Consider the following 72089-nt stretch of genomic DNA (forward strand, 5'->3'; position numbering starts at 1 on the left):
CGAACTTAAGAAGCTTGTTATTCAAGATAGAGCAACGTTTTAACGTACTGAAAAACTGTATCTTTGTGAATTCAGTTAGTTCCCAGTAGCAGGCTCTTGTAATATGTGTACTTTTAAAGATTTATCAAATTTGGTGAGCTGAATCTGAGTAACATGGTGAGTTCGGTTAGTTCCTGATGGGCCGCAGTAGTAATAAGTGGACTGTTCGGGATACAGAAAATTTTTCACGAATGGAATCAAACTTCCTAGGCGAATTCAGTGAGTTCCCAATGGGACATGCTTGTATGAGTTTGCTTTTCAATATAGAGCAACATTTTAAGGAACGGAATCTAAGTATCATGGTGAATTCAGTAGGTTCTCAATAGGATTCGCATGTAATAAGCTTGTTATTCAAGATAGAGCAACGTTTTAATGAACTGAAACAATGTTTCTTTGTGAATTCAGTTAGTTCCCAGTAGCCTGCTCTTGTAATATGTGTACTTTTAAAGATTTATCAAATTTGGTGAGCTGAATCTGAGTAACATGGTGAATTCTGTTAGTTCCCAATAGTCCGCAGTAGTAATAAGTGGACTGTTCGGGATATAGAAAAATTTTCACGAATGGAATCAAAATTTCTAGGCGAATTCAGTGAGTTCCCAATGGGACATGCTTGTATGAGTTTGCTTTTCAATATAGAGCAACATTTTAAGGAACGGAATCTAAGTATCATGGTGAATTCAGGAGGTTCCCAATAGGATTCGCATGTAATAAGCTTGTTATTCAAGATAGAGCAACGTTTTAACGAAATGAAACACTGTTTCTTTGTAAATTCAGTTAGTTCCCAGTAGCCTGCCCTTGTAATATGTATACTTTTAAAGATTTATCAAAATTTGGTGAGCCGAATCTGAGTAACATGGTGAATTCGGTTAGTTCCCAAAGGGCCACAGTAGTAATAAGTGGACTGTACGGAATATAGAAAAAATTTCACGAATGGAATCAAAATTTCTAGGCGAATTCAGTGAGTTCCCAATGGGACATGCTTGTATGAGTTTGCTTTTCAATATAGAGCAACATTTAAGGAACAGAATCTAAGTATCATGGTGAATTCAGTAGGTTCCCAATAGGATTCGCATGTAATAAGCTTGTTATTCAAGATAGAGCAACGTTTTAACGAACTGAAACACCGTTTCTTTGTGAATTCAGTTAGTTCCCAGTAGCAGGCTCTTGTAATATGTGTACTTTTAAAGATTTATCAAAATTTGGTGAGCCGAATCTGAGTAACATGGTGAATTCGGTTAGTTCCCAAAGGGCCACAGTAGTAATAAGTGGACTGTACGAAATATAGAAAAAATTTCACGAATGGAATCAAAATTTCTAGGCGAATTCAGTGAGTTCCCAATGGGACATGCTTGTATGAGTTTGCTTTTCAATATAGAGCAACATTTAAGGAACAGAATCTAAGTATCATGGTGAATTCAGTAGGTTCCCAATAGGATTCGCATGTAATAAGCTTGTTATTCAAGATAGAGCAACGTTTTAACGAACTGAAACACCGTTTCTTTGTGAATTCAGTTAGTTCCCAGTAGCAGGCTCTTGTAATATGTGTACTTTTAAAGATTTATCAAAATTTGGTGAGCCGAATCTGAGTAACATTGTGAATTCGGATAGTTCCCGATGGGCCACAGTAGTAATAAGTGGACTGTTCGGGATACAGAAAATTTTTCACGAATGGAATCAAATTTTCTAGGCGAATTCAGTGAGTTCCCAATGGGACATGCTTGTATGAGTTTGCTTTTCAATATAGAGCAACATTTTAAGGAACGGAATCTAAGTATCATGGTGAATTCAGGAGGTTCCCAATAGGATTCGCATGTAATAAGCTTGTTATTCAAGATAGAGCAACGTTTTAACGAACTGAAACAATGTTTCTTTGTGAATTCAGTTAGTTCCCAGTAGTCAGCTCTTGTAATATGTGTACTTTTAAAGATTTATCAAAATTTGGTGAGCCGAATCTGAGCAACATGGTGAATTCGGTTAGTTCCCAATAGGAACGGTAGAAATAAGTGGACTGTTTGGGATATAGAAAAATTTTCACGAATGGAATCAAAATTTCTAGGCGAATTCAGTGAGTTCCCATTGGGACATGCTTGTATGAGTTTGCTTTTGAATATAGAGCAACATTTTAAGGAACTGAATCTAAGTATCATGGTGAATTCAGGAGGTTCCCAATAGGATTCGAACTTAAGAAGCTTGTTATTCAAGATAGAGCAACGTTTTAACGTACTGAAAACCTGTTTCTTTGTGAATTCAGTTAGTTCCCAGTAGCAGGCTCTTGTAATATGTGTACTTTTAAAGATTTATCAAATTTGGTGAGCTGAATCTGAGTAACATGGTGAATTCGGTTAGTTCCCAATAGTCCGCAGTAGTAATAAGTGGACTGTTCGGGATATCGAAAAATTTTCACGAATGGAATCAAAATTTCTAGGCGAATTCAGTGAGTTCCCAATGGGACATGCTTGTATGAGTTTGCTTTTCAATATAGAGCAACATTTTAAGGAACGGAATCTAAGTATCATGGTGAATTCAGGAGGTTCCCAATAGGATTCGCATGTAATAAGCTTGTTATTCAAGATAGAGCAACGTTTTAACGAAATGAAACACTGTTTCTTTGTAAATTCAGTTAGTTCCCAGTAGCCTGCCCTTGTAATATGTATACTTTTAAAGATTTATCAAAATTTGGTGAGCCGAATCTGAGTAACATGGTGAATTCGGTTAGTTCCCAATAGTCCGCAGTAGTAATAAGTGGACTGTTCGGGATATAGAAAAATTTTCACGACTGGAATCAAAATTTCTAGGCGAATTCAGTGAGTTCCCAATGGGACATGCTTGTATGAGTTTTTCTTTTCAAAATAGAGCAATATTTTAAGGAACGGAATCTAAGTATCATGGTGAATTCAGTAGGTTCCCAATAGGATTCGCATGTAATAAGCTTGTTATTCAAGATAGAGCAACGTTTTAACGAACTGAAACAATGTTTCTTTGTGAATTCAGTTAGTTCCCAGTAGCCTGCTCTTGTAATATGTGTACTTTTAAAGATTTATCAAAGTTTGTTGAGCCGAATCTGAATAACATGGCGAATTCGGTTATTTTCCAATAGGCCGCAGTAGTAATAAGTGGACTGTTCGGGATATCGAAAAATTTTCACGAATGGAATCTAAATTTCTACGCGAATTCAGTGATTTCCCAATGGGACATGCTTGTATGAGTTTGCTTTTCAATATAGAGCAACATTTTAAGGAACGGAATCTAAGTATCATGGTGAATTCAGTAGAATCCCAATAGGATTCGCATGTAATAAGCTTGTTATTCAAGATAGAGCAACGTTTTAACAAACTGAAACACTGTTTCTTTGAGAATTCAGTTAGTACCCAGTAGCCTGCTCTTGTAATATGTGTACTTTTAAAGATTTATCAAAATTTGGTGAGCCGAATCTGAGCAACATGGTGAATTCGGTTAGTTCCCAATAGGAACGGTAGAAATAAGTGGACTGTTTGGGATATAGAAAAATTTTCACGAATGGAATCAAAATTTCTAGGCGAATTCAGTGAGTTCCCATTGGGACATGCTTGTATGAGTTTGCTTTTGAATATAGAGCAACATTTTAAGGAACTGAATCTAAGTATCATGGTGAATTCAGGAGGTTCCCAATAGGATTCGAACTTAAGAAGCTTGTTATTCAAGGTAGAGCAACGTTTTAACGTACTGAAAACCTGTTTCTTTGTGAATTCAGTTAGTTCCCAGTAGCAGGCTCTTGTAATATGTGTACTTTTAAAGGTTTATCAAATTTGGTGAGCTGAATCTGAGTAACATGGTGAATTCGGTTAGTTCCCAATAGTCCGCAGTAGTAATAAGTGGACTGTTCGGGATATCGACAAATTTTCACGAATGGAATCAAAATTTCTAGGCGAATTCAGTGAGTTCCCAATGGGACATGCTTGTATGAGTTTGCTTTTCAATATAGAGCAACATTTTAAGGAACGGAATCTAAGTATCATGGTGAATTCAGGAGGTTCCCAATAGGATTCGCATGTAATAAGCTTGTTATTCAAGATAGAGCAACGTTTTAACGAAATGAAACACTGTTTCTTTGTAAATTCAGTTAGTTCCCAGTAGCCTGCCCTTGTAATATGTATACTTTTAAAGATTTATCAAAATTTGGTGAGCCGAATCTGAGTAACATGGTGAATTCGGTTAGTTCCCAATAGTCCGCAGTAGTAATAAGTGGACTGTTCGGGATATAGAAAAATTTTCACGACTGGAATCAAAATTTCTAGGCGAATTCAGTGAGTTCCCAATGGGACATGCTTGTATGAGTTTTTCTTTTCAAAATAGAGCAATATTTTAAGGAACGGAATCTAAGTATCATGGTGAATTCAGTAGGTTCCCAATAGGATTCGCATGTAATAAGCTTGTTATTCAAGATAGAGCAACGTTTTAACGAACTGAAACAATGTTTCTTTGTGAATTCAGTTAGTTCCCAGTAGCCTGCTCTTGTAATATGTGTACTTTTAAAGATTTATCAAAGTTTGTTGAGCCGAATCTGAATAACATGGCGAATTCGGTTATTTTCCAATAGGCCGCAGTAGTAATAAGTGGACTGTTCGGGATATCGAAAAATTTTCACGAATGGAATCTAAATTTCTACGCGAATTCAGTGATTTCCCAATGGGACATGCTTGTATGAGTTTGCTTTTCAATATAGAGCAACATTTTAAGGAACGGAATCTAAGTATCATGGTGAATTCAGTAGAATCCCAATAGGATTCGCATGTAATAAGCTTGTTATTCAAGATAGAGCAACGTTTTAACAAACTGAAACACTGTTTCTTTGAGAATTCAGTTAGTACCCAGTAGCAGGCTCTTGTATTATGTATACTTTTAAAGATTTATCAAAATTTGGTGAGCCGAATCTGAGTAACATTTTGAAGTCGGTTAGTTCCCAATGGGCCGCAGTAGTAATAAGTGGACTGTACGGGATATAGATAAATTTTCACTAATGGAATCAAAATTTCTAGGCCAATTCAGTGAGTTCCCAATGGGACAGGCTTGTATGAGTTTGCTTTTCAAAATAGAGCAAATTTTAAGGAACGGAATCTAAGTATCATGGTGAATTCAGTAGGTTCCAAATAGGATTCGCATGTAATAAGCTTGTTATTCAAGATAGAGCAACGTTTTAACGAACTGAAACACCGTTTCTTTGTGAATTCAGTTAGTACCCAGTAACAGCCTCTTGTAATATGTGTACTTTTAAAGATTTATCAAAATTTGGTGAGCCGAATCTGAGTAACATTGTGAATTCGGTTAGTTCCCAATAGGCCGCAGTAGTAATAAGTGGACTGTACGGGATATAGAAAAAAATTTCACAAATGGAATCAAAATTTCTAGGCGAATTCCGTGAGGTCCCAATGGGACATGCTTGTGTGAGTGTGCTTTTCAATATAGAGCAACATTTTAAGGAACGGAATCTAATTATCATGGTGAATTTAGTAGGTTCCCAATAGGATTCGCATGTAACAAGCTTGTTATTCAAGATGGAGCAACGTTTTAACGAACTGAAACACTGTTTCTTTGTGAATTCAGTTAGTTCCCAGTAGCAGGCTCTTGTAATATGTGTACTTTTAAAGATTTATCAAAATTTGGTGAGCCGAATCTTCGTAACATGGTGAATTCGGTTAGTTCCCAATGGGTCCCAGTAGTAATAAGCAGACTGTTCGGGATACAGAAAATTTTTCACGAATGGAATCAAAATTTCTAGGCGAATTCAGTGATTTCCCAATGGGACATGCTTGTATGAGTTGGCTTTTCAATATAGTGCAACATTTTAAGGAACGGAATCTAAGTATCATGGTGACTTCTTTAGGTTCCCAATAGGATTCGCATGTAATAAGCTAATTATTCAAGATAGAGCAAGGTTTTAACGAATCGAAACACTGTTTCTGTGTGAATTCAGTTAGTTCCCAGTAGCAGGCTCTTGTAATATGTGTACTTTTAAAGATTTATCAAATTTGGTGAGCCGAATCTGAGTAAAATGGTGAATTCGGTTAGTTCCCAATGGACCGAAGTAGTAATAAGTGGACTGTACAGGATATAGAATAATTTTCACGAATCGAATCAAAATTTCTAGGCGAATTCAGTGAGTTCCCTATGGGACATGCTTGTATGACTTTGCTTTTCAATATAGAGCAACATTTTAAGGAACGGAATCTAAGTATCATGGTGAATTCGTAGGTTCCCAATAGGATTCGCATGAAACAAGCTTGTTATTCAAGATAGAGCAACGTTTTAACGAACTGAAACACTGTTTCTTTGTGAATTCAGTTAGTTCCCAGTAGCAGGCTCTTGTACTATGTGTACTTTTAAAGATTTATCAAAATATGGTGAGCGGAATCTGAGTAACATGGTGAATTCGGTTAGTTCCCAATAGGAACAGTAGTAATAAGTGGACTGTTTGGGATATAGAAAAATTTTCACGAATGGAATCAAAATTTCTTGGCGAATTCAGAGAGTTCCCATTGCGACATGCTTGTATGAGTTTGCTTTTCAATATAGAGCAACATTTTAAGGAACTGAATCTAAGTATCATGGTGAATTCAGGAGGTTCCCAATAGGATTCGAAGTTAAGAAGCTTGTTATTCAAGATAGAGCAACGTTTTAACGTACTGAAAAACTGTTTCTTTGTGAATTCAGTTAGTTCCCTGTAGCAGGCTCTTATAATATGTGTACTTTTAAAGATTTATCAAAATTTCGTGGTCCGAATCTGAGTAACATGGTGAATTCGGTTAGTTCCCAATGGGCCGAAGTAGTAATAAGTCGACTGTTCGGGATATAGAAAAATTTTCACGAATGGAATCAAAATGTCTAGGCGAATTCAGTGAGTTCCCAATGGGACAAGCTTGTATGAGTTTGCTTTTCAATATAGAGCAACATTTTAAGGAACGGAATCTAAGTATCATGGTGAAATTAGTAGGTTCCCAATAGGATTCGCATGTAACAAGCTTGTTATTCAAGATAGAGCAAAGTTTTAATGAACTGAAACACTGTTTCTTTGTGAATTCAGTTAGTTCCCAGTAGCAGGCTCTTGTAATATGTATACTTTTAAAGATTTATCAAAATTTGGTGAGCCGAATCTGAGTAACATGGTGAATTCGGTTAGTTCCCAATAGGCCGCAGTAGTAATAAGTGGACTGTTCGGGATACAGAAAAATTTTCACGATTGGAATCAAAATTTCTACGCGAATTCAGTGATTTCCCAATGGGACATGCTTGTATGAGTTTGCTTTTCAATATAGAGCAACATTTTAAGGAACGGAATCCAAATATCATGGTGAATTCAGTAGGATACCAATAGGATTCGCATGTAATAAGCTTGTTATTCAAGATAGAGCAAAGTTTTAATGAACTGAAACACTGTTTCTTTGTGAATTCAGTTAGTTCCCAGTAGCAGGCTCTTGTAATATGTATACTTTTAAAGATTTATCAAAATTTGTTGAGCCGAATCTGAGTAACATGGAGAATTCGGTTAGTTCCCAGTAGGCCGCAGTAGTAAAAAGTGGACTGTTCGGGATATCGAAAAATTTTCACGATTGGAATCAAAATTTCTACGCGAATTCAGTGATTTCCCAATGGGACATGCTTGTATGAGTTTGCTTTTCAATATAGAGCAACATTTTAAGGAACGTAATCTAAGTATCATGGTGAATTCAGGAGGTTCCCAATAGGATTCGAACTTAAGAAGCTTGTTATTCAAGATAGAGCAACGTTTTAACGTATTGAAAAACTGCTTCTTTGTGAATTCAATTAGTTCCCAGTAGCAGGCTCTTCTAATATGTGTGCTTTTAACGATATATCAAAATTTCGTGAGCCGAATCTGAGAAACATTTTGAATTCGGTTAGTTCCCAATGGGCCGAAGTAGTAATAAGTGGACTTTTCGGGATATAGAAAAATTTTCACGAATGGAATCCAATTTTCTAGGCGAATTCAGTGAGTTCCCAATGGGACATGCTTGTATGAGTTTGCTTTTCAATATAGAGCAACATTTTAAGGAACGGAATCTAAGTATCATGGTGAATTCAGGAGGTTCCCAGTAGGATTCGCATGAAATAAGCTTGTTATTCAAGAGAGAGCAACGTTTTAACGAACTGAAACAATGTTTCTTTGTGAATTCAGTTAGTTCCCAGTAGCCTGCTCTTGTACTATGTGTACTTTTAAAGATTTATCAAAATTTGGTGAGCCGAATCTGAGTAACATGGTGAATTCGGTTAGTTCCAAGTAGTCCGCAGTAGTAATAAGTGGACTGCTCGGGATATAGAAAAATTTTCACGAATGGAATCAAAATTTCTAGGCGAATTCAGTGAGTTCCCAATGGGACATGCTTGTATGAGTTTGCTTTTCAATATAGAGCAACATTTTGTGGAACAGAATCTAAGTATCATGGTGAATTCAGTAGGTTCCCAATAGGATTCGCATGTAATAAGCTTGTTATTCAAGATAGAGCAACGTTTTAACGAAATGAAAAACTGTTTCTTTGTGAGTTCAGTTAGTTCCCAGTAGCCGGCTCTTGTAATATGTGTACTTTTAAAGATTTATCAAAATTTGGTGAGCCGAATCTGAGTAACATGGTGAATTCGGTTAGTTCCCAATGGGCCGCAGTAGTAATAAGTGGACTGTTCGGGATATTGAAAAATTATCACGAACTGAATGAAAATTTCTAGGCGAATTCAGTGAGTTCCCAATGGTACATGCTTGTATGAGTTTGCTTTTCAATATAGAGCAACATTTTAAGGAACGGAATCTAAGTATCATGGTGAATTCAGTAGGTTCCCAATAGGATTCACATGTAATAAGCTTGTTATTCAAGATAGAGCAACGTTTTAACGAACTGAAACAATGTTTCTTTGTGAATTCAGATAGTTCCCAGTAGTCTGCTCTTGTAATATGTGTACTTTTAAAGATTTATCAAAATTTGGTGAGCCGAATCTGAGCAACATGGTGAATTCGGTTAGTTCCCAATAGGAACGGTAGAAATAAGTGGACTGTTTGGGATATAGAAAATTTTTCACGAATGGAATCAAAATTTCTAGGCGAATTCAGTGAGTTCCCATTGGGACATGCTTGTATGAGTTTGCTTTTGAATATAGAGCAACATTTTAAGAAACTGAATCTAAGTATCATGGTGAATTCAGGAGGTTCTCAATAGGATTCTAACTTACGAAGTTTGTTATTCAAGATAGAGCAACGTTTTAACGTACTGAAAACCTGTTTCTTTGTGAATTCAGTTAGTTCCCAGTAGCAGGCTCTTGTAATATGTGTACTTTTAAAGATTTATCAAATTTGGTGAGCTGAATCTGAGTAACATGGTGAATTCGGTTAGTTCCCAATAGTCCGCAGTAGTAATAAGTGGACTGTTCGGGATATAGAAAAATTTTCACGAATGGAATCAAAATTTCTAGGCGAATTCAGTAAGTTCCCAATGGGACATGCTTGTATAAGTTTGCTTTTCAATATAGAGCAACATTTTAAGTAACGGAATCTACGTATCATGGTGAATTCAGGAGGTTCCCAATAGGATTCGCATGTAATAAGCTTGTTATTCAAGATAGAGCAACGTTTTAACGAACTGAAACAATGTTTCTTTGTGAATTCAGGTAGTTCCCAGTAGCCTGCTCTTGTACTATGTGTACTTTTAAAGATTTATCAAAATTTGGTGAGCCGAATCTGAGTAACATGGTGAATTCGGTTAGTTCCAAGTAGTCCGCAGTAGTAATAAGTGGACTGCTCGGGATATAGAAAAATTTTCACGAATGGAATCAAAATTTCTAGGCGAATTCAGTGAGTTCCCAATGGGACATGCTTGTATGAGTTTGCTTTTCAATATAGAGCAACATTTTGTGGAACAGAATCTAAGTATCATGGTGAATTCAGTAGGTTCCCAATAGGATTCGCATGTAATAAGCTTGTTATTCAAGATAGAGCAACGTTTTAACGAAATGAAAAACTGTTTCTTTGTGAGTTCAGTTAGTTCCCAGTAGCCGGCTCTTGTAATATGTGTACTTTTAAAGATTTATCAAAATTTGGTGAGCCGAATCTGAGTAACATGGTGAATTCGGTTAGTTCCCAATGGGCCGCAGTAGTAATAAGTGGACTGTTCGGGATATTGAAAAATTATCACGAACTGAATGAAAATTTCTAGGCGAATTCAGTGAGTTCCCAATGGTACATGCTTGTATGAGTTTGCTTTTCAATATAGAGCAACATTTTAAGGAACGGAATCTAAGTATCATGGTGAATTCAGTAGGTTCCCAATAGGATTCACATGTAATAAGCTTGTTATTCAAGATAGAGCAACGTTTTAACGAACTGAAACAATGTTTCTTTGTGAATTCAGATAGTTCCCAGTAGTCTGCTCTTGTAATATGTGTACTTTTAAAGATTTATCAAAATTTGGTGAGCCGAATCTGAGCAACATGGTGAATTCGGTTAGTTCCCAATAGGAACGGTAGAAATAAGTGGACTGTTTGGGATATAGAAAATTTTTCACGAATGGAATCAAAATTTCTAGGCGAATTCAGTGAGTTCCCATTGGGACATGCTTGTATGAGTTTGCTTTTGAATATAGAGCAACATTTTAAGAAACTGAATCTAAGTATCATGGTGAATTCAGGAGGTTCTCAATAGGATTCTAACTTACGAAGTTTGTTATTCAAGATAGAGCAACGTTTTAACGTACTGAAAACCTGTTTCTTTGTGAATTCAGTTAGTTCCCAGTAGCAGGCTCTTGTAATATGTGTACTTTTAAAGATTTATCAAATTTGGTGAGCTGAATCTGAGTAACATGGTGAATTCGGTTAGTTCCCAATAGTCCGCAGTAGTAATAAGTGGACTGTTCGGGATATAGAAAAATTTTCACGAATGGAATCAAAATTTCTAGGCGAATTCAGTAAGTTCCCAATGGGACATGCTTGTATAAGTTTGCTTTTCAATATAGAGCAACATTTTAAGTAACGGAATCTACGTATCATGGTGAATTCAGGAGGTTCCCAATAGGATTCGCATGTAATAAGCTTGTTATTCAAGATAGAGCAACGTTTTAACGAACTGAAACAATGTTTCTTTGTGAATTCAGGTAGTTCCCAGTAGCCTGCTCTTGTAATATGTGTACTTTTAAAGATTCATCAAAATTTGTTGAGCCGAATCTGAGTAACATGGCGAATTCGATTAGTTCCCAATAGGCCGCAGTAGTAATAAGTGGACTGTTCGGGATATCGACAAATTTTCACGAATGGAATCAAAATTTCTACGCGAATTCAGTGATTTCCCAATGGGACATGCTTGTATGAGTTTGCTTTTCAATATAGAGCAACATTTTAAGGAACGGAATCTAAGTATGATGGTGAATTCAGTAGGATACCAATAGGATTCGCATGAAATAAGCTAGTTATTCAAGATAGAGCAACGTTCTAACAAAGTGAAACACTGTTTCTTTGAGAATTCAGTTAGTTCCCCGTAGCCTGTCCTTGTAATATGTGTATTTTAAAGATTTATCAAAATTTGGTGAGCTGAATCTGAGTAACATGGTGAATTCGGTTAGTTCCCAAAGGGCCGCAGTAGTAATAAGTGGACTGTACGGAATATAGAAAAAATTTCACGAATGGAATCAAAATTTCTAGGCGAATTCAGTGAGTTCCCAATGGGACAGGATTGTATGAGTTTGCTTTTCAATATAGAGCAACATTTAAGGAACGGAATCTAAGTATCATGGTGAATTCATTAGGTTCCCAATAGGATTCGCATGTAATAAGCTTGTTATTCAAGATAGAGCAACGTTTTAACGAACTGAAACACCGTTTCTTTGTGAATTCAGTTAGTTCCCAGTAGCAGGCTCTTGTAATATGTGTACTTTTAAAGATTTATCAAAATTTGGTGAGCCGAATCTGAGTGACATGGTGAATTCGGTTAGTTCCCGAAGGGCCGCAGTAGTAATAAGTGGACTGTTCGGGACAGAAAATTTTTCACGAATGGAATCAAATTTTCTAGGCGAATTCAGTGATTTCCCAATGGGACATGCTTGTATGAGTTTGCTTTTCAATATAGAGCAACATTTTAAGGAACGTAATCTAAGTATCATGGTGAATTCAGGAGGTTCCCAATAGTATTCGAACTTAAGAAGCTTGTTATTCAAGATAGAGCAACGTTTTAACGTACTGAAAAACTGTTTCTTTGTGAATTCAGTTAGTTCCCATTAGCAGGCTCTTGTAATATGTGTACTTTTAAAGATTTATCAAATTTGGTGAGCTGAATCTGAGTAACATGGTCAATTCGGTTAGTTCCCAATAGTCCGCAGTAGTAATAAGTGGACTGTTCGGGATATAGAAAATTTTTCACGAATGGAATCAAAATTTCTAGGCGAATTCAGTGAGTTCCCAATGGGACATGCTTGTATGAGTTTGCTTTTCAATATAGAGCAACATTTTAAGGAACGGAATCTAAGTATCATGGTGAATTCAGGAGGTTCCCAATAGGATTCGCATGTAATAAGCTTGTTATTCAAGATAGAGCTACGTTTTAACGAACTGAAACAATGTTTCTTTGTGAATTCAGTTAGTTCCCAGTAGCCTGCTCTTGTACTATGTGTACTTTTAAAGATTTATCAAAATTTGGTGAGCCGAATCTGAGTAACATGGTGAATTCGGTTAGTTCCAAGTAGGCCGCAGTAGTAATAAGTGGACTGCTCGGGATATAGAAAAATTTTAACGAATGGAATCAAAATTTCTAGGCGAATTCAGTGAGTTCCCAATGGGACATGCTTGTATGAGTTTGCTTTTCAATATAGAGCAACATTTTGTGGAACAGAATCTAAGTATCATGGTGAATTCAGTAGGTTCCCAATAGGATTCGCATGTAATAAGCTTGTTATTCAAGATAGAGCAACGTTTTAACGAAATGAAAAACTGTTTCTTTGTGAGTTCAGTTAGTTCCCAGTAGCCGGCTCTTGTAATATGTGTACTTTTAAAGATTTATCAAAATTTGGTGAGCCGAATCTGAGTAACATGGTGAATTCGGTTAGTTCCCAATGGGCCGCAGTAGTAATAAGTGGACTGTTCGGGATATTGAAAAATTTTCACGAATGGAATGAAAATTTCTAGGCGAATTCAGTGAGTTCCCAATGGTACATGCTTGTATGAGTTTGCTTTTCAATATAGAGCAAAATTTAATGAACGGAATCTACGTATCATGGTGAATTCAGTAGGTTCCCAATAGGATTCACATGTAATAAGCTTGTTATTCAAGATAGAGCAACGTTTTAACGAACTGAAACAATGTTTCTTTGTGAATTCAGTTAGTTCCCAGTAGTCTGCTCTTGTAATATGTGTACTTTTAAAGATTTATCAAAATTTGGTGAGCCGAATCTGAGCATCATGGTGAATTCGGTTAGTTCCCAATAGGAACGGTAGAAATAAGTGGACTGTTTGGGATATAGAAAATTTTTCACGAATGGAATCAAAATTTCTAGGCGAATTCAGTGAGTTCCCATTGGGACATGCTTGTATGAGTTTGCTTTTGAATATAGAGCAACATTTTAAGGAACTGAATCTAAGTATCATGGTGAATTCAGGAGGTTCTCAATAGGATTCGAACTTAAGAAGTTTGTTATTCAAGATAGAGCAACGTTTTAACGTACTGAAAACCTGTTTCTTTGTGAATTCAGTTAGTTCCCATTAGCAGGCTCTTGTAATATGTGTACTTTTAAAGATTTATCAAATTTGGTGAGCTGAATCTGAGTAACATGGTCAATTCGGTTAGTTCCCAATAGTCCGCAGTAGTAATAAGTGGACTGTTCGGGATATAGAAAATTTTTCACGAATGGAATCAAAATTTCTAGGCGAATTCAGTAAGTTCCCAATGGGACATGCTTGTATGAGTTTGCTTTTCAATATAGAGCAACATTTTAAGGAACAGAATCTACGTATCATGGTGAATTCAGGAGGTTCCCAATAGGATTCGCATGTAATAAGCTTGTTATTCAAGATAGAGCAACGTTTTAACGAACTGAAACAATGTTTCTTTGTGAATTCAGGTAGTTCCCAGTAGCCTGCTCTTGTAATATGTGTACTTTTAAAGATTTATCAAAATTTGTTGAGCCGAATCTGAGTAACATGGCGAATTCGGTTAGTTCACAATAGGCCGCAGTAGTAATAAGAGGACTGTTCGGGATATCGAAAAATTTTCACGAATGGAATCACAATTTCTACGCGAATTCAGTGATTTCCCAATGGGACATGCTTGTATGAGTTGGCTTTTCAATATAGTGCAACATTTTAAGGAACGGAATCTAAGTATCATGGTGAATTCTTTAGGTTCCCAATAGGATTCGCACGTAATAAGCTAAGTATTCAAGATAGAGCAAGGTTTTAACGAACCGAAACACTGTTTCTGTGTGAATTCAGTTAGTTCCCAGTAGCAGGCTCTTGTAATATGTGTACTTTTAAAGATTTATCAAATTTGGTGAGCTGAATCTGAGTAACATGGTCAATTCGGTTAGTTCCCAATAGTCCGCAGTAGTAATAAGTGGACTGTTCGGGATATAGAAAAATTTTCACGAATGGAATCAAAATTTCTAGGCGAATTCAGTAAGTTCCCAATGGGACATGCTTGTATGAGTTTGGTTTTCAAAATAGAGCAACATTTTAAGGAACGGAATCTACGTATCATGGTGAATTCAGTAGGTTCCCAATAGGATTCGCATGTAATAAGCTTGTTATTCAAGATAGAGCAACGTTTGAACGAACTGAAACAATGTTTCTTTGTGAATTCAGGTAGTTCCCAGTAGCCTGCTCTTGTAATATGTGTACTTTTAAAGATTTATCAAAATTTGTTGAGCCGAATCTGAGTAACATGGCGAATTCGGTTAGTTCCCAATAGGCCGCAGTAGTAATAAGTGGACTGTTCGGGATATCGAAAAATTTTCACGAATGGAATCACAATTTCTACGCGAATTCAGTGATTTCCCAATGGGACATGCTTGTATGAGTTTGCTTTTCAATATAGAGCAACATTTTAAGGAACGGAATGTAAGTATCATGGTGAATTCAGTAGGATACCAATAGGATTCGCATGAAATAAGCTTGTTATTCAAGATAGAGCAACGTTCTAACAAACTGAAACACTGTTTCTTTGAGAATTCAGTTAGTTCCCCGTAGCCTGCCCTTGTAATATGTATATTTTAAAGATTTATCAAAATTTGGTGAGCCGAATCTGAGTAACATGGTGAATTCGGTTAGTTCCCAAAGGGCCGCAGTAGTAATAAGTGGACTGTACGGAATATAGAAAAAATTTCACGAATGGAATCAAAATTTCTAGGCGAATTCACTGAGTTCCCAATGGGACAGGATTGTATGAGTTTGCTTTTCAATATAGAGCAACATTTAAGGAACGGAATCTAAGTATCATGGTGAATTCATTAGGTTCCCAATAGGATTCGCATGTAATAATCTTGTTATTCAAGATAGAGCAAAGTTTTAACGAACTGAAACACCGTTTCTTTGTGAATTCAGTTAGTTCCCAGTAGCAGGCTCTTGTAATATGTGTACTTTTAAAGATTTATCAAAATTTGGTGAGCCGAATCTGAGTAACATGGTGAATTCGGTTAGTTCCCGATGGGCCGCAGTAGTAATAAGTGGACTGTTCGGGATACAGAAAATTTTTCACGAATGGAATCAAATTTTCTAGGCGAATTCAGTGATTTCCCAATGGCACATGCTTGTATGAGTTTGCTTTTCAATGTAGAGCAACATTTTAAGGAACGGAATCTAAGTATCATGGTGAATTCAGGAGGTTTCCAATAGGATTCGCTTGTAATAAGCTTGTTATTCAAGATAGAGCAACGTTTTAACGAACTGAAACAATGTTTCTTTGTGAATTCAGTTAGTTCCCAGTAGCCTGCTCTTGTAATATGTGTCCTTTTAAAGATTTATCAAAATTTGGTGAGCCGAATCTTAGTAACATGGTGAATTCGGTTAGTTCCCAGTGGGCCCCAGTAGTAATAAGTGGACTGTTCGGGATACAGAAAATTTTTCACGAATGGAATCAAAATTTCTAGGCGAATTCAGTGAGTTCCCAATGGGACATGCTTGTATGAGTTGGCTTTTCAATATAGTGCAACATTTTAAGGAACGGAATCTAAGTATCATGGTGAATTCTTTAGGTTCCCAATAGGATTCGCACGTAATAAGCTAATTATTCAAGATAGAGCAAGGTTTTAACGAACTGAAACACTGTTTCTGTGTGAATTCAGTTAGTTCCCAGTAGCAGGCTCTTGTAATATGTGTACTTTTAAAGATTTATCAAATTTGGTGAGCTGAATCTGAGTAACATGGTGAATTCGGTTAGTTCCCAATAGTCCGCAGTAGTAATAAGTGGACTGTTCGGGATATAGAAAAATTTTCACGAATGGAATCAAAATTTCTAGGCGAATTCAGTGAGTTCCCAATGGGACATGCTTGTATGAGTTTGCTTTTCAATATAGAGCAACATTTTAAGGAACGGAATCTAAGTATCATGGTGAATTCAGGAGGTTCCCAATAGGATTCGCATGTGATAAGCTTGTTATTCAAGATAGAGCAACGTTTTAACGAAATGAAACACTGTTTCTTTGTAAATTCAGTTAGTTCCCAGTAGCCTGCCCTTGTAATATGTATACCTTTAAAGATTTATCAAAATTTGGTGAGCCGAATCTGAGTAACATGGTGAATTCGGTTAGTTCCCAATAGTCCGCAGTAGTAATAAGTGGACTGTTCGGGATATAGAAAAATTTTCACGACTGGAATCAAAATTTCTAGGCAAATTCAGTGAGTTCCCAATGGGACATGCTTGTATGAGTTTTTCTTTTCAAAATAGAGAAATATTTTAAGGAACGGAATCTAAGTATCATGGTGAATTCAGTAGGTTCCCAATAGGATTCGCATGTAATAAACTTGTTATTCAAGATAGAGCAACGTTTTAACGAACTGAAACAATGTTTCTTTGTGAATTCAGTTAGTTCCCAGTAGCCTGCTCTTGTAATATGTGTACTTTTAAAGATTTATCAAAGTTTGTTGAGCCGAATCTGAATAACATGGCGAATTCGGTTATTTTCCAATAGGCCGCAGTAGTAATAAGTGGACTGTTCGGGATATCGAAAAATTTTCACGAATGGAATCTAAATTTCTACGCGAATTCAGTGATTTCCCAATGGGACATGCTTGTATGAGTTTGCTTTTCAATATAGAGCAACATTTTAAGGAACGGAATCTAAGTATCATGGTGAATTCAGTAGAATCCCAATAGGATTCGCATGTAATAAGCTTGTTATTCAAGATAGAGCAACGTTTTAACAAACTGAAACACTGTTTCTTTGAGAATTCAGTTAGTACCCAGTAGCAGGCTCATGTATTATGTATACTTTTGAAGATTTATCAAAATTTGGTGAGCCGAATCTGAGTAACATTTTGAATTCGGTTAGTTCCCAATGGGCCGCAGTAGTAATAAGTGGACTGTACGGGATATAGAAAAATTTTCACTAATGGAATCAAAATTTCTAGGCCAATTCAGTGAGTTTCCAATGGGACAGGCTTGTATGAGTTTGCTTTTCAAAATAGAGCAAATTTTAAGGAACGGAATCTAAGTATCATGGTGAATTCAGTAGGTTCCAAATAGGATTCGCATGTAATAAGCTTGTTATTCAAGATAGAGCAACGTTTTAACGAACTGAAACACCGTTTCTTTGTGAATTCAGTTAGTACCCAGTAGCAGCCTCTTGTAATATGTGTACTTTTAAAGATTTATCAAAATTTGGTGAGCCGAATCTGAGTAACATTGTGAATTCGGTTAGTTCCCAATAGGCCGCAGTAGTAATAAGTGGACTGTACGGGATATAGAAAAAATTTCACAAATGGAATCAAAATTTCTAGGCGAATTCCGTGAGGTCCCAATGGGACATGCTTGTATGAGTGTGCTTTTCAATATAGAGCAACATTTTAAGGAACGGAATCTAATTATCATGGTGAATTTAGTAGGTTCCCAATAGGATTCGCATGTAACAAGCTTGTTATTCAAGATAGAGCAACGTTTTAACGAACTGAAACACTGTTTCTTTGTGAATTCAGTTAGTTCCCAGTAGCAGGCTCTTGTAATATGTGTACTTTTAAAGATTTATCAAAATTTGGTGAGCCGAATCTTAGTAACATGGTGAATTCGGTTAGTTCCCAATGGGCCCCAGTAGTAATAAGCAGACTGTTCGGGATACAGAAAATTTTTCACGAATGGAACCAAAATTTCTAGGCGAATTCAGTGATTTCCCAATGGGACATGCTTGTATGAGTTGGCTTTTCAATATAGTGCAACATTTTAAGGAACGGAATCTAAGTATCATGGTGACTTCTTTAGGTTCCCAATAGGATTCGCATGTAATAAGCTAATTATTCAAGATAGAGCAAGGTTTTAACGAATCGAAACACTGTTTCTGTGTGAATTCAGTTAGTTCCCAGTAGCAGGCTCTTGTAATATGTGTACTTTTAAAGATTTATCAAATTTGGTGAGCCGAATCTGAGTAAAATGGTGAATTCGGTTAGTTCCCAATGGACCGAAGTAGTAATAAGTGGACTGTACAGGATATAGAATAATTTTCACGAATCGAATCAAAATTTCTAGGCGAATTCAGTGAGTTCCCTATGGGACATGCTTGTATGACTTTGCTTTTCAATATAGAGCAACATTTTAAGGAACAGAATCTAAGTATCATGTTGAATTCGTAGGTTCCCAATAGGAGTCGCATGAAACAAGCTTGTTATTCAAGATAGAGCAACGTTTTAACGAACTGAAACACTGTTTCTTTGTGAATTCAGTTAGTTCCCAGTAGCAGGCTCTTGTAATATGTGTACTTTTAAAGATTTATCAAAATATGGTGAGATGAATCTGAGTAATATGGTGAATTCGGTTAGTTCCCAATAGGAACAGTAGTAATAAGTGGACTGTTTGGGATATAGAAAAATTTTCACGAATGGAATCAAAATTTCTTGGCGAATTCAGAGAGTTCCCATTGCGACATGCTTGTATGAGTTTGCTTTTCAATATAGAGCAACATTTTAAGGAAGTGAATCTAAGTATCATGGTGAATTCAGGAGGTTCCCAATAGGATTCGAAGTTAACAAGCTTGTTATTCAAGATAGAGCAACGTTTTAACGTACTGAGAAACTGTTTCTTTGTGAATTCAGTTAGTTCCCAGTAGCAGGCTCTTATAATATGTGTACTTTTAAAGATTTATCAAAATTTCGTGAGCCGAATCTGAGTAACCTGGTGAATTCGGTTAGTTCCCAATGGGCCGAAGTAGTAATAAGTGGACTGTTCGGGATATAGAAAAATTTTCACGAATGGAATCAAAATTTCTAGGCGAATTCAGTGAGTTCCCAATGGAACAAGCTTGTATGAGTTTGCTTTTCAATATAGAGCAACATTTTAAGGAACGGAATCTAAGTATCATGGTGAAATTAGTAGGTTCCCAATAGGATTCGCATGTAATAAGCTTGTTATTCAAGATAGAGCAAAGTTTTAATGAACTGAAACACTGTTTCTTTGTGAATTCAGTTAGTTCCCAGTAGCAGGCTCTTGTAATATGTATACTTTTAAAGATTTATCAAAATTTGGTGAGCCGAATCTGAGTAACATGGTGAATTCGGTTAGTTCCCAATAGGCCGCAGTAGTAATAAGTGGACTGTTCGGGATACAGAAAAATTTTCACGAATGGAATCAAAATTTCTACGCGAATTCAGTGATTTCCCAATGGGACATGCTTGTATGAGTTTGCTATTCAATATAGAGCAACATTTTAAGGAACGGAATCTAAGTATCATGGTGAATTCAGTAGGATACCAATAGGATTCGCATGTAATAAGCTTGTTATTCAAGATAGAGCAAAGTTTTAATGAACTGAAACACTGTTTCTTTGTGAATTCAGTTAGTTCCCAGTAGCAGGCTCTTGTAATATGTATACTTTTAAAGATTTATCAAAATTTGTTGAGCCGAATCTGAGTAACAGGGAGAATTCGGTTAGTTCCCAATAGGCCGCAGTAGTAATAAGTGGACTGTTCGAGATATCGAAAAATTTTCACGATTGGAATCAAAATTTCTACGCGAATTCAGTGATTTCCCAATGGGACATGCTTGTATGAGTTTGCTTTTCAATATAGAGCAACATTTTAAGGAACGTAATCTAAATAAAATGGTGAATTCAGGAGGTTCCCAATAGGATTCGAACTTAAGAAGCTTGTTATTCAAGATAGAGCAACGTTTTAACGTATTGAAAAACTGCTTCTTTGTGAATTCAATTAGTTCCCAGTAGCAGGCTCTTCAAATATGTGTGCTTTTAACGATATATCAAAATTTCGTGAGCCGAATCTGAGTAACATTTTGAATTCGGTTAGTTCCCAATGGGCCGAAGTAGTAATAAGTGGACTTTTCGGGATATAGAAAAATTTTCACGAATGGAATCCAATTTTCTAGGCGAATTCAGTGAGTTCCCAATGGGACATGCTTGTATGAGTTTGCTTTTCAATATAGAGCAACATTTTAAGGAACGGAATCTAAGTATCATGGTGAATTCAGGAGGTTCCCAGTAGGATTCGCATGTAATAAGCTTGTTATTCAAGAGAGAGCAACGTTTTAACGAACTGAAACAATGTTTCTTTGTGAATTCAGTTAGTTCCCAGTAGCCTGCTCTTGTACTATGTGTACTTTTAAAGATTTATCAAATTTTGTTGAGCCGAATCTGAGTAACATGGTGAATTCGGTTAGTTCCAAGTAGTCCGCAGTAGTAATAAGTGGACTGCTCGGGATATAGAAAAATTTTCACGAATGGAATCAAAATTTCTAGGCGAATTCAGTGAGTTCCCAATGGGACATGCTTGTATGAGTTTGCTTTTCAATATAGAGCAACATTTTGTGGAACAGAATCTAAGTATCATGGTGAATTCAGTAGGTTCCCAATAGGATTCGCATGTAATAAGCTTGTTATTCAAGATAGAGCAACGTTTTAACGAAATGAAAAACTGTTTCTTTGTGAGTTCAGTTAGTTCCCAGTAGCCGGCTCTTGTAATATGTGTACTTTTAAAGATTTATCAAAATTTGGTGAGCCGAATCTGAGTAACATGGTGAATTCGGTTAGTTCCCAATGGGCCGCAGTAGTAATAAGTGGACTGTTCGGGATATTGAAAAATTATCACGAATTGAATGAAAATTTCTAGGCGAATTCAGTGAGTTCCCAATGGTACATGCTTGTATGAGTTTGCTTTTCAATATAGAGCAACATTTTAAGGAACGGAATCTAAGTATCATGGTGAATTCAGTAGGTTCCCAATAGGATTCACATGTAATAAGCTTGTTATTCAAGATAGAGCAACGTTTTAACGAACTGAAACAATGTTTCTTTGTGAATTCAGTTAGTTCCCAGTAGTCTGCTCTTGTAATATGTGTACTTTTAAAGATTTATCAAAATTTGGTGAGCCGAATCTGAGCAACATGGTGAATTCGGTTAGTTCCCAATAGGAACGGTAGAAATAAGTGGACTGTTTGGGATATAGAAAAATTTTCACGAATGGAATCAAAATTTCTAGGCGAATTCAGTGAGTTCCCATTGGGACATGCTTGTATGAGTTTGCTTTTGAATATAGAGCAACATTTTAAGGAACTGAATCTAAGTATCATGGTGAATTCAGGAGGTTCTCAATAGGATTCGAACTTAAGAAGTTTGTTATTCAAGATAGAGCAACGTTTTAACGTACTGAAAACCTGTTTCTTTGTGAATTCAGTTAGTTCCCATTAGCAGGCTCTTGTAATATGTGTACTTTTAAAGATTTATCAAATTTGGTGAGCTGAATCTGAGTAACATGGTGAATTCGGTTAGTTCCCAATAGTCCGCAGTAGTAATAAGTGGACTGTTCGGGATATAGAAAAATTTTCACGAATGGAATCAAAATTTCTAGGCGAATTCAGTAAGTTCCCAATGGGACATGCTTGTATGAGTTTGCTTTTCAATATAGAGCAACATTTTAAGGAACGGAATCTACGTATCATGGTGAATTCAGGAGGTTCCCAATAGGATTCGCATGTAATAAGCTTGTTATTCAAGATAGAGCAACGTTTTAACGAACTGAAACAATGTTTCTTTGTGAATTCAGGTAGTTCCCAGTAGCCTGCTCTTGTAATATGTGTACTTTTAAAGATTTATCAAAATTTGTTGAGCCGAATCTGAGTAACATGGCGAATTCGGTTAGTTCCCAATAGGCCGCAGTAGTAATAAGTGGACTGTTCGGGATATCGACAAATTTTCACGAATGGAATCAAAATTTCTACGCGAATTCAGTGATTTCCCAATGGGACATGCTTGTATGAGTTTGCTTTTCAATATAGAGCAACATTTTAAGGAACGGAATCTAAGTATGATGGTGAATTCAGTAGGATACCAATAGGATTCGCATGAAATAAGCTTGTTATTCAAGATAGAGCAACGTTCTAACAAACTGAAACACTGTTTCTTTGAGAATTCAGTTAGTTCCCCGTAGCCTGTCCTTGTAATATGTATATTTTAAAGATTTATCAAAATTTGGTGAGCTGAATCTGAGTAACATGGTGAATTCGGTTAGTTCCCAAAGGGCCGCAGTAGTAATAAGTGGACTGTACGGAATATAGAAAAAATTTCACGAATGGAATCAAAATTTCTAGGCGAATTCAGTGAGTTCCCAATGGGACAGGATTGTATGAGTTTGCTTTTCAATATAGAGCAACATTTAAGGAACGGAATCTAAGTATCATGGTGAATTCATTAGGTTCCCAATAGGATTCGCATGTAATAAGCTGGTTATTCAAGATAGAGCAACGTTTTAACGAACTGAAACACCGTTTCTTTGTGAATTCAGTTAGTTCCCAGTAGCAGGCTCTTGTAATATGTGTACTTTTAAAGATTTATCAAAATTTCGTGAGCCGAATCTGAGTGACATGGTGAATTCGGTTAGTTCCCGAAGGGCCGCAGTAGTAATAAGTGGACTGTTCGGGACAGAAAATTTTTCACGAATGGAATCAAATTTTCTAGGCGAATTCAGTGATTTCCCAATGGGACATGCTTGTATGAGTTTTCTTTTCAATATAGAGCAACATTTTAAGGAACGTAATCTAAGTATCATGGTGAATTCAGGAGGTTCCCAATAGTATTCGAACTTAAGAAGCTTGTTATTCAAGATAGAGCAACGTTTTAACGTACTGAAAAACTGTTTCTTTGTGAATTCAGTTAGTTCCCAGTAGCAGGCTCTTCCAATATGTGTACTTTTAAAGATATATCAAAATTTCGTGAGCCAAATCTGAGTAACATTGTGAATTCGGTTAGTTCCCAATGGGCCGAAGTAGTAATAAGTGGACTGTTCGGGATATAGAAAAATTTTCACGAATGGAATCAAATTTTCAAGGCGAATTCAGTGAGTTCCCAATGGGACATGCTTGTATGAGTTTGCTTTTCAATATAGAGCAACATTTTAAGGAACGGAATCTAAGTATCATGGTGAATTCAGGAGGTTCCCAATAGGATTCGCATGTAATAAGCTTGTTATTCAAGATAGAGCAACGTTTTAACGAACTGAAACAATGTTTCTTTGTGAATTCAGTTAGTTCCCAGTAGCCTGCTCTTGTACTATGTGTACTTTTAAAGATTTATCAAAATTTGGTGAGCCGAATCTGAGTAACATGGTGAATTCGGTTAGTTCCAAGTAGGCCGCAGTAGTAATAAGTGGACTGCTCGGGATATAGAAAAATTTTAACGAATGGAATCAAAATTTCTAGGCGAATTCAGTGAGTTCCCAATGGGACATGCTTGTATGAGTTTGCTTTTCAATATAGAGCAACATTTTGTGGAACAGAATCTAAGTATCATGGTGAATTCAGTAGGTTCCCAATAGGATTCGCATGTAATAAGCTTGTTATTCAAGATAGAGCAACGTTTTAACGAAATGAAAAACTGTTTCTTTGTGAGTTCAGTTAGTTCCCAGTAGCCGGCTCTTGTAATATGTGTACTTTTAAAGATTTATCAAAATTTGGTGAGCCGAATCTGAGTAACATGGTGAATTCGGTTAGTTCCCAATGGGCCGCAGTAGTAATAAGTGGACTGTTCGGGATATTGAAAAATTTTCACGAATGGAATGAAAATTTCTAGGCGAATTCAGTGAGTTCCCAATGGTACATGCTTGTATGAGTTTGCTTTTCAATATAGAGCAACATTTTAAGGAACGGAATCTAAGTATCATGGTGAATTCAGTAGGTTCCCAATAGGATTCACATGTAATAAGCTTGTTATTCAAGATAGAGCAACGTTTTAACGAACTGAAACAATGTTTCTTTGTGAATTCAGTTAGTTCCCAGTAGTCTGCTCTTGTAATATGTGTACTTTTAAAGATTTATCAAAATTTGGTGAGCCGAATCTGAGCAACATGGTGAATTCGGTTAGTTCCCAATAGGAACGGTAGAAATAAGTGGACTCTTTGGGATATAGAAAAATTTTCACGAATGGAATCAAAATTTCTAGGCGAATTCAGTGAGTTCCCATTGGGACATGCTTGTATGAGTTTGCTTTTGAATATAGAGCAACATTTTAAGGAACTGAATCTAAGTATCATGGTGAATTCAGGAGGTTCTCAATAGGATTCGAACTTAAGAAGTTTGTTATTCAAGATAGAGCAACGTTTTAACGTACTGAAAACCTGTTTCTTTGTGAATTCAGTTAGTTCCCATTAGCAGGCTCTTGTAATATGTGTACTTTTAAAGATTTATCAAATTTGGTGAGCTGAATCTGAGTAACATGGTCAATTCGGTTAGTTCCCAATAGTCCGCAGTAGTAATAAGTGGACTGTTCGGGATATAGAAAAATTTTCACGAATGGAATCAAAATTTCTAGGCGAATTCAGTAAGTTCCCAATGGGACATGCTTGTATGAGTTTGCTTTTCAATATAGAGCAACATTTTAAGGAACAGAATCTACGAATCATGGTGAATTCAGGAGGTTCCCAATAGGATTCGCATGTAATAAGCTTGTTATTCAAGATAGAGCAACGTTTTAACGAACTGAAACAATGTTTCTTTGTGAATTCAGGTAGTTCCCAGTAGCCTGCTCTTGTAATATGTGTACTTTTAAAGATTTATCAAAATTTGTTGAGCCGAATCTGAGTAACATGGCGAATTCGGTTAGTTCCCAATAGGCCGCAGTAGTAATAAGTGGACTGTTCGGGATATCGAAAAATTTTCACGAATGGAATCACAATTTCTACGCGAATTCAGTGATTTCCCAATGGGACATGCTTGTATGAGTTTGCTTTTCAATATAGAGCAACATTTTAAGGAACGGAATCTAAGTATCATGGTGAATTCAGTAGGATACCAATAGGATTCGCATGTAATAAGCTTGTTATTCAAGATAGAGCAACGTTTTAACGAACTGAAACACCGTTTCTTTGTGAATTCAGTTAGTTCCCAGTAGCAGGCTCTTGTAATATGTGTACTTTTAAAGATTTATCAAAATTTGGTGAGCCGAATCTGAGTAACATGGTGAATTCGGTTAGTTCCCGATGGGCCGCAGTAGTAATAAGTGGACTGTTCGGGATACAGAAAATTTTTCACGAATGGAATCAAATTTTCTAGGCGAATTCAGTGATTTCCCAATGGCACATGCTTGTATGAGTTTGCTTTTCAATATAGAGCAACATTTTAAGGAACGGAATCTAAGTATCATGGTGAATTCAGGAGATTCCCAGTAGGATTCGCTTGTAATAAGCTTGTTATTCAAGATAGAGCAACGTTTTAACGAACTGAAACAATGTTTCTTTGTGAATTCAGTTAGTTCCCAGTAGCCTGCTCTTGTAATATGTGTACTTTTAAAGATTTATCAAAATTTGGTGAGCCGAATCTTAGTAACATGGTGAATTCGGTTAGTTCCCAGTGGGCCCCAGTAGTAATAAGTGGACTGTTCGGGATACAGAAAATTTTTCACGAATGGAATCAAAATTTCTAGGCGAATTCAGTGATTTCCCAATGGGACATGCTTGTATGAGTTGGCTTTTCAATATAGTGCAACATTTTAAGGAACGGAATCTAAGTATCATGGTGAATTCTTTAGGTTCCCAATAGGATTCGCACGTAATAAGCTAATTATTCAAGATAGAGCAAGGTTTTAACGAACGGAAACACTGTTTCTGTGTGAATTCAGTTAGTTCCCAGTAGCAGGCTCTTGTAATATGTGTACTTTTAAAGATTTATCAAATTTGGTGAGCTGAATCTGAGTAACATGGTCAATTCGGTTAGTTCCCAATAGTCCGCAGTAGTAATAAGTGGAATGTTCGGGATATAGAAAAATTTTCACGAATGGAATCAAAATTTCTAGGCGAATTCAGTAAGTTCCCAATGGGACATGCTTGTATGAGTTTGGTTTTCAAAATAGAGCAACATTTTAAGGAACGGAATCTACGTATCATGGTGAATTCAGGAGGTTCCCAATAGGATTCGCATGTAATAAGCTTGTTATTCAAGATAGAGCAACGTTTGAACGAACTGAAACAATGTTTCTTTGTGAATTCAGGTAGTTCCCAGTAGCCTGCTCTTGTAATATGTGTACTTTTAAAGATTTATCAAAATTTGTTGAGCCGAATCTGAGTAACATGGCGAATTCGGTTAGTTCCCAATAGGCCGCAGTAGTAATAAGTGGACTGTTCGGGATATCGAAAAATTTTCACGAATGGAATCACAATTTCTACGCGAATTCAGTGATTTCCCAATGGGACATGCTTGTATGAGTTTGCTTTTCAATATAGAGCAACATTTTAAGGAACGGAATCTAAGTATCATGGTGAATTCAGTAGGATACCAATAGGATTCGCATGAAATAAGCTTGTTATTCAAGATAGAGCAACGTTCTAACAAACTGAAACACTGTTTCTTTGAGAATTCAGTTAGTTCCCCGTAGCCTGCCCTTGTAATATGTATATTTTAAAGATTTATCAAAATTTGGTGAGCCGAATCTGAGTAACATGGTGAATTCGGTTAGTTCCCAAAGGGCCGCAGTAGTAATAAGTGGACTGTACGGAATATAGAAAAAATTTCACGAATGGAATCAAAATTTCTAGGCGAATTCAGTGAGTTCCCAATGGGACTGGATTGTATGAGTTTGCTTTTCAATATAGAGCAACATTTTAAGGAACGGAATCTAAGTATCATGGTGAATTCAGTAGGTTCCCAATAGGATTCACATGTAATAAGCTTGTTATTCAAGATAGAGCAACGTTTTCACGAACTGAAACAATGTTTCTTTGTGAATTCAGTTAGTTCCCAGTAGTCTGCTCTTGTAATATGTGTACTTTTAAAGATTTATCAAAATTTGGTGAGCCGAATCTGAGCAACATGGTGAATTCGGTTAGTTCCCAATAGGAACGGTAGAAATAAGTGGACTCTTTGGGATATAGAAAAATTTTCACGAATGGAATCAAAATTTCTAGGCGAATTCAGTGAGTTCCCATTGGGACATGCTTGTATGAGTTTGCTTTTGAATATAGAGCAACATTTTAAGGAACTGAATCTAAGTATCATGGTGAATTCAGGAGGTTCTCAATAGGATTCGAACTTAAGAAGTTTGTTATTCAAGATAGAGCAACGTTTTAACGTACTGAAAACCTGTTTCTTTGTGAATTCAGTTAGTTCCCATTAGCAGGCTCTTGTAATATGTGTACTTTTAAAGATTTATCAAATTTGGTGAGCTGAATCTGAGTAACATGGTGAATTCGGTTAGTTCCCAATAGTCCGCAGTAGTAATAAGTGGACTGTTCGGGATATAGAAAAATTTTCACGAATGGAATCAAAATTTCTAGGCGAATTCAGGAAGTTCCCAATGGGACATGCTTGTATGAGTTTGCTTTTCAATATAGAGCAACATTTTAAGGAACAGAATCTACGAATCATGGTGAATTCAGGAGGTTCCCAATAGGATCCGCATGTAATAAGCTTGTTATTCAAGATAGAGCAACGTTTTAACGAACTGAAACAATGTTTCTTTGTGAATTCAGGTAGTTCCCAGTAGCCTGCTCTTGTAATATGTGTACTTTTAAAGATTTATCAAAATTTGTTGAGCCGAATCTGAGTAACATGGCGAATTCGGTTAGTTCCCAATAGGCCGCAGTAGTAATAAGTGGACTGTTCGGGATATCGAAAAATTTTCACGAATGGAATCACAATTTCTACGCGAATTCAGTGATTTCCCAATGGGACATGCTTGTATGAGTTTGCTTTTCAATATAGAGCAACATTTTAAGGAACGGAATCTAAGTATCATGTTGAATTCGTAGGTTCCCAATAGGATTCGCATGAAACAAGCTTGTTATTCAAGATAGAGCAACGTTTTAACGAACTGAAACACTGTTTCTTTGTGAATTCAGTTAGTTCCCAGTAGCAGGCTCTTGTAATATGTGTACTTTTAAAGATTTATCAAAATATGGTGAGCTGAATCTGAGTAACATGGTGAATTCGGTTAGTTCCCAATAGGAACAGTAGTAATAAGTGGACTGTTTGGGATATAGAAAAATTTTCACGAATGGAATCAAAATTTCTTGGCGAATTCAGAGAGTTCCCATTGCGACATGCTTGTATGAGTTTGCTTTTCAATATAGAGCAACATTTTAAGGAAGTGAATCTAAGTATCATGGTGAATTCAGGAGGTTCCCAATAGGATTCGAAGTTAACAAGCTTGTTATTCAAGATAGAGCAACGTTTTAACGTACTGAAAACCTGTTTCTTTGTGAATTCAGTTAGTTCCCAGTAGCAGGCTCTTATAATATGTGTACTTTTAAAGATTTATCAAAATTTCGTGAGCCGAATCTGAGTAACCTGGTGAATTCGGTTAGTTCCCAATGGGCCGAAGTAGTAATAAGTGGACTGTTCGGGATATAGAAAAATTTTCACGAATGGAATCAAAATTTCTAGGCGAATTCAGTGAGTTCCCAATGGGACAAGCTTGTATGAGTTTGCTTTTCAATATAGAGCAACATTTTAAGGAACGGAATCTAAGTATCATGGTGAAATTAGTAGGTTCCCAATAGGATTCGCATGTAATAAGCTTGTTATTCAAGATAGAGCAAAGTTTTAATGAACTGAAACACTGTTTCTTTGTGAATTCAGTTAGTTCCCAGTAGCAGGCTCTTGTAATATGTATACTTTTAAAGATTTATCAAAATTTGGTGAGCCGAATCTGAGTAACATGGTGAATTCGGTTAGTTCCCAATAGGCCGCAGTAGTAATAAGTGGACTGTTCGGGATACAGAAAAATTTTCACGAATGGAATCAAAATTTCTACGCGAATTCAGTGATTTCCCAATGGGACATGCTTGTATGAGTTTGCTATTCAATATAGAGCAACATTTTAAGGAACGGAATCTAAGTATCATGGTGAATTCAGTAGGATACCAATAGGATTCGCATGTAATAAGCTTGTTATTCAAGATAGAGCAAAGTTTTAATGAACTGAAACACTGTTTCTTTGTGAATTCAGTTAGTTCCCAGTAGCAGGCTCTTGTAATATGTATACTTTTAAAGATTTATCAAAATTTGTTGAGCCGAATCTGAGTAACAGGGAGAATTCGGTTAGTTCCCAATAGGCCGCAGTAGTAATAAGTGGACTGTTCGGGATATCGAAAAATTTTCACGATTGGAATCAAAATTTCTACGCGAATTCAGTGATTTCCCAATGGGACATGCTTGTATGAGTTTGCTTTTCAATATAGAGCAACATTTTAAGGAACGTAATCTAAATAAAATGGTGAATTCAGGAGGTTCCCAATAGGATTCGAACTTAAGAAGCTTGTTATTCAAGATAGAGCAACGTTTTAACGTATTGAAAAACTGCTTCTTTGTGAATTCAATTAGTTCCCAGTAGCAGGCTCTTCAAATATGTGTGCTTTTAACGATATATCAAAATTTCGTGAGCCGAATCTGAGTAACATTTTGAATTCGGTTAGTTCCCAATGGGCCGAAGTAGTAATAAGTGGACTTTTCGGGATATAGAAAAATTTTCACGAATGGAATCCAATTTTCTAGGCGAATTCAGTGAGTTCCCAATGGGACATGCTTGTATGAGTTTGCTTTTCAATATAGAGCAACATTTTAAGGAACGGAATCTAAGTATCATGGTGAATTCAGGAGGTTCCCAGTAGGATTCGCATGTAATAAGCTTGTTATTCAAGAGAGAGCAACGTTTTAACGAACTGAAACAATGTTTCTTTGTGAATTCAGTTAGTTCCCAGTAGCCTGCTCTTGTACTATGTGTACTTTTAAAGATTTATCAAATTTTGTTGAGCCGAATCTGAGTAACATGGTGAATTCGGTTAGTTCCAAGTAGTCCGCAGTAGTAATAAGTGGACTGCTCGGGATATAGAAAAATTTTCACGAATGGAATCAAAATTTCTAGGCGAATTCAGTGAGTTCCCAATGGGACATGCTTGTATGAGTTTGCTTTTCAATATAGAGCAACATTTTGTGGAACAGAATCTAAGTATCATGGTGAATTCAGTAGGTTCCCAATAGGATTCGCATGTAATAAGCTTGTTATTCAAGATAGAGCAACGTTTTAACGAAATGAAAAACTGTTTCTTTGTGAGTTCAGTTAGTTCCCAGTAGCCGGCTCTTGTAATATGTGTACTTTTAAAGATTTATCAAAATTTGGTGAGCCGAATCTGAGTAACATGGTGAATTCGGTTAGTTCCCAATGGGCCGCAGTAGTAATAAGTGGACTGTTCGGGATATTGAAAAATTATCACGAATTGAATGAAAATTTCTAGGCGAATTCAGTGAGTTCCCAATGGTACATGCTTGTATGAGTTTGCTTTTCAATATAGAGCAACATTTTAAGGAACGGAATCTAAGTATCATGGTGAATTCAGTAGGTTCCCAATAGGATTCACATGTAATAAGCTTGTTATTCAAGATAGAGCAACGTTTTAACGAACTGAAACAATGTTTCTTTGTGAATTCAGTTAGTTCCCAGTAGTCTGCTCTTGTAATATGTGTACTTTTAAAGATTTATCAAAATTTGGTGAGCCGAATCTGAGCAACATGGTGAATTCGGTTAGTTCCCAATAGGAACGGTAGAAATAAGTGGACTGTTTGGGATATAGAAAAATTTTCACGAATGGAATCAAAATTTCTAGGCGAATTCAGTGAGTTCCCATTGGGACATGCTTGTATGAGTTTGCTTTTGAATATAGAGCAACATTTTAAGGAACTGAATCTAAGTATCATGGTGAATTCAGGAGGTTCTCAATAGGATTCGAACTTAAGAAGTTTGTTATTCAAGATAGAGCAACGTTTTAACGTACTGAAAACCTGTTTCTTTGTGAATTCAGTTAGTTCCCATTAGCAGGCTCTTGTAATATGTGTACTTTTAAAGATTTATCAAATTTGGTGAGCTGAATCTGAGTAACATGGTGAATTCGGTTAGTTCCCAATAGTCCGCAGTAGTAATAAGTGGACTGTTCGGGATATAGAAAAATTTTCACGAATGGAATCAAAATTTCTAGGCGAATTCAGTAAGTTCCCAATGGGACATGCTTGTATGAGTTTGCTTTTCAATATAGAGCAACATTTTAAGGAACGGAATCTACGTATCATGGTGAATTCAGGAGGTTCCCAATAGGATTCGCATGTAATAAGCTTGTTATTCAAGATAGAGCAACGTTTTAACGAACTGAAACAATGTTTCTTTGTGAATTCAGGTAGTTCCCAGTAGCCTGCTCTTGTAATATGTGTACTTTTAAAGATTTATCAAAATTTGTTGAGCCGAATCTGAGTAACATGGCGAATTCGGTTAGTTCCCAATAGGCCGCAGTAGTAATAAGTGGACTGTTCGGGATATCGACAAATTTTCACGAATGGAATCAAAATTTCTACGCGAATTCAGTGATTTCCCAATGGGACATGCTTGTATGAGTTTGCTTTTCAATATAGAGCAACATTTTAAGGAACGGAATCTAAGTATGATGGTGAATTCAGTAGGATACCAATAGGATTCGCATGAAATAAGCTTGTTATTCAAGATAGAGCAACGTTCTAACAAACTGAAACACTGTTTCTTTGAGAATTCAGTTAGTTCCCCGTAGCCTGTCCTTGTAATATGTATATTTTAAAGATTTATCAAAATTTGGTGAGCTGAATCTGAGTAACATGGTGAATTCGGTTAGTTCCCAAAGGGCCGCAGTAGTAATAAGTGGACTGTACGGAATATAGAAAAAATTTCACGAATGGAATCAAAATTTCTAGGCGAATTCAGTGAGTTCCCAATGGGACAGGATTGTATGAGTTTGCTTTTCAATATAGAGCAACATTTAAGGAACGGAATCTAAGTATCATGGTGAATTCATTAGGTTCCCAATAGGATTCGCATGTAATAAGCTGGTTATTCAAGATAGAGCAACGTTTTAACGAACTGAAACACCGTTTCTTTGTGAATTCAGTTAGTTCCCAGTAGCAGGCTCTTGTAATATGTGTACTTTTAAAGATTTATCAAAATTTCGTGAGCCGAATCTGAGTGACATGGTGAATTCGGTTAGTTCCCGAAGGGCCGCAGTAGTAATAAGTGGACTGTTCGGGACAGAAAATTTTTCACGAATGGAATCAAATTTTCTAGGCGAATTCAGTGATTTCCCAATGGGACATGCTTGTATGAGTTTTCTTTTCAATATAGAGCAACATTTTAAGGAACGTAATCTAAGTATCATGGTGAATTCAGGAGGTTCCCAATAGTATTCGAACTTAAGAAGCTTGTTATTCAAGATAGAGCAACGTTTTAACGTACTGAAAAACTGTTTCTTTGTGAATTCAGTTAGTTCCCAGTAGCAGGCTCTTCCAATATGTGTACTTTTAAAGATATATCAAAATTTCGTGAGCCAAATCTGAGTAACATTGTGAATTCGGTTAGTTCCCAATGGGCCGAAGTAGTAATAAGTGGACTGTTCGGGATATAGAAAAATTTTCACGAATGGAATCAAATTTTCAAGGCGAATTCAGTGAGTTCCCAATGGGACATGCTTGTATGAGTTTGCTTTTCAATATAGAGCAACATTTTAAGGAACGGAATCTAAGTATCATGGTGAATTCAGGAGGTTCCCAATAGGATTCGCATGTAATAAGCTTGTTATTCAAGATAGAGCAACGTTTTAACGAACTGAAACAATGTTTCTTTGTGAATTCAGTTAGTTCCCAGTAGCCTGCTCTTGTACTATGTGTACTTTTAAAGATTTATCAAAATTTGGTGAGCCGAATCTGAGTAACATGGTGAATTCGGTTAGTTCCAAGTAGGCCGCAGTAGTAATAAGTGGACTGCTCGGGATATAGAAAAATTTTAACGAATGGAATCAAAATTTCTAGGCGAATTCAGTGAGTTCCCAATGGGACATGCTTGTATGAGTTTGCTTTTCAATATAGAGCAACATTTTGTGGAACAGAATCTAAGTATCATGGTGAATTCAGTAGGTTCCCAATAGGATTCGCATGTAATAAGCTTGTTATTCAAGATAGAGCAACGTTTTAACGAAATGAAAAACTGTTTCTTTGTGAGTTCAGTTAGTTCCCAGTAGCCGGCTCTTGTAATATGTGTACTTTTAAAGATTTATCAAAATTTGGTGAGCCGAATCGGAGTAACATGGTGAATTCGGTTAGTTCCCAATGGGCCGCAGTAGTAATAAGTGGACTGTTCGGGATATTGAAAAATTTTCACGAATGGAATGAAAATTTCTAGGCGAATTCAGTGAGTTCCCAATGGTACATGCTTGTATGAGTTTGCTTTTCAATATAGAGCAACATTTTAAGGAACGGAATCTAAGTATCATGGTGAATTCAGTAGGTTCCCAATAGGATTCACATGTAATAAGCTTGTTATTCAAGATAGAGCAACGTTTTAACGAACTGAAACAATGTTTCTTTGTGAATTCAGTTAGTTCCCAGTAGTCTGCTCTTGTAATATGTGTACTTTTAAAGATTTATCAAAATTTGGTGAGCCGAATCTGAGCAACATGGTGAATTCGGTTAGTTCCCAATAGGAACGGTAGAAATAAGTGGACTCTTTGGGATATAGAAAAATTTTCACGAATGGAATCAAAATTTCTAGGCGAATTCAGTGAGTTCCCATTGGGACATGCTTGTATGAGTTTGCTTTTGAATATAGAGCAACATTTTAAGGAACTGAATCTAAGTATCATGGTGAATTCAGGAGGTTCTCAATAGGATTCGAACTTAAGAAGTTTGTTATTCAAGATAGAGCAACGTTTTAACGTACTGAAAACCTGTTTCTTTGTGAATTCAGTTAGTTCCCATTAGCAGGCTCTTGTAATATGTGTACTTTTAAAGATTTATCAAATTTGGTGAGCTGAATCTGAGTAACATGGTCAATTCGGTTAGTTCCCAATAGTCCGCAGTAGTAATAAGTGGACTGTTCGGGATATAGAAAAATTTTCACGAATGGAATCAAAATTTCTAGGCGAATTCAGTAAGTTCCCAATGGGACATGCTTGTATGAGTTTGCTTTTCAATATAGAGCAACATTTTAAGGAACAGAATCTACGAATCATGGTGAATTCAGGAGGTTCCCAATAGGATTCGCATGTAATAAGCTTGTTATTCAAGATAGAGCAACGTTTTAACGAACTGAAACAATGTTTCTTTGTGAATTCAGGTAGTTCCCAGTAGCCTGCTCTTGTAATATGTGTACTTTTAAAGATTTATCAAAATTTGTTGAGCCGAATCTGAGTAACATGGCGAATTCGGTTAGTTCCCAATAGGCCGCAGTAGTAATAAGTGGACTGTTCGGGATATCGAAAAATTTTCACGAATGGAATCACAATTTCTACGCGAATTCAGTGATTTCCCAATGGGACATGCTTGTATGAGTTTGCTTTTCAATATAGAGCAACATTTTAAGGAACGGAATCTAAGTATCATGGTGAATTCAGTAGGATACCAATAGGATTCGCATGTAATAAGCTTGTTATTCAAGATAGAGCAACGTTTTAACGAACTGAAACACCGTTTCTTTGTGAATTCAGTTAGTTCCCAGTAGCAGGCTCTTGTAATATGTGTACTTTTAAAGATTTATCAAAATTTGGTGAGCCGAATCTGAGTAACATGGTGAATTCGGTTAGTTCCCGATGGGCCGCAGTAGTAATAAGTGGACTGTTCGGGATACAGAAAATTTTTCACGAATGGAATCAAATTTTCTAGGCGAATTCAGTGATTTCCCAATGGCACATGCTTGTATGAGTTTGCTTTTCAATATAGAGCAACATTTTAAGGAACGGAATCTAAGTATCATGGTGAATTCAGGAGGTTCCCAGTAGGATTCGCTTGTAATAAGCTTGTTATTCAAGATAGAGCAACGTTTTAACGAACTGAAACAATGTTTCTTTGTGAATTCAGTTAGTTCCCAGTAGCCTGCTCTTGTAATATGTGTACTTTTAAAGATTTATCAAAATTTGGTGAGCCGAATCTTAGTAACATGGTGAATTCGGTTAGTTCCCAGTGGGCCCCAGTAGTAATAAGTGGACTGTTCGGGATACAGAAAATTTTTCACGAATGGAATCAAAATTTCTAGGCGAATTCAGTGATTTCCCAATGGGACATGCTTGTATGAGTTGGCTGTTCAATATAGTGCAACATTTTAAGGAACGGAATCTAAGTATCATGGTGAATTCTTTAGGTTCCCAATAGGATTCGCACGTAATAAGCTAATTATTCAAGATAGAGCAAGGTTTTAACGAACGGAAACACTGTTTCTGTGTGAATTCAGTTAGTTCCCAGTAGCAGGCTCTTGTAATATGTGTACTTTTAAAGATTTATCAAATTTGGTGAGCTGAATCTGAGTAACATGGTCAATTCGGTTAGTTCCCAATAGTCCGCAGTAGTAATAAGTGGACTGTTCGGGATATAGAAAAATTTTCACGAATGGAATCAAAATTTCTAGGCGAATTCAGTAAGTTCCCAATGGGACATGCTTGTATGAGTTTGGTTTTCAAAATAGAGCAACATTTTAAGGAACGGAATCTACGTATCATGGTGAATTCAGGAGGTTCCCAATAGGATTCGCATGTAATAAGCTTGTTATTCAAGATAGAGCAACGTTTGAACGAACTGAAACAATGTTTCTTTGTGAATTCAGGTAGTTCCCAGTAGCCTGCTCTTGTAATATGTGTACTTTTAAAGATTTATCAAAATTTGTTGAGCCGAATCTGAGTAACATGGCGAATTCGGTTAGTTCCCAATAGGCCGCAGTAGTAATAAGTGGACTGTTCGGGATATCGAAAAATTTTCACGAATGGAATCACAATTTCTACGCGAATTCAGTGATTTCCCAATGGGACATGCTTGTATGAGTTTGCTTTTCAATATAGAGCAACATTTTAAGGAACGGAATCTAAGTATCATGGTGAATTCAGTAGGATACCAATAGGATTCGCATGAAATAAGCTTGTTATTCAAGATAGAGCAACGTTCTAACAAACTGAAACACTGTTTCTTTGAGAATTCAGTTAGTTCCCCGTAGCCTGCCCTTGTAATATGTATATTTTAAAGATTTATCAAAATTTGGTGAGCCGAATCTGAGTAACATGGTGAATTCGGTTAGTTCCCAAAGGGCCGCAGTAGTAATAAGTGGACTGTACGGAATATAGAAAAAATTTCACGAATGGAATCAAAATTTCTAGGCGAATTCAGTGAGTTCCCAATGGGACTGGATTGTATGAGTTTGCTTTTCAATATAGAGCAACATTTTAAGGAAAGGAATCTAAGTATCATGGTGAATTCAGTAGGTTCCCAATAGGATTCACATGTAATAAGCTTGTTATTCAAGATAGAGCAACGTTTTAACGAACTGAAACAATGTTTCTTTGTGAATTCAGTTAGTTCCCAGTAGTCTGCTCTTGTAATATGTGTACTTTTAAAGATTTATCAAAATTTGGTGAGCCGAATCTGAGCAACATGGTGAATTCGGTTAGTTCCCAATAGGAACGGTAGAAATAAGTGGACTCTTTGGGATATAGAAAAATTTTCACGAATGGAATCAAAATTTCTAGGCGAATTCAGTGAGTTCCCATTGGGACATGCTTGTATGAGTTTGCTTTTGAATATAGAGCAACATTTAAGGAACTGAATCTAAGTATCATGGTGAATTCAGGAGGTTCTCAATAGGATTCGAACTTAAGAAGTTTGTTATTCAAGATAGAGCAACGTTTTAACGTACTGAAAACCTGTTTCTTTGTGAATTCAGTTAGTTCCCATTAGCAGGCTCTTGTAATATGTGTACTTTTAAAGATTTATCAAATTTGGTGAGCTGAATCTGAGTAACATGGTGAATTCGGTTAGTTCCCAATAGTCCGCAGTAGTAATAAGTGGACTGTTCGGGATATAGAAAAATTTTCACGAATGGAATCAAAATTTCTAGGCGAATTCAGGAAGTTCCCAATGGGACATGCTTGTATGAGTTTGCTTTTCAATATAGAGCAACATTTTAAGGAACAGAATCTACGAATCATGGTGAATTCAGGAGGTTCCCAATAGGATTCGCATGTAATAAGCTTGTTATTCAAGATAGAGCAACGTTTTAACGAACTGAAACAATGTTTCTTTGTGAATTCAGGTAGTTCCCAGTAGCCTGCTCTTGTAATATGTGTACTTTTAAAGATTTATCAAAATTTGTTGAGCCGAATCTGAGTAACATGGCGAATTCGGTTAGTTCCCAATAGGCCGCAGTAGTAATAAGTGGACTGTTCGGGATATCGAAAAATTTTCACGAATGGAATCACAATTTCTACGCGAATTCAGTGATTTCCCAATGGGACATGCTTGTATGAGTTTGCTTTTCAATATAGAGCAACATTTTAAGGAACGGAATCTAAGTATCATGGTGAATTCAGTAGGATACCAATAGGATTCGCATGTAATAAGCTTGTTATTCAAGATAGAGCAACGTTTTAACGAACTGAAACACCGTTTCTTTGTGAATTCAGTTAGTTCCCAGTAGCAGGCTCTTGTAATATGTGTACTTTTAAAGATTTATCAAAATTTGGTGAGCCGAATCTGAGTAACATGGTGAATTCGGTTAGTTCCCGATGGGCCGCAGTAGTAATAAGTGGACTGTTCGGGATACAGAAAATTTTTCACGAATGGAATCAAATTTTCTAGGCGAATTCAGTGATTTCCCAATGGCACATGCTTGTATGAGTTTGCTTTTCAATATAGAGCAACATTTTAAGGAACGGAATCTAAGTATCATGGTGAATTCAGGAGGTTCCCAATAGGATTCGCTTGTAATAAGCTTGTTATTCAAGATAGAGCAACGTTTTAACGAACTGAAACAATGTTTCTTTGTGAATTCAGTTAGTTCCCAGTAGCCTGCTCTTGTAATATGTGTACTTTTAAAGATTTATCAAAATTTGGTGAGCCGAATCTTAGTAACATGGTGAATTCGGTTAGTTCCCAGTGGGCCCCAGTAGTAATAAGTGGACTGTTCGGGATACAGAAAATTTTTCACGAATGGAATCAAAATTTCTAGGCGAATTCAGTGATTTCCCAATGGGACATGCTTGTATGAGTTGGCTTTTCAATATAGTGCAACATTTTAAGGAACGGAATCTAAGTATCATGGTGAATTCTTTAGGTTCCCAATAGGATTCGCACGTAATAAGCTAATTATTCAAGATAGAGCAAGGTTTTAACGAACGGAAACCCTGTTTCTGTGTGAATTCAGTTAGTTCCCAGTAGCAGGCTCTTGTAATATGTGTACTTTTAAAGATTTATCAAATTTGGTGAGCTGAATCTGAGTAACATGGTCAATTCGGTTAGTTCCCAATAGTCCGCAGTAGTAATAAGTGGACTGTTCGGGATATAGAAAAATTTTCACGAATGGAATCAAAATTTCTAGGCGAATTCAGTAAGTTCCCAATGGGACATGCTTGTATGAGTTTGGTTTTCAAAATAGAGCAACATTTTAAGGAACGGAATCTACGTATCATGGTGAATTCAGGAGGTTCCCAATAGGATTCGCATGTAATAAGCTTGTTATTCAAGATAGAGCAACGTTTGAACGAACTGAAACAATGTTTCTTTGTGAATTCAGGTAGTTCCCAGTAGCCTGCTCTTGTAATATGTGTACTTTTAAAGATTTATCAAAATTTGTTGAGCCGAATCTGAGTAACATGGCGAATTCGGTTAGTTCCCAATAGGCCGCAGTAGTAATAAGTGGACTGTTCGGGATATCGAAAAATTTTCACGAATGGAATCACAATTTCTACGCGAATTCAGTGATTTCCCAATGGGACATGCTTGTATGAGTTTGCTTTTCAATATAGAGCAACATTTTAAGGAACGGAATCTAAGTATCATGGTGAATTCAGTAGGATACCAATAGGATTCGCATGAAATAAGCTTGTTATTCAAGATAGAGCAACGTTCTAACAAACTGAAACACTGTTTCTTTGAGAATTCAGTTAGTTCCCCGTAGCCTGCCCTTGTAATATGTATATTTTAAAGATTTATCAAAATTTGGTGAGCCGAATCTGAGTAACATGGTGAATTCGGTTAGTTCCCAAAGGGCCGCAGTAGTAATAAGTGGACTGTACGGAATATAGAAAAAATTTCACGAATGGAATCAAAATTTCTAGGCGAATTCAGTAGGTTCCCAATGGGACTGGATTGTATGAGTTTGCTTTTCAATATAGAGCAACATTTAAGGAACGGAATCTAAGTATCATGGTGAATTCATTAGGTTCCCAATAGGATTCGCATGTAATAAGCTTGTTATTCAAGATAGAGCAACGTTTTAACGAACTGAAACACCGTTTCTTTGTGAATTCAGTTAGTTCCCAGTAGCAGGCTCTTGTAATATGTGTACTTTTAAAGATTTGTCAAAATTTGTTGAGCCGAATCTGAGTAACATGGTGAATTCGGTTAGTTCCCGATGGGCCGCAGTAGTAATAAGTGGACTGTTCGGGATACAGAAAATTTTTCACGAATGGAATCAAATTTTCTAGGCGAATTCAGTGATTTCCCAATGGCACATGCTTGTATGAGTTTGCTTTTCAATATAGAGCAACATTTTAAGGAACGGAATCTAAGTATCATGGTGAATTCAGGAGGTTCCCAATAGGATTCGCTTGTAATAAGCTTGTTATTCAAGATAGAGCAACGTTTTAACGAACTGAAACAATGTTTCTTTGTGAATTCAGTTAGTTCCCAGTAGCCTGCTCTTGTAATATGTGTACTTTTAAAGATTTATCAAAATTTGGTGAGCCGAATCTTAGTAACATGGTGAATTCGGTTAGTACCCAGTGGGCCCCAGTAGTAATAAGTGGACTGTTCGGGATACAGAAAATTTTTCACGAATGGAATCAAAATTTCTAGGCGAATTCAGTGATTTCCCAATGGGACATGCTTGTATGAGTTGGCTTTTCAATATAGTGCAACATTTTAAGGAACGGAATCTAAGTATCATGGTGAATTCTTTAGGTTCCCAATAGGATTCGCACGTAATAAGCTAATTATTCAAGATAGAGCAAGGTTTTAACGAACCGAAACACTGTTTCTGTGTGAATTCTGTTAGTTCCCAGTAGCAGGCTCTTGTAATATGTGTACTTTTAAAGATTTATCAAATTTGGTGAGCTGAATCTGAGTAACATGGTCAATTCGGTTAGTTCCCAATAGTCCGCAGTAGTAATAAGTGGACTGTTCGGGATATAGAAAAATTTTCACGTATGGAATCAAAATTTCTAGGCGAATTCAGTAAGTTCCCAATGGGACATGCTTGTATGAGTTTGCTTTTCAATATAGAGCAACATTTTAAGGAACGGAATCTACGTATCATGGTGAATTCAGGAGGTTCCCAATAGGATTCGCATGTAATAAGCTTGTTATTCAAGATAGAGCAACGTTTTAACGAACTGAAACAATGTTTCTTTGTGAATTCAGGTAGTTCCCAGTAGCCTGCTCTTGTAATATGTGTACTTTTAAAGATTTATCAAAATTTGTTGAGCCGAATCTGAGTAACATGGCGAATTCGCTTAGTTCCCAATAGGCCGCAGTAGTAATAAGTGGACTGTTTGGGATATCGAAAAATTTTCACGAATGGAATCACAATTTCTACGCGAATTCAGTGATTTCCCAATGGGACATGCTTGTATGAGTTTGCTTTTCAATATAGAGCAACATTTTAAGGAACGGAATCTAAGTATCATGGTGAATTCAGTAGGATACCAATAGGATTCGCATGTAATAAGCTTGTTATTCAAGATAGAGCAACGTTCTAACAAACTGAAACACTGTTTCTTTGAGAATTCAGTTAGTTCCCCGTAGCCTGCCCTTGTAATATGTATATTTTAAAGATTTATCAAAATTTGGTGAGCCGAATCTGAGTAACATGGTGAATTCGGTTAGTTCCCAAAGGGCCGCAGTAGTATTAAGTGGACTGTACGGAATATAGAAAAAATTTCACGAATGGAATCAAAATTTCTAGGCGAATTCAGTGAGTTCCCAATGGGACAGGATTGTATGAGTTTGCTTTTCAATATAGAGCAACATTTAAGGAACGGAATCTAAGTATCATGGTGAATTCATTAGGTTCCCAATAGGATTCGCATGTAATAAGCTTGTTATTCAAGATAGAGCAACGTTTTAACGAACTGAAACACCGTTTATTTGTGAATTCAGTTAGTTCCCAGTAGCAGGCTCTTGTAATGTGTACTTTTATAGATTTATCAAAATTTGGTGAGCCGAATCTGAGTAACATGGTGAATTCGGTTAGTTCCCGATGGGCCGCAGTAGTAATAAGTGGACTGTTCGGGATACAGAAAATTTTTCACGAATGGAATCAAATTTTCTAGGCGAATTCAGTGATTTCCCAATGGCACATGCTTGTATGAGTTTGCTTTTCAATATAGAGCAACATTTTAAGGAACGGAATCTAAGTATCATGGTGAATTCGTAGGTTCCAAATAGGATTCGCATGAAACAAGCTTGTTATTCAAGATAAAGCAACGTTTTAACGAACTGAAACACTGTTTCTTTGTGAATTCAGTTAGTTCCCAGTAGCAGGCTCTTGTAATATGTGTACTTTTAAAGATTTATCAAAATTTGGTGAGCCGAATCTGAGTAACATGGTGAATTCGGTTAGTTCCCAATAGGAACAGTAGTAATAAGTGGACTGTTTGGGATATAGAAAAATTTTCACGCATGGAATCAAAATTTCTAGGCGAATTCAGGGAGTTCCCATTGGGACATGCTTGTATGAGTTTGCTTTCCAATATACAGCAACATTTTAAGGAACTGAATCTAAGTATCATGGTGAATTCAGGAGGTTCCCAATAGGATTCGAACTTAAGAAGCTTGTTATTCAAGATAGAGCAACGTTTTAACGTACTGAAAATCTGTTTCTTTGTGAATTCAGTTAGTTCCCAGTAGCAGGCTCTTATAATATGTGTACTTTTAAAGATTTATCAAAATTTCGTGAGCCGAATCTGAGTAACATGGTGAATTCGGTTAGTTCCGAATGGGCCGAAGTAGTAATAAGTTGACTGTTCGGGATATAGAAAAATTTTCACGAATGGAATCAAAATTTCTAGGCGAATTCAGTGAGTTCCCAATGGGACAAGCTTGTATGAGTTTGCTTTTCAATATAGAGCAACATTTTAAGGAACGGAATCTAAGTATCATGGTGAATTCGTAGGTTCCCAATAGGATTCGCATGAAACAAGCTTGTTATTCAAGATAGAGCAACGTTTTAACGAACAGAAACACTGTTTCTTTGTGAATTCAGTTAGTTCCCAGTAGCAGGCTCTTGTAATATGTGTACTTTTAAAGATTTATCAAAATTTGTTGAGCCGAATCTGAGTAACATGGTGAATTCGGTTAGTTCCCAATAGGAACAGTAGTAATAAGTGGACTGTTTGGGATATAGAAAAATTTTCACGAATAATCAAAATTTCAGGGGAATTCAGGGAGTTCCCATTGGGACATGCTTGTATGAGTTTGCTTTTCAATATACAGCAACATTTTAAGGAACTGAATCTAAGTATCATGGTGAATTCAGGAGGTTCCCAATAGGATTCGAACTTAAGAAGCTTGTTATTCAAGATAGAGCAACGTTTTAACGTACTGAAAATCTGTTTCTTTGTGAATTCAGTTAGTTCCCAGTAGCAGGCTCTTATAATATGTGTACTTTAAAGATTTATCAAAATTTCGTGAGCCGAATCTTAGTAACATGGTGAATTCGGTTAGTTCCCAGTAGGCCACAGTAGTAATAAGTGGACTGTTCGGGATATCGAAAAATTTTCACGAATGGAATCAAAATTTCTAGGCGAATTCAGTGATTTCGCAATGGGACATGCTTGTATGAGTTTGCTTTTCAATATAGAGCAACATTTTAAGGAACTGAATCTAAGTATCATGGTGAATTCAGTAGGATACCAATAGGATTCGCATGTAATAAGCTTGTTATTCAAGATAGAGCAACGTTTTAACAAACTGAAACACTGTTTCTTTGAGAATTCAGTTAGTACCCAGTAGCAGGCTCTTGTAATATGTATACTTTTAAAGATTTATCAAAATTTGGTGAGTAGAATCTGAGTAACATGGTGAATTCGGTTAGTTCCCAATAGGCCGCAGTAGTAATAAGTGGACTGTTCGGGATTTAGAAAAATTTTCACGAATGGAATCAAAATTTCTAGGCGAATTCAGTGAGTTCCCAATGGGACATGCTTGTATGAGTTTGCTTTTCAATATAGAGCAACATTTTAAGGAACGGAATCTAAGTATCATGGTGAATTCACTAGGTTCCCAATAGGATTCGCATGTAAAAAGCTTGTTATTCAAGATAGAGAAACGTTTTAACGAAATGAAACACTGTTTCTTTGTAAATTCAGTTAGTTCCCCGTAGCCTGCCCTTGTAATATGTATACTTTTAAAGATTTATCAAAATGTGGTGAGCCGAATCTGAGTAACATGGTGAATTCTGTTAGTTCCCAAAGGGCTCCAGTAGTAATAAGTGGACTGTACGGAATATAGAAAAAATTTCACGAATGGAATCAAAATTTCTAGGCGAATTCAGTGAGTTCCCAATGGGACAGGCTTGTATGAGTTTGCTTTTCAATATAGAGCAACATTTAAGGAACGGAATCTAAGTATCATGGTGAATTCAGTAGGTTTCCAATAGGATTCGCATGTAATAAGCTTTTTATTCAAGATAGAGCAACGTTTTAACGAACTGAAACACTGTGTCTTTGTGAATTCAGTTAGTTCACAGTAGCCTGCTCTTGTAATATGTGTACTTTTAAAGATTTATCCAAATATGGTGAGATGAATCTGAGTAACATGGTGAATACTATTAGTTCCCAATAGTCCGCAGTAGTAATAAGTGGACTGTTCTGGATACAGAAAAATTTTCACGAATGGAATCAAAATTTCTAGGAAATTCAGTGAGTTCCCAATGGGACATGCTTGTATGAGTTTGCTTTTCAATATAGAGCAACAATTAAAGGAACGGAATCTATGTATCATGGTGAATTCAGTAGGTTCCCAATAGGAATCGAATGTAATAAGCTTGTTATTCAAGATAGAGCAACGTTTTAACGAACTGAAAAACTGTTTCTTTGTGAATTCAGTTAGTTCCCAGTAGCTGGCTCTTGTAATATGTGTACTTTTAAAGATTTATCAAAATTTGGTGAGCCGAATCTGAGTAAAATGGTGAATTCGTTTAGTTCCCAATGGTCCGCAGTAGTAATAAGTGGACTGTTCGGGATATAGAAAAATTTTCACGAATGGAATCAAAATTACTAGGCGAATTCAGTGAGTTCCCAATGGGACATGCTTGTATGAGTTTGCTTTTCAATAGAGAGCAACATTTTAAGGAACGGAATCTAAGTATCATGGTGAATTCTTTAGGTTCCCAATAGGATTCGCATGTAATAAGCTTGTTATTCAAGATAGAGCAACGTTTTAACGAACTGAAACAATGTTTCTTTGTGAATTCAGGTAGTTCCCAGTAGCCTGCACTTGTAATATGTGTACTTTTAAAGATTTATCAAAATTTGGTGAGCCGAATCTGAGCAACATGGTGAATTCAGTTAGTTCCCAATAGGAAGAGTAGAAATAAGTGGACTGTTTGGGATATAGAAAAATTTTCACGAATGGAATCAAAATTTCTAGGCGAATTCAGTGAGTTCCCATTTCGACATGCTTGTATGAGTTTGGTTTTCAAAACAGAGCAACATTTTAAGGAACTGAATCTAAGTATCATGGTGAATTCAGGAGGTTCCCAATAGGATTCGAACTTAAGAAGCTTGTTATTCAAGATAGAGCAACGTTTTAACGTACTGAAAATCTGTTTCTTTGTGAATTCAGTTAGTTCCCAGAAGCAGGCTCTTGTAATATGTGTACTTTTAAAGATTTATCAAAATTTCGTGAGCCGAATCTGAGTAACATGGTGAATTCGGTTAGTTCCCAATGGGCCGAAGTAGTAATAAGTTGACTGTTCGGGATATAGAAAAATTTTCACGAATGGAATCAAAATTTCTAGGCGAATTCAGTGAGTTGCCAAAGGGACATGCTTGTATGAGTTTGCTTTTCAATATAGAGCAACATTTTAAGGAACGGAATCTAAGTATCATGGTGAATTCAGTAGGTTCCCAATAGGATTCGCATGTAATAAGCTTGTTATTCAAGATAGAGCAACGTTTTAACGAACTGAAACAATGTTTCTTTGTGAATTCAGTTAGTTCCCAGTAGCAGGCTCTTGTAATATGTGTACTTTTAAAGATTTATCAAAATTTGGTGAGCCGAATCTGAGTGACGTGGTGAATTCGGTTAGTTCCCGAAGGACCGCAGTAGTAATAAGTGGACTGTTCGGGATACAGAAAATTTTTCACGAATGGAATCAAATCTTCTAGGCGAATTCAGTGATTTCCCAATGGGACATGCTTGTATGAGTTTGCTTTTCAATATAGAGCAACATTTTAAGGAACGGAATCTAAGTATCATGGTGAATTCAGTAGTTTCCCAATAGGATTCGCATGTAATAAGCTTGTTATTTAAGATAGAGCAACGTTTTAACGAACTGAAATACTGTGTCTTTGTGAATTCAGTGTGTTCCCAGTAGCCTGCTCTTGTAATATGTGTACTTTTAAAGATTTATCAAAATTTCGTGAGCCGAATCTGAGTAACATGGTGAATTCGTTTGGTTCCCAATGGGCCGCAGTAGTAATAAGTGGACTGTTCGGGATAAAAAAAATTTTCACGAATGGAATCAAAATTTCTAGGCGAATTCAGTGAGTTCCCAATGGGACATGCTTGTATGAGTTTGCTTTTCAATATAGAGCAACATTTTGTGGAACGGAATCTAAGTGTCATGGTGAATTCAGGAGGTTCCCAATAGGATTCGCATGTAATAAGCTTGTTATTCAAGATAGAGCAACGTTTTAACGAACTGAAACAATGTTTCTTTGTGAATTCAGTTAGTTCCCAGTAGCCTGCTCTTGTAATATGTGTACTTTTAATGATTTATCAAAATTTGTTGAGCCGAATCTGAGTAACATGGCGAATTCGGTTAGTTCCCAATAGGCCGCAGTAGTAATAAGTGGACTGTTCGGGATATCGAAAAATTTTCAGGAATGGGATCAAAATTTCTACGCGAATTCAGTGAGTTCCCAAAGGGACATGCTTGTATGAGTTTGCTTTTCAATATAGAGCAACATTTTAAGGAACGGAATGTAAGTATCATGGTGAATTCAGTAGGTTCCCAATAGGATTCGCATGTAATAAGCTTGTTATTCAAGATAGAGCAACGTTTTAACGAACTGAAACACTGTGTCTTTGTGAATTCAGTTAGTTCCCAGTAGCCTGCTCTTGTAATATGTGTACTTTTAAAGATTTATCAAAATTTGGTGAGCTGAATCTGAGTAACATGGTGAATTCGGTTAGTTCCCGATAGTCCGCAGTAGTAATAAGTGGACTGTTCGGGATATAGAAAAATTTTCACGAATGGAATCAAATTTTCTAGGCGAATTCAGTGAGTTCCCAATGGGACATGCTTGTATGAGTTTGCTTTTCAAAATAGAGCAACATTTTAAGGAACGGAATCTAAGTATCATGGTGAATTCAGGAGGTTCCCAATAGGATTCGAACTTAAGAAGCTTGTTATTCAAGATAGAGCAACGTTTTAACGTACTGAAAAACTGTTTCTTTCAGAATTCAGTTAGTACGCAGTAGCAGGCTCTTGTAATATGTGTACTTTTAAAGATTTATCAAAATTTCGTGAGCCGAATCTGAGTAACATGGTGAGTTCGGTTAGTACCCAATTGTCCGAAGTAGTAATAAGTGGACTGTTCGGGATATAGAAAAATTTTCACGAATGGAATCAAAATTTCTAGGCGAATTCAGTGAGTTCCCAATGTGACATGCATGTATGAATTTGCTTTTCAATATAGAGCAACATTTTAAGGAACGGAATCTAAGTATCATGGTGAATTCAGGAGGTTCCCAATAGGATTCGCATGTAATAAGCTTGTTATTCAAGATAGAGCAACGTTTTAACGAACTGAAACACTGTTTCTTTGTGAATTCAGTTAGTTCCCAGTAGCAGGCTCTTGTAATATGTGTTCTTTTAAAGATTTATCAAAATTTGGTGATCCGAATCTGAGTAACATGGTGAATTCGGTTAGTTCCCAATGGGCCGCAGTAGTAATAAGTGGACTGTTCGGGATACAGAAAATTTTTCACGAATGGAATCAAATTTTCTAGGCGAATTCAGTGATTTCCCAATGGGACATGCTTGTATGAGTTTGCTTTTCAATATAGAGCAACATTTTAAGGAACGGAATCTAAGTATCATGGTGAATTCAGTAGGTTCCCAATAGGATTCGCTTGTACTAAGCGTGTTATTCAAGATAGAGCAACGTTTTAACGAACTGAAACACTGTTTCTTTGTGAATTCAGTTAGTTCCCAGTAGTAGGCTCTTGTAATATGTGTACTTTTAAAGATTTATCAAAATTTGGTGAGCCGAATCTGAGTAACATAGTGAATTCTGTTAGTTCCCAATGGGCCGCAATAGTAATAAGTGGACTGTTCGGGATATACAAAATTTTTCACGAATGGAATCAAAAATACTAGGCGAATTCAGTGAGTTCCCAATGGGACATGCTTGTATGAGTTTGCTTTTCAATATAGAGCAACATTTTGTGGAACGGAATCTAAGTATCATGGTGAATTCAGTAGGTTCCCATTAGGATTCGCATGTAATAAGCTTGTTATTCAAGATAGAGCAACGTTTTAACGAACTGAAACAATGTTTCTTTGTGAATTCAGTTAGTTCCCAGTAGCCTGCTCTTGTAATATGTGTACTTTTAATGATTTATCAAAATTTGTTGAGCCGAATCTGAGTAACATGGTGAATTCGGTTAGTTCCAAGTAGGCCGCAGTAGTAATAAGTGGACTGCTCGGGATGTAGAAAAATTTTCACGAATGGAATCAAAATTTCTAGGCGAATTCAGTGAGTTCCCAATGGGACATGCTTGTATGAGTTTGCTTTTCAATATAGAGCAACATTTTGTGGAACAGAATCTAAGTATCATGGTGAATTCAGTAGGTTCCAAATAGGATTCGCATGTAATCAGCTTGTTATTCAAGATAGAGCAACGTTTTAACGAAATGAAACAATGTTTCTTTGTGAATTCAGTTAGTTCCCAGTAGCCTGCTCTTGTAATATGTGTACTTTTAAAGATTTATCAAAATTTGGTGAGCCGAATCTGAGCAACATGGTGAATTCTGTTAGTTCCCAATAGGAACGGTAGAAATAAGTGGACTCTTTGGGATATAGAAAAATTTTCACGAATGGAATCAAAATTTCTAGGCGAATTCAGTGAGTTCCCATTGGGACATGCTTGTATGAGTTTGCTTTATAATATAGAGCAACATTTTAAGGAACTGAATCTAAGTATCATGGTGAATTCAGGAGGTTCCCAATAGGATTCGAACTTAAGAAGCTTGTTATTCAAGATAGAGCAACGTTTTAACGTACTGAAAAACTGTATCTTTGTGAATTCAGTTAGTTCCCAGTAGCAGGCTCTTGTAATATGTGTACTTTTAAAGATTTATCAAATTTGGTGAGCTGAATCTGAGTAACATGGTGAGTTCGGTTAGTTCCTGATGGGCCGCAGTAGTAATAAGTGGACTGTTCGGGATACAGAAAATTTTTCACGAATGGAATCAAACTTCCTAGGCGAATTCAGTGAGTTCCCAATGGGACATGCTTGTATGAGTTTGCTTTTCAATATAGAGCAACATTTTAAGGAACAGAATCTAAGTATCATGGTGAATTCAGTAGGTTCCCAATAGGATTCGAACTTAAGAAGCTTGTTATTCAAGATAGAGCAACGTTTTAACGTACTGAAAACCTGTTTCTTTGTGAATTCAGTTAGTTCCCAGTAGCAGGCTCTTGTAATATGTGTACTTTTAAAGATTTATCAAATTTGGTGAGCTGAATCTGAGTAACATGGTGAATTCTGTTAGTTCCCAATAGTCCGCAGTAGTAATAAGTGGACTGTTCGGGATATAGAAAAATTTTCACGAATGGAATCAAAATTTCTAGGCGAATTCAGTGAGTTCCCAATGGGACATGCTTGTATGAGTTTGCTTTTCAATATAGAGCAACATTTTAAGGTACGGAATCTAAGTATCATGGTGAATTCAGGAGGTTCCCAATAGGATTCGCATGTAATAAGCTTGTTATTCAAGATAGAGCAACGTTTTAACGAAATGAAACACTGTTTCTTTGTAAATTCAGTTAGTTCCCAGTAGCCTGCCCTTGTAATATGTATACTTTTAAAGATTTATCAAAATTTGGTGAGCCGAATCTGAGTAACATGGTGAATTCGTTTGGTTCCCAATGGGCCGCAGTAGTAATAAGTGGACTGTTCGGGATAAAAAAATTTTCACGAATGGAATCAAAATATCTAGGCGAATTCAGTGAGTTCCCAATGGGACATGCTTGTATGAGTTTGCTTTTCAATATACAGCAACATTTTAAGGAACGGAATCTAAGTGTCATGGTGAATTCAGGAGGTTCCCAATAGGATTCGCATGTAATAAGCTTGTTATTCAAGATAGAGCAACGTTTTAACGAACTGAAACAATGTTTCTTTGTGAATTCAGTTAGTTCCCAGTAGCCTGCTCTTGTAATATGTGTACTTTTAATGATTTATCAAAATTTGTTGAGCCGAATCTGAGTAACATGGCGAATTCGGTTAGTTCCCAATAGGCCGCAGTAGTAATAAGTGGACTGTTCGGGATATCGAAAAATTTTCAGGAATGGGATCAAAATTTCTACACGAATTCAGTGAGTTCCCAAAGGGACATGCTTGTATGAGTTTGCTTTTCAATATAGAGCAACATTTTAAGGAACGGAATGTAAGTATCATGGTGAATTCAGTAGGTTCCCAATAGGATTCGCATGTAATAAGCTTGTTATTCAAGATAGAGCAACGTTTTAACGAAATGAAACACTGTTTCTCTGTGAACTCAGTTAGTTCCCTGTAGCAGGCTCTTGTAATATGTGTACTTTTAAAGATTTATCAAAATTTGGTGAGCCGAATCTGAGTGACATGGTGAATTCGGTTAGTTTCCGAAGGGCCGCAGTAGTAATAAGTGGACTGTTTGGATACAGAAAATTTTTCACGAATGGAATCAAATTTTCTAGGCGAATTCAGTGAGTTCCCAATGGGACATGCTTGTATGAGTTTGCTTTTCAATATAGAGCAACATTTTGTGGAACGGAATCTAAGTATCATGGTGAATTCAGTAGGTTCCCAATAGGATTCGCATGTAATAAGCTTGTTATTCAAGACAGAGCAACGTTTTAACGAACTGAAACACTGTTTCTCTGTGAATTCAGTTAGTTCCCAGTAGCCTGCTCTTGTACTATGTGTACTTTTCAAGATTTATCAAAATTTGGTGAGCCGAATCTGAGTAACATGGTGAATTCGGTTAGTTCCCAGTAGGCCGCAGTAGTAATAAGTGGACTGTTCGGGATATAGAAAAATTTTCACGAATGGAATCAAAATTTCTAGGCGAATTCAGTGAGTTCCCAATGGGACATGCTTGTATGAGTTTGCTTTTCAATATAGAGCAACATTTTGTGGAACGGAATCTAAGTATCATGGTGAATTCAGTAGGTTCCCAATAGGATTCGCATGTAATAAGCTTGTTATTCAAGATAGAGCAACGTTTTAACGAACTGAAACACTGTTTCTCTGTGAATTCAGTTAGTTCCCAGTAGCCTGCTCTTGTACTATGTGTACTTTTCAAGATTTATCAAAATTTGGTGAGCCGAATCTGAGTAACATGGTGAATTTGGTTATTTCCCAGTAGACCGCAGTAGTAATAAGTGGACTGTTCGGGATATAGAAAAATTTTCACAAATGGAATCAAAATTTCTAGGCGAATTCAGTGAGTTCCCAATGGGACATGCTTGTATGAGTTTGCTTTTCAATATAGAGCAACATTTTGTGGAACGGTATCTAAGTATCATGGTGAATTCAGTAGGTTCCCAATAGGATTCGCATGTAATAAGCTTGTTATACAAGATAGAGCAACGTTTTAACGAACTGAAACACTGTTTCTCTGTGAATTCAGTTAGTTCCCAGTAGCCTGCTCTTGTACTATGTGTACTTTTAAAGATTTATCAAAATTTGGTGAGCCGAATCTGAGTAACATGGTGAATTCGGTTAGTTCCCAGTAGGCCGCAGTAGTAATAAGTGGACTGTTCGGGATATAGAAAAATTTTCACGAATGGAATCCAAATTTCTAGGCGAATTCAGTGAGTTCCCAATGGGACATGCTTGTATGAGTTTGCTTTTCAAAATAGAGCAACATTTTAAGGAACGGAATCTAAGTATCATGGTGAATTCAGTAGTTTCCCAATAGGTTTCGCATGTAATAAGCTTGTTATTCAAGATAGAGCAACGTTTTAACGAACTGAAACACTGTGTCTTTGTGAATTCAGTTAGTTCCCAGTAGCCTGCTCTTGTAATATGTGTACTTTTAAAGATTTATCAAAATTTGGTGAGCTGAATCTGAGTAACATGGTGAATTCGGTTAGTTCCCGATAGTCCGCAGTAGTAATAAGTGGACTGTTCGGGATATAGAAAAATTTTCACGAATGGAATCAAATTTTCTAGGCGAATTCAGTGAGTTCCCAATGGGACATGCTTGTATGAGTTTGCTTTTCAAAATAGAGCAACATTTTAAGGAACGGAATCTAAGTATCATGGTGAATTCAGGAGGTTCCCAATAGGATTCGAACTTAAGAAGCTTGTTATTCAAGATAGAGCAACGTTTTAACGTACTGAAAAACTGTTTCTTTGAGAATTCAGTTAGTACGCAGTAGCAGGCTCTTGTAATATGTGTACTTTTAAAGATTTATCAAAATTTCGTGAGCCGAATCTGAGTAACATGGTGAGTTCGGTTAGTACCCAATTGTCCGAAGTAGTAATAAGTGGACTGTTCGGGATATAGAAAAATTTTCACGAATGGAATCAAAATTTCTAGGCGAATTCAGTGAGTTCCCAATGGGACATGCTTGTATGAGTTTGCTTTTCAATATAGAGCAACATTTTAAGGAACGGAATCTAAGTATCATGGTGAATTCAGTAGGTTCCCAAAAGGATTCGCATGTAATAAGCTTGTTATTCAAGATAGAGCAACGTTTTAACGAACTGAAACACTGTTTCTTTGTGAATTCAGTTAGTTCCCAGTAGCAGGCTCTTGTAATATGTGTTCTTTTAAAGATTTATCAAAATTTGGTGAGCCGAATCTGAGTAACATGGTGAATTCGGTTAGTTCCCAATGGGCCGCAGTAGTAATAAGTGGACTGTTCGGGATACAGAAAAATTTTCACGAATGGAATCAAATTTTCTAGGCGAATTCAGTGATTTCCCAATGGGACATGCTTGTATGAGTTTGCTTTTCAATATAGAGCAACATTTTAAGGAACGGAATCTAAGTATCATGGTGAATTCAGTAGGTTCCCAATAGGATTCGCTTGTACTAAGCATGTTATTCAAGATAGAGCAACGTTTTAACGAACTGAAACACTGTTTCTTTGTGAATTCAGTTAGTTCCCAGTAGCAGGCTCTTGTAATATGTGTACTTTTAAAGATTTATCAAAATTTGGTGAGCCGAATCTGAGTAACATAGTGAATTCTGTTAGTTCCCAATGGGCCGCAATAGTAATAAGTGGACTGTTCGGGATATACAAAATTTTTCACGAATGGAATCAAAATTACTAGGCGAATTCAGTGAGTTCCCAATGGGACATGCTTGTATGAGTTTGCTTTTCAATATAGAGCAACATTTTGTGGAACGGAATCTAAGTATCATGGTGAATTCAGTAGGTTCCCAATAGGATTCGCATGTAATAAGCTTTTTATTCAAGATAGAGCAACGTTTTAACGAACTGAAACACTGTTTCTCTGTGAATTCAGTTAGTTCCCAGTAGCCTGCTCTTGTACTATGTGTACTTTTAAAGATTTATCAAAATTTGGTGAGCCGAATCTGAGTAACATGGTGAATTCGGTTAGTTCCAAGTAGGCCGCAGTAGTAATAAGTGGACTGCTCGGGATGTAGAAAATTTTTCACGAATGGAATCAAAATTTCTAGGCGAATTCAGTGAGTTCCCAATGGGACATGCTTGTATGAGTTTGCTTTTCAATATAGAGCAACATTTTGTGGAACAGAATCTAAGTATCATGGTGAATTCAGGAGGTTCCCAATAGGATTCGAACTTAAGAAGCTTGTTATTCAAGATAGAGCAACGTTTTAACGAACTGAAACAATGTTTCTTTGTGAATTCAGTTAGTTCCCAGTAGCCTGCTCTTGTAATATGTGTACTTTGAAAGATTTATCAAAATTTGGTGAGCCGAATCTGAGCAACATGGTGAATTCGGTTAGTTCCCAATAGGAACGGTAGAAATAAGTGGACTCTTTGGGATATAGAAAAATTTTCACGAATGGAATCAAAATTTCTAGGCGAATTCAGTGAGTTCCCATTGGGACATGCTTGTATGAGTTTGGTTTTCAAAACAGAGCAACATTTTAAGGAACTGAATCTAAGTATCATGGTGAATTCAGGAGGTTCCCAATAGGATTCGAACTTAAGAAGCTTGTTATTCAAGATAGAGCAACGTTTTAACGTACTGAAAAACTGTATCTTTGTGAATTCAGTTAGTTCCCAGTAGCAGGCTCTTGTAATATGTGTACTTTTAAAGATTTATCAAATTTGGTGAGCTGAATCTGAGTAACATGGTGAGTTCGGTTAGTTCCTGATGGGGCGCAGTAGTAATAAGTGGACTGTTCGGGATACAGAAAATTTTTCACGAATGGAATCAAACTTCCTAGGCGAATTCAGTGAGTTCCCAATGGGACATGCTTGTATGAGTTTGCTTTTCAATATAGAGCAACATTTTAAGGAACGGAATCTAAGTATCGTGGTGAATTCAGTAGGTTCCCAATAGGATTCGCATGTAATAAGCTTGTTATTCAACATAGAGCAACGTTTTAACGAACTGAAACAATGTTTCTTTGTGAATTCAGTTAGTTCCCAGTAGCCTGCTCTTGTAATATGTGTACTTTGAAAGATTTATCAAAATTTAGTGAGCCGAATCTGAGCAACATGGTGAATTCGGTTAGTTCCCAATAGGAACGGTAGAAATAAGTGGACTCTTTGGGATATAGAAAAATTTTCACGAATGGAATCAAAATTTCTAGGCGAATTCAGGGAGTTCCCATTGGGACATGCTTGTATGAGTTTGCTTTTGAATATAGAGCAACATTTTAAGGAACTGAATCTAAGTATCATGGTGAATTCAGGAGGTTCCCAATAGGAATCGAACTTAAGAAGCTTGGTATTCAAGATAGAGCAACGTTTTAACGTACTGAAAACCTGTTTCTTTGTGAATTCAGTTAGTTCCCAGTAGCAGGCTCTTGTAATATGTGTACTTTTAAAGATTTATCAAATTTGGTGAGCTGAATCTGAGTAACATGGTGAATTCGGTTAGTTCCCAATAGTCCGCAGTAGTAATAAGTGGACTGTTCAGGATATAGAAAAATTTTCACGAATGGAATCAAAATTTCTAGGCGAATTCAGTGAGTTCCCAATGGGACATGCTTGTATGAGTTTGCTTTTCAATATAGAGCAACATTTTAAGGAACGGAATCTAAGTATCATGGTGAATTCAGGAGGTTCCCAATAGGATTCGCATGTAATAAGCTTGTTATTCAAGATAGAGCAACGTTTTAACGAAATGAAACACTGTTTCTTTGTAAATTCAGTTAGTTCCCAGTAGCCTGCCCTTGTAATATGTATACTTTTAAAGATTTATCAAAATTTGGTGAGCCGAATCTGAGTAACATGGTGAATTCGGTTTGTTCCCAATAGTCCGCAGTAGTAATAAGTGGACTGTTCGGGATATAGAAAAATTTTCACGACTGGAATCAAAATTTCTAGGCGAATTCAGTGAGTTCCCAATGGGACATGCTTGTATGAGTTTTTCTTTTCAAAATAGAGCAATATTTTAAGGAACGGAATCTAAGTATCATGGTGAATTCAGTAGGTTCCCAATAGGATTCGCATGTAATAAGCTTGTTATTCAAGATAGAGCAACGTTTTAACGAACTGAAACAATGTTTCTTTGTGAATTCAGTTAGTTCCCAGTAGCCTGCTCTTGTAATATGTGTACTTTTAAAGATTTATCAAAGTTTGTTGAGCCGAATCTGAATAACATGGCGAATTCGGTTATTTTCCAATAGGCCGCAGTAGTAATAAGTGGACTGTTCGGGATATCGAAAAATTTTCACGAATGGAATCTAAATTTCTACGCGAATTCAGTGATTTCCCAATGGGACATGCTTGTATGAGTTTGCTTTTCAATATAGAGCAACATTTTAAGGAACGGAATCTAAGTATCATGGTGAATTCAGTAGAATCCCAATAGGATTCGCATGTAATAAGCTTGTTATTCAAGATAGAGCAACGTTTTAACAAACTGAAACACTGTTTCTTTGAGAATTCAGTTAGTACCCAGTAGCAGGCTCTTGTATTATGTATACTTTTAAAGATTTATCAAAATTTGGTGAGCCGAATCTGAGTAACATGGTGAATTCGGTTAGTTCCCAATGGGCCGCAGTAGTAATAAGTGGACTGTACGGGATATAGAAAAATTTTCACTAATGGAATCAAAATTTCTAGGCCAATTCAGTGAGTTCCCAATGGGACAGGCTTGTATGAGTTTGCTTTTCAAAATAGAGCAAATTTTAAGGAACGGAATCTAAGTATCATGGTGAATTCAGTAGGTTCCAAATAGGATTCGCATGTAATAAGCTTGTTATTCAAGATAGAGCAACGTTTTAACGAACTGAAACACCGTTTCTTTGTGAATTCAGTTAGTACCCAGTAGCAGCCTCTTGTAATATGTGTACTTTTAAAGATTTATCAAAATTTGGTGAGCCGAATCTGAGTAACATTGTGAATTCGGTTAGTTCCCAATAGGCCGCAGTAGTAATAAGTGGACTGTACGGGATATAGAAAAAATTTCACAAATGGAATCAAAATTTCTAGGCGAATTCCGTGAGGTCCCAATGGGACATGCTTGTATGAGTGTGCTTTTCAATATAGAGCAACATTTTAAGGAACGGAATCTAATTATCATGGTGAATTTAGTAGGTTCCCAATAGGATTCGCATGTAACAAGCTTGTTATTCAAGATAGAGCAACGTTTTAACGAACTGAAACACTGTTTCTTTGTGAATTCAGTTAGTTCCCAGTAGCAGGCTCTTGTAATATGTGTACTTTTAAAGATTTATCAAAATTTGGTGAGCCGAATCTTAGTAACATGGTGAATTCGGTTAGTTCCCAATGGGCCCCAGTAGTAATAAGCAGACTGTTCGGGATACAGAAAATTTTTCACGAATGGAATCAAAATTTCTAGGCGAATTCAGTGATTTCCCAATGGGACATGCTTGTATGACTTTGCTTTTCAATATAGAGCAACATTTTAAGGAACGGAATCTAAGTATCATGGTGAATTCGTAGGTTCCCAATAGGATTCGCATGAAACAAGCTTGTTATTCAAGATAGAGCAACGTTTTAACAAACTGAAACACTGTTTCTTTGTGAATTCAGTTAGTTCCCAGTAGCAGGCTCTTGTAATATGTGTACTTTTAAAGATTTATCAAAATATGGTGAGCTGAATCTGAGTAACATGGTGAATTCGGTTAGTTCCCAATAGGAACAGTAGTAATAAGTGGACTGTTTGGGATATAGAAAAATTTTCACGAATGGAATCAAAATTTCTTGGCGAATTCAGAGAGTTCCCATTGCGACATGCTTGTATGAGTTTGCTTTTCAATATAGAGCAACATTTTAAGGAACTGAATCTAAGTATCATGGTGAATTCAGGAGGTTCCCAATAGGATTCGAAGTTAAGAAGCTTGTTATTCAAGATAGAGCAACGTTTTAACGTACTGAAAAACTGTTTCTTTGTGAATTCAGTTAGTTCCCAGTAGCAGGCTCTTATAATATGTGTACTTTTAAAGATTTATCAAAATTTCGTGAGCCGAATGTGAGTAACATGGTGAATTCGGTTAGTTCCCAATGGGCCGAAGTCGTAATAAGTGGACTGTTCGGGATATAGAAAAATTTTCACGAATGGAATCAAAATTTCTTGGCGAATTCAGTGAGTTCCCAATGGGACAAGCTTGTATGAGTTTGCTTTTCAATATAGAGCAACATTTTAAGGAACGGAATCTAAGTATCATGGTGAAATTAGTAGGTTCCCAATAGGATTCGCATGTAATAAGCTTGTTATTCAAGATAGAGCAAAGTTTTAATGAACTGAAACACTGTTTCTTTGTGAATTCAGTTAGTTCCCAGTAGCAGGCTCTTGTAATATGTATACTTTTAAAGATTTATCAAAATTTGGTGAGCCGAATCTGAGTAACATGGTGAATTCGGTTAGTTCCCAATAGGCCGCAGTAGTAATAAGTGGACTGTTCGGGATACAGAAAAATTTTCACGAATGGAATCAAAATTTCTACGCGAATTCAGTGATTTCCCAATGGGACATGCTTGTATGAGTATGCTTTTCAATATAGAGCAACATTTTAAGGAACGGAATCTAAGTATCATGGTGAATTCAGTAGGATACCAATAGGATTCGCATGTAATAAGCTTGTTATTCAAGATAGAGCAACGTTTTAACAAACTGAAACACTGTTTCTTTGAGAATTCAATTAGTACCCAGTAGCAGGCTCTTGTAATATGTATACTTTTAAAGATTTATCAAAATTTGGTGAGCCGAATCTGAGTAACATGGTGAATTCGGTTAGTTCCCAATAGGCCGCAGTAGTAATAAGTGGACTGTTCGGGATTTAGAAAAATTTTCACGAATGGAATCAAAATTTCTAGGCGAATTCAGTGAGTTCCCAATGGGACATGCTTGTATGAGTTTGCTTTTCAATATAGAGCAACATTTTAAGGAACGGAATCTAAGTATCATGGTGAATTCAGTAGGTTCCCAATAGGATTCGCATGTAATAAGCTTGTTATTCAAGATAGAGAAACGTTTTAACGAAATGAAACACTGTTTCTTTGTAAATTCAGTTAGTTCCCCGTAGCCTGCCCTTGTAATATGTATACTTTTAAAGATTTATCAAAATTTGGTGAGCCGAATCTGAGTAACATAGTGAATTAGGTTAGTTCCCAAAGGGCCGCAGTAGTAATAAGTGGACTGTACGGAATATAGAAAAAATTTCACGAATGGAATCAAAATTTCTAGGCGAATTCAGTGAGTTCCCAATGGGCCAGGCTTGTATGAGTTTGCTTTTCAATATAGAGCAACATTTATGGAACGGAATCTAAGTATCATGGTGAATTCAGTAGGTTCCCAATAGGATTCACATGTAATAAGCTTGTTATTCAAGATAGAGCAACGTTTTAACGAACTGAAACACCTTTTCTTTGTGAATTCAGTTAGTTCCCAGTAGCAGGCTCTTGTAATATGTGTACTTTTAAAGATTTATCAAAATTTGGTGAGCCGAATCTGAGTAACATTGTGAATTCGGTTAGTTCCCGATGGGCCGCAGTAGTAATAAGTGGACTGTTCGGGATACAGAAATTTTTTCACGAATGGAATCAAATTTTCTAGGCGAATTCAGTGAGTTCCCAATGGGACATGCTTGTATGAGTTTGCTTTTCAATATAGAGCAACATTTTAAGGAACGGAATCTAAGTATCATGGTGAATTCAGGAGGTTCCCAATAGGATTCGCTTGTAATAAGCTTGTTATTCAAGATAGAGCAACGTTTTAACGAATTGAAACAATGTTTCTTTGTGAATTCAGTTAGTTCCCAGTAGCCTGCTCTTGTAATATGTGTACTTTTAAAGATTTATCAAAATTTGTTGAGCCGAATCTGAGTAACATGGCGAATTCGGTTAGTTCCCAATGGGCCGCAGTAGTAATAAGTGGACTGTTCAGGATACAGAAAATTTTTCACGAATGGAATCAAATTTTCCAGACGAATTCAATGATTTCCCAAGGGACATGCTTGTATGAGTTTGATTTTCAATATAGAGCAACATTTTGAGGAACAGAATCTAAGTATCATGGTGAATTCAGTAGTTTCCCAATAGGATTCGCATGTAATAAGCTTGTTATTCAAGATAGAGCAACGTTTTAACGAACTGAAACACTGTGTCTTTGTGAATTCAGTTAGTTCCCAGTAGCCTGCTCTTATAATCGCAGCCTTATTTATAATAGCCAGAAACTGAAAAGAACCCAGATGCCCTTCAACAGACGAATGGATACAGAAAATGTGTTACATCTACACAATGGAATATTACTCAGCTATCAAAAACAACGAGTTTATGAAATTCGTAGGCAAATGGTTGGAACTGGAAAATATCATCCTGAGTGAGCTAACCCAATCACAGAAAGACATACATGGTATGCACTCATTGATAAGTGGCTATTAGCCCAAATGCTTGAATTACCCTAGATCCCTAGAACAAACGAAACTCAAGACGGATGACCAAATGTGAATGCTTCACTCCTTCTTTAAATGAGGAAAAGGAATACCCTTGGCAGGGAAGGGAGAGGCAAAGATTAAAACAGAGACTGAAGGAACACCTATTCAGAGCCTGCCCCACATGTTGCCCATACATATACAGCCACCGAATTAGACAAGATGGATGACGCAAAGAAGTGCAGACCGACAGGAGCCGGATGTAGATCGCTCCTGAGAGACACAGCCAGAATACAGCAAATACAGAGGCAAATGCCAGCAGCAAACCACTGAACTGAGAATAAGTCCCCTGTTGAAGGAATCAGAGAAGAACTGGAAAAGCTTGAAGGGGCTCGAGACCCCAAAAGTACAACATTGTCAAGCAACCAGAGCTTCCAGGGACTAAGCCACTACCTAAAGACTATACATGGACTGACCCTGGACTCTGAACCCATAGGTAGCAATGAATATCCTAGTAAGAGCACCAGTGGAAGGGGAAGCCATGGGTCCTGCTAAGACTGAACCCACAGTGAACTAGACTATGGGGGGAGGGCGGCAATGGGGGGAGGGTTGGGAGGGGAAAACCCATAACGAAGGGGAGTGGGGAGGGGGATGCTTGCCCGGAAACCGGGAAAGGGAATAACACTTGAAATGTATATAAGAAATACTCAAGTTAATAAAAAAAAATAAGTGGACTGTTCGGGATATAGAAAAATTTTCACGAATGGAATCAAAATTTCTAGGCAAATTCAGTGAGTTCCCAATGGGACATGCTTGTATAAGTTTGCTTTTCAATATAGAGCAACATTTTAAGGAACAGAATCTAAGTATCATGGTGAATTCAGTAGGTTCCCAATAGGATTCGCATGTACTAAGTTTGTTATTCAAGATAGAGCAACATTTTAACGAACTGAAACACTGTTTCTTTGTGAATTCAGTTAGTTCCCAGTAGCAGGCTCTTGTAATATGTGTACTTTTAAAGATTTATCAAAATTTGGTGAGCCGAATCTGAGTAACATAGTGAATTAGGTTAGTTCCCAATAGGCCGCAGTAGTAATAAGTGGACTGTTCGGGATATAGAAAAATTTAAACGAATGGAATCAAAATTTCTAGGTGAATTCAGTGAGTTCTCAATGGGACATGCTTGTATGAGTTTGCTTTTCAATATAGAGCAACATTTTAAGGAACGGAATCTAAGTATCATCGTGAATTCAGTAGGTACCCAATAAGATTCGCATGTAATAAGCTTGTTATTCAAGATAGAGCAACGTTTTAACGAACTGAAACACTGTTTCTTTGTGAATTCAATTAGTTCCCAGTAGCCTGCTCTTGTAATATGTGTACTTTTAAAGATTTATCAAAATTTGGTGAGCCGAATCTGAGTAACATGGTGAATTCGGTTAGTTCCCGATGGGCCTCAGTAGTAATAAGTGGACTGTACGGGATATAGAAAAATTTACAAGAATGGAATCAAAATTTCTTGGCGAATTCAGTGAGTTCCCATTGGGACACGCTTGTATGAGTGTGCTTTTCAAGATATAGCAATATTTTAACGAACGAGTATTAAGTATCATGGTGAATTCAGTAGATTCCCAATAGGATTTGCTTTTCTCGGGGTACTATTCAAGATAGAGCAACATTTTAACGAACTAAAACACTGTTTCTTTGTGAATTCAGGTAGTTCCCATTAGCAGGCTCTAGTAATATGTGGACTTTTATAGATTTATCAAATTTTCGTGAATGAATCTGAGTAACTTGTGCATTTGCTTAGTTCCCAATAGACCGCAAGAGTAATAAGTGGACTTTTCGGGATATAGAAAAATTTTGAAGAATGGAATAAAAATTTCTAGGCAAATTCACTGAGTTCCTAATGGGACATATTTGTATGCGTGTGTTTTTCAAGATATAGCAACATTTTAACGAGCAAGATATAAGTATTTTGGTGAATTCAGTAGGATCCCATTAGGATGTGCACGTAATAAGGGTAGTATTCAAGATACAGCAGCGTTTTAAAGAACTGACACACAGTTTCTTTTTGAATTCAGGTAGTTCCCATTGGCAGGCTCTGGTAATATGTGCACTTTTAAAGATTTATCAAAATTTCGTGATCGAATCTGAGTAACTTGGTGAATTCGGTTAGTTCCCAATAGGCTGCAAGAGTAATAAGTGGACTGTTCGGGAAATAGAAAAATTTTCACGAATGGAATCAAAAATTCTAGACTTCCCAATGGGAAATGCTTGTATGAGTGTGCTTTTCAAGATCTAGCAACATTTAAAGTAATGAACTCTAAGTATTATGGTGAATACTGTAGGTTCCCAGTAGGATTTGCATGTAATAAGTGTACTATTCAAGATGCAGCAATATTTTCACGAACTGAAACACTGTTTCTTTGTGAATTCAGGTAGTTCCCAGTAGCAGGCTCTAGTAATATGTGTACTTTTGAAGATTTATCAAAATTTCGTGAGCCGAATCTAAGTAACTTGTTGAATTCGGTCAGTTCCTAATAGGTGACAATAGTAATAAGTGGACTGTTCAGGATATAGAAAAATTTTCACGGATGGAATCAAAATTTCTAGGCGAATTCAGCGGGTTCCCAATGGGACATGCTTGTATGAGTGTGCTTTTCAAGATATAGCAACATTTTAACGAACGGAATCTAAGTATCATGGTGAATTCAGTAGGTTCCCAATAGTATTTGCATGTAATAAGTGTACTATTCAAGATACAGCAACATTTTCACTAACTGAAACACTGTTTCTTTGTGAATTCAGGTAGTTCCCATTAGCAGGCTCTAGTAATATGTGTACTTTTAAAGATTTATCAAAATTTCGTGAGCCGAATCTGAGTAACTTGATGAATTCGGTTAGTTTCCAATAGGCCGCAATAGTAATAAGTGGACTGTTCGGGATATAGAAAAATTTTCACGAATGGATTCAAAATTTATGGGCGAATTCAGGCCGTTCCCAATGGGACATGCTTGTATGTGTGTACTTTTCAAGATATAGCAACGTTTTAGCGAACGGAATCTAAGTACCATTGCGAACAGAGTAGGTTCCTAGTAGGATTTGCATGTAAAAACGGTACTATTCAAGATACAGCAACATTTTCACGAACTGAAGCACTGTTTCTTTCTGAAGTACACATATTACTAGCACCTGCTAATGGGAACTACCGGAATTCACAAAGAAACAGTGTTTTAGTTCGTTAAAATATTTCTGTATCTTTAATAGTACCCTTATTACATGCAAATCCTATTGAGAACCTGCTGAATTCACCACGATACTTAGATTCCGTTCGTTAAAATGTTGCTATCTTGAAAAGCACACTCATACATGCATGTCCTATTGGGAACTCACTGAATGCGCATAGAAATTTTAATTCCATTCGTGAAAATTTTTCTATATCCCCTTATTACTATTGCGGCCTATTGGGAACTAACCGATTTCAGCACGTTACTTAGATTCGGCTCACGATATTCTGATAACTCTTTAAAAGTACACATAGTACAAGAGCAGGCTACTGGGAACTAACTGAATTCACAGAGAAACAGTGTTTCAGTTCGTTAAAACGTTGCTCTATCTTGAATAACAAGCTTATTACATGCGAATCCTATTGGGAACCTACTGAATTCACCATGATACTTAGATTCCGTTCCTTAAAATGTTGCTCTATTTTGAAAAGCAAACTCATACAAGCATGTCCCATTGGGAACTCACTGAATTCGCCTAGAAATTTGATTCCATTCGTGAAAATTTTTCTATATCCGGAACAGTCCACTTATTACTACTGAGGCCTACTGGGAACTAACCGAATTCACCATGTTACTCAGATTCGGCTCACCAAATTTTGATAAATCTTTAAAAGTACACATAGTACAATAGCAGGCTACTGGGAACTAACTGAATTCACAGAGAAACAGTGTTTCAGTTCGTTAAAACGTTGCTCTATCTTGAATAACAAGCTTATTACATTCGAATCCTATTGGGAACCTACTGAATTCACCATGATACTTAGATTCCGTTCCTTAAAATGTTGCTCTATATTGAAAAGCAAACTCATACAAGCGTGTCATATTGGGAACTCACTGAATTCGCCTAGAAATTTTGATTCCATCGTGAAAATTTTTCTATATCCGGAACAGTCCACTTATTACTATTGTGGCTTATTGGGAACTAACCGAATTCACCAAGTTTTTTAGATTCATTGATCATGCAATAGTCGTAGTGGGAACTATGTCAAACTAATAACCATACATGATAACAATTGTTATTTGGTGTCTCTTCGTGATGCTGTTTTTTCACAGCAAGTCTGTTATCAATTAGTATTCACAATATAACTGAAAAGAATGCCTCTACTGAAAACAGTTGCTTATCTAAAACCTAATAGAATACATATTCTATGAAACTCCACATGTCTTTTCCTCTTCTTCTTCTTTCTCCTCCTCTTCCTTTTCCTCTTCCTCTTCTTCTTCTTCTTTTTTTAATTAACTTGAGTATTTCTTATATACATTTTGAGTGTTATTCCCTTTCCCAGTTTCCGGGCAAACATCCCCCTCCCCCCTCCCCTTCCTTATGGGTGTTCCCCTCCCTGTCCTCCCCCCATTGCTGCCCTCCCCCCATCAATCTAGTTCACTGGGGGTTCAGTCTTAGCAGGATTCAGGGCTTCCCCTTCCACTGGTGCTCTTACTAGGATATTCACTGTTACCTATGAGGTCAGAGTCCAGGGTCAGTCCATGTATAGTCTTTAGGTAGTAGCTTAGTCCCTGGAAGCTCTGGTTGCTTGGCATTGTTGTACATATAGGGTCTCGAGCCCCTTCAAGCTCTTCCAGTTCCTTCTCTGATTCCTTCACCGGGGGTCCTATTCTCAGTTCAGTGGTTTGCTGCTGGCATTCGCCTCTGTATTTGCTGTATTCTGGCTGTGTCTCTCAGGAGCGATCTACATCTGGCTCCTGTCGGCCTGCACTTCTTTGCTTCATCCATCTTAACATTGCATTACAAGCAGAGAAATAAATGCTGTGCTCGGCTCAACTTTCTCCTTTTTATTCTATTCATGACTGCAGCCCATTGAATGGTGCAGTCCACATTCAGAGTATTCTCACCTTAGTTAGGACAGTCATAATTCTCCATTAGAGTCATTGTCTGGGATTTGTTTCCTAAGTGAATCTAGATCCTGTCATACTGACAATTAATATTAATGAATACGTTATCATCCCTCAGTATTTGTATATCTCAAATTTACTAGCATAATTTCAACATGAATTAAATACATTATGAAATGATAAGAGCTGTTCTATACCATGTTGAGAATTAGAGAGCAGCCGAGTCACAGAGACAGATTTGATTTATTTTTTCACATCTTCATCACATACTTTTGCCTTTCCTGTGTGGAGATATAGCAGAAGACATTCCTAAAGGAGAGGTATTGCCAAGGATCAGAGATTGTCATATACCAAGCAGTGTTTTAGGAATTTTGCTTTATAACACAGAAGTATGATCTCCCTCTTAAACATCTCATGTGTTTATTGTGTTTTGTGGAGGTAGGTACACAAATGCAACCATAAGAATGTAGAGGTCAGAGGACAACTTGCAGCATTCATTCCCCTCCCTCTAAAGTGTCGGTTCCATAGATCAATCTCAGGTCATCAGGTTAGTGGTAAATGCCTTTACCAGGAAAGCCATCTTGTTCTACTTCCTCACACTGTCAGATAAGAAAATTGGATAGTTTTTTAATTACACAGTTTGAACATGTATAGAAATATCATCCTGTACCTCCTAACAGCATTGTACACATATTAAACAATAAAACTTAATTGATAACAAGAAACACATGGATTGTTTTTCATACACATCAAACAGCAAATCACATTCATCTTTATTTAATATTTCATTTATTTACAGTCCATTTATTACCCTCTCCTCCCAGTCCCACCTTCCCCAGTTCCTCATCACATTCTCCCTCTCCCTTGCCTCTAAGAGTGTGCTCCCCACCTCCCAGATATCTCCTTTCCCTGGGGCCTCAAGTCTCTCCAGAATTAGGTGCATCCTCTCTCACTAAGACAAGATTAGACAGCCTTATGTATGTGCTGGAGGCCATTGTCCAGCTTGTGTATGCTCCTGGTTGGTGGCTCAGTCCCTGAGTGTTCCCAAGGGTCTGGGTTAGTTGACCTACTGGTCTTCCTATGGGGTTGCCCACCCCTTCAGCTCCTTCACTCCTTCCCTTAATACCTCCATAGGAGTCCCTGACTTCTGTCCAATGGTTGGGTGTCTGAATCTGTCTCAGTCAGCTTCTGGTAATGCCTTTCAGAGGTCAGCCATGTTAGACTCCTGTCTGTAAGATCAGTAATTGTCTCAGGCCTTGCTGCCCCCAACCCCAATACAAGATGGATTCCAACTTGAGCTGATCACTTTACAGCCTTTCCTTCAGTCTCTTCTAAATTTTGTCCTTGTAATTCTTTTAGATAGGAACAATTCTGGATCAGAAATTTTGACTGTGGGTTGGTAAAAAGTTCCCTTCACTTGGGACCCACTCTATCTACTGGAGGTTGACTCTGGAGTTCCCTCTCCACACTGTTGCATATTTTGACTAAGATCACTCACATTTAGTCCCAGGAGTCTCTCACATCCCAGGTCTCTGGAACTTTCTAGAAGCACCCACCCCCAACCTTCAACTGCCAGAAACTGGATATTTTCATTTATTCTCCTGGTCCTCTGGGATTTTCTCTTTCTCCCCTCTCCCCAAACCTGATCCTGTCCCCTTCCACCTCCCCCCCCTTTTTTTGAAACTTTTAGTGTCTATGGGTCGTATCCTGGATATCCTGTACTTTTTGTTTAATTTTCACCTATCAGTGAGTATATACCCATGTTCTTTTTGGTCTGGGTTACCTCAATCAGGATGATATTTTCTAGTTCCATCCATTTGCCTGCAAATTCATGATATCCTTGTTTTTATTAGCTAAATAGTGTTCCATTATGCAAATGAGTCACATTTTCTGTACATATTCTTCAGTTGAGGGACATCAGTAAGCTTCCAGGTTCTGGTTATTATAAATAAGGTGAACATAGGCCGTAACATAATGGAGTACATGTCCATGAAATATGGTGTAGCATCTTTTGGGTATATATAGCTGGCTCTTCAGGAAGAACCATTTCCAGTTTTCTCAGGAATCACCAGATTGCTTGTCAGAGAGTTTGTACCAGTTTTCAATCCCCCCAGCAGCAGAGGACTGTTTCATTGGTAGGCATTTTCTACCTCTATGACTGCGTTTCCTATATTTAAGGATATTATTTGTATTCTTCTTGAAGGCCTCTATCAATATAATGGAATGGAATTTTATGTCAGTATATTGCCTTTCACCTATGTTAGGGTATTTAAGGCTTGCTGTGGTGGGAGAGCTGGGTTTCATTGTTGCCAAATTACATTGGCTTCTGTTGCTTGCCACCTGGTCACCTCTGGTGTTAACTGGGCTGGGTGTCTCTGACTAGAGATGGCCTCCTTGGGAGCTGGAGAGCTCTGTGACATGGGTTAGAGCAGGACTCCTGGAAGACAAGAAGTGCTGTCTCTCAATGAAGGGGGGGGGCTCCTTTGAACTTGGATAGTGCAAGCATCCTGTGTCCCTGGTTAGAGCAACCTTCCTGTATCACTGGCTAGGGCAGAATTCCTGGAAAATTTGTGGGATATGAGAGGGAGCAGGCTGGTCATCTGCCTCATCTTCTTCCTTAGATATGGATTAAGTCATTAGTCATTAATCATAAGTATTATAAGCTTTACTTAGCAAGACAAAATTATGAAGTCTTGAAATTTGGGTCAAATCTTCTATTCTTATTTTTTCCAGATGTGTTGGCTATATAGGTTGTTAAATCTCAATAATTTACATTATATCCCATATACTGTGTTCATACAGTTATGAAACATTATTGATTTTTATTTCTGACATTTTATTTTCAACTTGTCGATTTTATTTGGCCATTCATTCTGGCACACTTTAAAAAAAATTGTTTTAAAAAAGAATGCCTCTCGCACTCGAGTGGCAGGTCCCATGCATGCCAGACACCACCTGGACCTTAAGGGACCCGGCCAACAGTTCTCTGCACCCAAATCCCGTGGGAGGGAGAGCTAAACCTTCAGAGGGGAGACACGCCTGGGAAGCCAGAAGTGTGTGCACTCTGCCCACATTTCTTACTCCAGAGGAAAACACCTAAATGCCATCTTGGACCCCGGTGCAGGGGGCCTCCTGGAAAAGCCATCGCAGGCCCTCCTGGTTGCCGCTCTCATGGAGAGCTCAAAAGCAACCACCGATGAGCAACTTCATCCGCAGGACCACAGGTAAGACTACCTTTTCTGCTCCAAGCGACCTGCCTGGTGAACTCAGGCCACAGGTCCACAGGAAAAGCTGAAGACCAGAAGACACGAAAGACTACAGGCCCGAAAGCAGAACACTCTGTTCCCATAACTGGCTGAAAGAAAACAGGTCTACAGCACTCCTGACAAACAGGCCTATAGGACAGTCTAGCCACTGTCAGAAATAGCAGAACAAGGTAACTCCAGAGACAACCTGATGATGAGAGGCAAGCTCAGGAATCCAAGCAACAGAAACCAAGACTACATGGCATCATTGGAGCCCAATTCTCCCACCAAAGCAATCACTGAATATCCAAACACACCAGAAAAGCAAGATCTAGATTTAAAATCACATTTGAACATGATGCTGGAGGACTTCAAGAAAGACATAAAGAACTCCCTTAGAGAAACACAGGAAAACATAAATAACAAGTAGATGCCTATAGAGAGGAATCACAAAAATCCCCAAAAGAATTCCAGGAAAACACAATCAAACAGGGGAAGAACAGTGGAATAGAATCGATGACCTAGAAATGAATTCAGACACCTATGGTCACTTGATTTTTGACAAAGGAGCCTAAGATAGCATTTTCAGCAAATGATGCTGGTTGAACTGGAGGTCAGCATGTAGAAGAATGCAGATCTATCCTTGCTTATAAGCCTGTACAAAGGTTAAGTCCAAGTGACCTCCACATCAAACCAGATACACTCAAACTAATAGGAGAAAAAGTGGGGAAGCATCTCGATTACATGGGCACTGGAGAAAATTTCGTGAACAATACACCAATGGCTTATGCTCGAAGATCAAGAATCGACAAATGGGATCTCATAAAACTGCAAAGCTTCTGTCAGGCAAAGGACACTGTTGTTAGGACAAAACAACAACCAACAGATTGGGAAAAGATCTTTACCAATCCTACAACTGATAGAGGCCTTATATCCAAAATATACAAAAAACTCAAGAAGTTAGACTGCAGGGAAACAAATAACCCTATTAAAAGATGGGGTTCAGGACTTGGGTATTTAGCTCAGTGGTAGAGCACTTGCCTAGTAAGTGCAAGGCCCTGGGTTCAGTCCTCAGCTCCAAAAAAAAGAAAAAAAGAAAAAAAGAAAAAAAATGGGGTTCAGAGCTAAACAAAGAATTCACAGCTGAGGAATGCCAAATGCCTGAGAAACACCTAAAGAAATGTTCAACATCTTTAGTCATAAGGGAAATGCATATCAAAACAACCCTGAGATTCCACCTCACAGCAGTGAGAATGGCGAAGATCAAAAACTCAGGTGACAGGAAATGCTGGCGAAGATGTGGAGAAAGAGGAACACCCCTCCATTGTTGGTGGGATTGCAGACTGGTACAACAATTCTGGAAATCATTCTGAAGGTTCCTCTGAAAATTGGACATCGAACTATCTGAGGACCCAGCTATACCTCTCTTGGGCATATACCCAAAAGATGCCCCAACGTATAACAAAGACACGTGCTCCACTATGTTCATAGCAGCCTTATTTATAATAGCCAGAAGCTGGAAAGAACCCAGATGCCCTTCAACAGAGGAATGGATACAGAAAATGTGGTACATCTACACAATGGAACATTACTCAGCTATCAAAAACAATGACTTTATGAAATTCATAGGCAAATGGATGGAAGTGGAAAATATCATCCTGAGTGAGGTAACCCAATCACAGAAAAACACACATGGTATGCAATCATTGATAAGTGGCTTTTAGCCCAAATGCTTGAATTACCCTAGATACACAGAACAATGAAACTCAAGGATGACCTAAATGGGAATGCTTCACTTCTTCTTTAAAAGGGGAACAAGGATACCCTTGGGAGGGAATAGGAAGGCAAAGTTTAGAACAGAGGCAGAAGGAACACCCATTCAGAGCCTGCCCCACATGTGGCCCATACATATACAGCCACCCAATTAGATAAGATGGATGATGCAAAGAAGTGGAGGCTGACAGGAACCGGATGTAGATCTCTCCTGAGAGACACAGCCAGAATACAGCAAATACATAGGTGAATGCCAGCAGCAAACCACTGAACTGAGAACAGGACCCCAGTTGAATGAATCAGAGAAAGGACCGGAAGAGCTTGAAGGGGCTCGAGAACCCATATGAACAACAATGCCAAGCAACCAGAGCTTCCAGGGACTAAGCCACTACCCAAAGACTATACCTTGACTGACCCTTGGCTTCATCCTCATAGGTAGCAATGAATATCCTAGTAAGAGCACCAGTGGAAGGGGAAGCCCTTGTTCCTGCCAAGACTGAACCCCCAGTGAAGGTGATTGTTAGAGGGAGGGTGGTACTCGGGGGAGGGTGGGGAGGGGAACACCCATATAGAAGGGTAGAGGTGGGGTTAGGGAGATGTTGGCCCGGAAACGGGGAAGGGGAATAACAATCGAAATGTAAATAAGAAATACTCAAGTTAATAAAGATGGAAGAAAAAAAAGAAACCCAGTAAAATAATGTCCTGTTTTATTTTAAGATGGGTTGGCTATTAAAAAGGTTTTGTCATTTTGTATTAAAAAAAAAGGGCTGGAGAGATGGCTTAGTGTTTAAGAGCACTGACTGCTCTTTTAGAGGTTCTGAGTTCAATTCCCAGCAATCATATGGTGGCTCAGCCATCTGTAATGGGATTCGATTCCCTCTTCTGGTATGTCTGAAGACAGCAGCAGAGTACTTATAAAATAAACAAATAAATCTTTAAAAAAATAAAAATAAACCTTGATGTCAGTCTAAAAAAATAGAATTCCTCAGTTTCTGGGGATGCAGAAAAGCAAATTCATCACACATCTCTGTGGAAAGAAAATTTTACCCACACATACACTTCTGTTCTGTTGGGGAAAGATTTCTCCATAAATCAGCCATGCTAACATTCTCTTTATTAATGAGAATTAAGGATTTGGAAAAATGGATCTTTTCCTGTTCATGATATATTTAGAAATATTTTCTCTAATGGTGTAAATCTGCAGTAGTTTCTCTACTGATTCTCAGTTTTGCACAGACGGCACTTTAGTGAAAAACAAATGTCACCTGTACCATAGCTACACAAAGGAAGGATCATGACAGCAATGGGAAAGGCATCCATTTGGATAACTGAATTCTACCAGATTGATATACTAATTTAAACCAAGACCGCAGATATATGTAAGTCAAATCATCTAACAAAAAATTCTTGAGACAGTGTCTAATCTTCCACATAGAACTAACCAAATATGCTTGAGTGACCACTGAGACATAGATCACAGATTTCTTCCCCTCTGAGCTTGCAAGAATGTATTACCACATCTGTATTTAATTTTGTACTTTTTAAAAATTTTGTAATTATATTTAAGTACAGAAAACTTAAGTGTACATTTAACCCAGTTTAGTGTCGACTTCCTTAGCCTCTGCCTTTTCCAACTTGGCAATGCGAGTCACAGACTTAGGACCCAGGACGTTGCCTCCCCAGTGGCAGTGGATCTTGTCATATCTGTCATTATAATTGGTCCTAATAGCTTCCACCAGTTTATCCAGAGCACC

The sequence above is a fragment of the Rattus norvegicus genome, chromosome 5, assembly GCF_036323735.1.
Source record: "Rattus norvegicus strain BN/NHsdMcwi chromosome 5, GRCr8, whole genome shotgun sequence".
Taxonomy (NCBI): Eukaryota; Metazoa; Chordata; class Mammalia; order Rodentia; family Muridae; genus Rattus; species Rattus norvegicus.